Source organism: Cervus elaphus, chromosome 21 (assembly GCF_910594005.1).
Source record: "Cervus elaphus chromosome 21, mCerEla1.1, whole genome shotgun sequence".
In the NCBI taxonomy this organism is placed as follows: Eukaryota; Metazoa; Chordata; class Mammalia; order Artiodactyla; family Cervidae; genus Cervus; species Cervus elaphus.
The window spans coordinates 4,387,066-4,459,154 of NC_057835.1; the positions used below are offsets into that span (position 1 = coordinate 4,387,066).

General features: G+C 41.6%; 1 protein-coding gene across 1 annotated transcript; it reads right to left on the minus strand.

Moving 5' to 3' along the window:
• Positions 1-21,459: 21,459 nt before the first annotated feature.
• LOC122679039 (cyclin-Y-like protein 1) lies at positions 21,460-59,177 on the minus strand. The gene is made up of 10 exons (XM_043879278.1): positions 58,614-59,177; positions 47,795-47,869; positions 45,953-45,987; positions 40,524-40,624; positions 35,222-35,257; positions 33,031-33,082; positions 32,064-32,186; positions 28,029-28,189; positions 24,653-24,815; positions 21,460-23,531 (listed from the first exon to the last, which is right to left on the minus strand). Exons 1-10 carry the CDS (start codon positions 58,822-58,824, stop codon positions 23,418-23,420), a joined length of 1,071 nt encoding a protein of 356 aa, XP_043735213.1. The 5' UTR covers positions 58,825-59,177; the 3' UTR covers positions 21,460-23,417.
• Positions 59,178-72,089: the final 12,912 nt, after the last annotated feature.

Below are 72,089 nucleotides of genomic sequence, written 5' to 3' on the forward strand. Positions count from 1 at the left end.
TGTGTTTATATATATATGATTCAGAAAGACCTTCACCTTTCCTTTGTGTGACTGTGTAATGTTTTCCTGTTTCTGAATTGTATTACTAAATTAGATTATAAATCTCTTTATAGGAGCTCTATTCTGATTACCTTAGAGGTAAATAAGTGCTTATGTAAATGGAATATTCCTAAAATTCCAAGAAATTAAGGAAATTAAGCCCCAAATATTTTCAATGTGAAAAAGAGATATTCCTATGTAAATGAACTCAGAAATGATTTAAGAATTCAAGTTAACATAATTTAGGTAAATCTTTCACAAAGAAGACTTGTATAATTTTGGTTTAATAAAAACAGCTGTTTTTCTGAGTTATTGACAGTAAGTATAAAAATAGCATATATTTTGTTGTACTTTATGGGTTTTCTAAACATACACGTGTTCACTTATTAGATAATTAACATTACTTTTACTTAATGCTTAAGGTTATGAAAGACATACATTTATATTTTCCCAAATTGAATCACTATTCTGAAAACTTTATTTCAACAGTAATTATCTTTTGTAATATGTAAGCTTGAAGGTAATTTCCCAGAATATTAGGTGATTTAAAACTTTAGACTTCTACTAAATTGAGTTTACATACATCACCTCCAAGTAAGATAGAGTACTAAAACATTAATTACTAATCATAATTTAAAGTTTGAATACACTTGCCTCTTATTTTTATACACTGCAGAGAGGTTTTCTACTTTGGGTTGTTAATGAGCATGTTTAATTTTTGCCACTTTGAGACACTGTATTGTAAGGGACATGTATGGTTACAGGAAGTTGTGAGCTCTGCTAATGTGCTGCAAAATGCTGGTGTGTGGCAGATTGTTCAGTTATCAGCCTCTTAATTTTCCCTCTGGAATAGAAGTTGCTGTGGTTAAAAGTTATAATCAATATATGTGAAGGAGATGCCAGAGAGGACTAACTCCATATGCAAGGTAGGTAGGATGTGCTTTTGTTAATGAAGCAAGAGAGTGGTTTGGTTCTAAGCTATCACTGGTTGCTGCAGAATGAGAAAGAGAAAAGAGGAAGGCCGAACCTAAATGGATGTAAAACCTAATAGAAAATTTGTGAAAAGGAAATTTTATTTGTTGTGGTCAGTGCTATCTCAACTTTGATAGGTTTCTTATAAGATTTCAAAAAGGGCTTTTAGTGTCAAATATTGGTGGTAGTGGTTTAGTTACTAAGTCATGTTTGACTCTTGCAACCCCAAGGACTGTAAAGTGCCAGGCTCCTCTGTCCCTGGGATTTCCAGAATACTGGAGGCGGTTGCCATTTCCTTCTCCAGGATCAGGAGAAGGGATCCTGATCTTCCTGGATCAGGGATCAAACCTCAGTATCCTGCATTGAAGGCAGATTCTACACCATCCAAGCCACCAGAGAAGCCCGAGTGTCAAATATTATGCTGATGCAAAATTGAGATTGTTTTTATCTCTGTTAAAACGGCAAAATTTTCTGTCCATTTAGCATGAAGTTTTAAAATATTATTCTTTGCCTTCTGCATAATGTTTTAGTTCACAAAGATTTTGTGTCTTAACAGAATAACCCTCTATGGTTTAATGTTGGTTTTAATGTATCTTTGAAGATTTAAGAAAATAAAAGCTTATCACTTAGGAAAAAGCACGTTACCTTCGGTGTTTATTTTTGGATGTTCCATTGTCACTTTGAAACAAGAAGCAAAATGTCTCAGGCACTCATGATGCAATTCTATCTTAGATGTTCAAATTTCCTAACAACTTTTGAGTTTTGTATTTCCAAAATACAGTTATAAATGATATCTTTACACCTAAAACTGCCTTTGAGATTTCCCAGAGGGCCCCTAGAAACTCACAGAGAATTTGTTCTTTCACCTTATCAAAAGAGAGGTGCTAGAAATAATCAAATTTATTTCCTATGTTACTATTGATGAAAGGCAAAGAGTTGTCAAATCAAAAGAGATGCTTAGCCTTCCCTAGGTAAATTTGTATGGGTGATATTATTAATACAAACATTTTAAATTGTATGTCATAGAGGAAGTTCCTAGAGATCTGTCGGTGCCCTTGCTTTCTACAGTATGTTTCTATTTATCAGATTCCTGGTTCTTCATTGCCTTATATTAGATAACATCAGTGTAGTATTAGTCATATTTTCAGTATTTAAAAAAAATTTAACTTTGTTGCAACTTTATTTCTTTACTTTAAATCTGATAACTTCTAGAACTGAAATCTGACTGCCTAGATCCCTATTAGGATACTAGATTGCCTTGTAGGTGGTGCTATTTCCCAAGATCTGAAGAGGCCCTGCAAGCTGAAGCCCAGCAACTTGCCATAAACTTCCAAGGGCTCACCACTGCAGCAGAATTCTCCCTGTACAAGCTGTGTTTGGATCACTAAGTGAGTGCAGTGAAAAGTTCAGGTCATACATGCTCTTTTACAAGATGTAACCAAGACAGTGGACAACATCACCAAGAACAACAACGTCCCAACTGGAGAACTTTAAGAAATCGAGTACTGCCGAACAACCTTCTCCAACCTCTTGGAGTCCATTGGACTAGCTGCCCTTAGAATTCAGCTTCTGGCTCTTTACCTTAATACAACATTCAGTGCTAATATTTACCTTTCTAACTTTAGGTATCCCTCTTTCAAGATGCCTGATCTCCAGAACCCTAAAACGACTGATCTTCGCTACCACTTCTCAACAGATGGTTCACCTGGTCTTACATGAATGGCATTAACAAGAATGCTTGCATTGCAGGAAGAGGGACCCTGAGAGTGGATTCTTGTCTAACACTTGGAAATGAATTGGCACCTCCTTTTGACTTTCCCAAGTTCTTCTATTAATCATTGTTGGTGGCTTGTTAGTTTCATGTTCCTTACCAGGATCACTTGTCATCAAATAACTCACACAAATTGTTACTGTGGTGGCTGGCCAGGATAGGCAGTTTCAGTCAGTGTTTTCTCTAACAACTACCTTCCTGCAACACCTGGGAGACTATTTCTTAGATTCTACCTTGCCCTCTCAAGAGGCTTATAATTACCTCTGAGTTGTTCAGCAATGAATGATGCTTGTCTGGAAAAAAGGGGTTCTGACAATGTTGAATTATTTTCTGAAACTTGTGCTCTCAGAAAGTTGCAACAGTTAAGAAATCCCTACACTACTGTATATAAAATAAACAAGGTCCTACTGTGTAGCATAGGGAACTATATTCAACACCTTGTGATAGCCTATAATGGAAAAGAATTTGAAAAGAAAATTAGTTGTGCATATGTGTGTGTGTGTATAACTTTGCTGTACACCAGAAAATAACACAGCACTGTAAACCAACTATACTTCAAAAAGTAAAGTAAAAATGAATGCCAAAAGTCAAAAATCCAAAACCAACCAACCAAACAAAAAAGAAACCTTCCCCCTAATCCTTCCTTTGTATACTCCAAGATCCATTCCCATCCTTTCTCCTGACTTCCATAAGACTTGTAGATTACTTCCTTATTTATCTGCTCTACAAAACCCAGGTTCTCTTCCTTTTTATGAGATGCTCTTCATTAATGAATGTTGTCCTTGTTGCAATAGCCTGAACAAAATCATATCCTTAATTATCTGATACAGTCTGTCACACTCTCATTTCTACGGTTGAGTTCTCTCAATTTCTTCATTTCTCTGAGCCTCAATTTCCCCATCTATAAAGGACCATTATGTCCACCTCCAAAAGATGTGAAGGTTGAGGCAATACACAAGATAGAACAAGCTAGTCTAATAGCAGGTGGTCAATAAGTAATAGTCCTTCTCCCTAGAGGAAAACAATCTCAATGCAATTGGTAGCCAGAGTGGGAACTGTGGTGACTCAAGATTGAAATAGCAGATGAAACCAAGGAGGGGCTTGGAATGCAGGAACAGAAAAGCCAGACCCTTATTGTCCTTCCCTCCCCCATGTTGTAACTATTAATGGATTTCAGGTCCTCCTGGGCAGTGTAACCTGTCTCCCCTCCTACCCCACAGGGAGAAGGTATTTGCCCTACTCTTCCCCCCACCCACTACATGTGCCTTATCCAATCAGCAAATGACCCGCAAGACCCCTATCCCACTCCTTGTACCCTGGGTATAAAAGTGGACTAAGGACCCCTGTTCAACGTCCCTTCTCTCTTGAGCTGGCCAGCTGTTCTAACAGCGCCTCCCACTCTAATAAACTGTATTTCCCTCTCATTCTGTCTCATGTCTGGAAATTCTTTTCCTACTACTGCCCGGACCACGACCTTTTTAGGGGCCTGTATGGGGACTTGGGGTCTCTTCCCCACTGCCTCAATTCTCCTTTCTCAAAGGGACCCTCTGCGAACACACAAGTGCTGTGGAGCAACTGAGGCACTCTGGCCAGGGTTATCCTCTGGTGTGTTCCAAAGGGCCCGCTGCCCGCTGCGCCCCAGTAGCTGCCGCCAGAACGGGTGAGGGTCTTTCCTTTGTCTTCTTTCCAACTGAGGACTAGGCCAACCAATATCGTGTGAGCACAGGTTAGGCACTTAAAAGCCACATGAAGACTCCCGTGTGAGGATAAGGGGCACACGGAACAGATCAGGCCACAAGGGCCTCCGCCCACAGCAAGACAACTTCCATGCACCGTGTCAGGCTCACAGTGGTTAACGCAAAGCAGAGCCCACTGTCCCCTGGCCACCGCCTCCCCGGCAGGCTCAGAAGGCAGATTCCTCAGCCTTCTTCCCTGTCGCTCTCCCTTCTTTCCCTTTCAGTCCGGATTCGGTTACAGGAGCCTCGGTGTTGCCTCTGGGCCATGCCAAGAGTGCCCTCCGCGTTTCAGGGAGTCTCCCAGCCGTGCGTCACCCTGTTGCTCCCGGGAAGCTGTCTTTCTCTGCCCGGGTCACACGGTGCCCTAGCTGCACGGCTCTCGGGGGTCGCCTCTCACTGTCGGACACGGCTGTGGGGAAGGGCAGCCATTTTTATGCCGTTAGTGGCACAGAGAGATCCCTGGGACAAAGGGACGCCTTTCTGTCAGCCGGTGACTCTCAGGACCCATGTTCTATGGCAGGTAGGCTAAGAGTGGGTTCTGGGTGTCCTGGGAGCCCTCTCAGACTCACCCCCTGGCTACATTCTCAGAGACGGGAAAATTCTGACCTTGTGAAAGGTCTGGCCTCAATACAAACTGGGGGACGCCCCCAAAATGGCCTCTGAATGGCACACTAGCTCTTGCCAAGAGCAGGGAAATGACCCAGAATCTCCTCACATTCAGTCCTTCATGGCCCTCAGTCAGAATTCGGATTTCAGGACTCATGCCTCACGTGTCTGTCTGTTGCCTCCTTATCTCCCGTCCCCCTCTGACTCTCTCCACCAGATTTCCTAGGCGACCCCTACTCGACCTTTCATATCCGCATGATTTCTAGGAAAGGATTCTGAGGTTCCCTTTGGTCCAAGTCTTTCTCCTATATTCAAAAGCCTGAAGGATTAAAACCTCTCCTAACATTCTAAAGAATGTTCTAACTACACTCATCTCACGGGTGTGGAGGGAACCAAGCTTTCCCCACTCCTGAACATCCTAAAGAATTCCCTTCTAACTACTTCTGTTTCTCAGGGTAGAGAAAGACCAAGCTTCCCCCACTCCTGCAAACTCCCTTAACCCTTCAGATTCTTCTGATGTGACGAAGACCTCCCTTCCCACCAGAGATTTTTATCAGCTGATATCGCCTGATATCAGAGTCAGTTTGAGCACTATTTGGTCTATATTTTAGCTATAGAACTATGACTACAGAAAGGAAAGATGACTTTTTGACACAGGATGGCCATGATATTCTTTAGACTCTGGAGAAATCTGGTTAAAATGAAATTTTTTTTTCTTGGAAATTGCAAGACCAATTCTTTTTGCATATGCAATTTAAAAAAAACTAGCTTGTCAAAAGGCCTGCCTAGGGAAAAGCTTGAAGTTAACCCCTTCCATGTCCTTGAAACACACAACCAACTTTGAGACCTCAACCTTGGCCAAATTAGAACTGCAAGCCAAAAAAGAGGGTGGGGGCCGGGGAGGTGGTGTCAAAGTGATATTTTAAAGCTCAAGCAGAAAATTATGAGATCTCGCAGAAAACTGAGATCTCTGTCTGTCTGTCTGGATTTATGCATGTCTCAGTGTGTGTCTTTTGTGTTTTGTTTTTTTGATAATATTGCTGAAGTTGTAAATGAGTTCTAAATTGGCCTAAAGAAAAGTAAGCACTTACAAGTGAGATAATTCTAAATACAAGAGAAATTAACCTAAATGAATTTAAGATTCACATGAACTGGGAAATATTCAGTATTAGATATCTAGTATTAATGTTTGCTTGTTAACCTAATATAGGCATGTCCAAGAGTTATTAACATTAAGCATACTATTTTCACTGTCCCTAGGTTTATTATAAGTTATGTGTTATTATATTGTTATTATCTATTACAAGTTTATCCACAAGGAAAGAACCTCAAGAGAAGAAACTTCCAAAAAATATGTAAATGAGATATGAGCTTTTAGATAAACTCTGTTAAGAATAACCATACTTTAGAAATGTCTGTCTAAAACAGTCTCTCTAGATTTTGGTAACCTGAATTTCTAGGGTTGTGCTAAACTAAGTAACAGAAGTTTATTGAATAGATAGGTCATTTCCAAATAAAATAAGATTCTGAAACATTCATTACTGAATACTAACTTCCTCTTACAGAGAAACTAGAGATTTTGGACTATTAATGAATAATGTTTGATGGCATCCTGAGATGTTCTATAGAATTTTTTTTTTTAGAAATTGTCTATGTTCACCAATCTATAGAATGCTAATATAAAAGTCACTTCTTGGTTGCTTGAGGAAGGTAGGATGTGTGTTTTCAGTAAAGAAGGTATGAGGAATGAAATTACATTTTATAAATGGAAACATGAGTAGGTCTGACTTATAGGTGGCTGTTTCAGGATGGGTGAGGAAAGTAATGGGTACAGATAGTGATAAGAAGATTTTATGGAAAGTGGACCCCAAGGGAAGAGTTTTTTGCATAAATACAAGTTTTCTTGAGATGTTGAACTGCCTTTGATAATAGATTTTAAGTTTCTTTACCTCTGAAGTGATATGTTCTATGTTTACCTTTGAAATCTTCCTTAATACTTTGGTTAAATGAATATATTGTTTTACAGTGATCTATATGATTCTATCTGACTGTTATAAACCCTTTTGATATTTATCGACAAAACTTCTTAAATAACTTAACTTCTAGCTAACTTTGGGATGCTTCAGAGGGCCCCTGAGACATCCCAAGGAGCTATTAAACTACCTGGGTTCATTGGACATGTTAAAGTACATGGGAAGTACTATTGAAGGGGTGACAAATCTTCTCAGGTTATACTGAATGGTTGATGTTATTAATATAGATATCCTAAAGTTATATGGAATTCATATAGATCTGATATACCCTGAGAAAATGTGGTTAACTATAATGCTAGTTAGCATATTGAAGTGTTACATCTCACAGCAATGACCAGGCTATTTTGTCAATTGGAATTTAATCAGATTTTAAACATGCCTTCTATGGTTTCACTCTGATAACTGCAAGAATACTGCTACTTCAAGATTTATGGAAAAGACTTATCTAAGATTAACCAATAAACAAATTTTCTTTGTTTCTTATCTGGTAAACTGGTAACAGACTGGAATTTATTCTACTCTCTTTGTTAAGAGAACAAAGTTTTCTTAGAATGAAACTTTTGTTAATGGATTATGAATTTCTTTGCCTTTAAGTGATTTATATTTGTTTTTAAAATCTTTTGTTACTTTGATAAAGTAAATAAGTATTATTTAAGATTATGGTACATATAGGCAAAGCTCATTCTGCTTCTACAAAAAATAAGTCCTCACTGTTAGACCTTTGCTATCCTGATGTCCTTAAAACATGGCAACAGTCTACTCCTAAATCGGGGAATTAGAAATAGGTGAACAATAGCTGTAAATCAAAGAGTCAGGGCTGTGGGAAATCCAAGGTGGCCGCTTGGCTTTCCTTGCTCCCTGACAAACCTCATTTTCATTTGATGAGTTAAAGCCTTCCCTGGCTACAGGGTTAATGTCCTCACAATGACAAAAAATTATATTTCACTTAATATTAAGTTCTAGTTTTGCTAATTAAGGCCTGGTTTAGTACGATTCATTTCTGAGATAGTTCCTTGTTGTTATGTTATATTGCTAAAAGGTTTAATTAATTAAGTTATTAGAAAGGACATTCTAAGTTTGTTTCTAAAGCTTATCTCAACGACTAATCTTTGGATAAAGGTCAGAGGCTCCATGATGTACACCAGGAGATTAACACATGGCTATAGTCATTTAACTAAGTCAGATGACCTGGGGTATACTGGGCTATACCTAATGAAAGTTCTTGACTTAAATTCTTGCTTAAAGTGAAGTCGCTCAGTCGTGTCCGACTCTATGACCCCATGGACTGTAGCCTACCAGGCTTCTCCGTCCATGGGATTTTCCAGGCAAGAATACTGGAGTGGGTTGCCATTTCCTTCTCCAAAATTCTTGCTTATGACCTTACTAATACCTGCTAGCTATATTATTTTCTGTGTCACTTGTTTCAGAACTGTTTCTTATGTTACTAAATGTGTGCCTGAGCCTGTGATAAAATGCTGATATGCAGTTTCATATGAGATCAATGATTGTAATAATGTAACTCTAGAATTGGGAAGAAGCAACAAGAGGGAATACTTTCCTGGACCAAGAGGCTAGTAAGACAGGTATGGTCCAGAGACTTTTGCTACTCTCAAGGTCTGGTCCAATAACAGCACACTGAGTGGCCTCTCAATGGGATCTTCCCAAGACCTGGGAATGAGCCTTCCCAGCACCGTGGGACACAATGGCCATGAAATGCCCCCCAAACATGGTCAAATATGTGACTATGAAGGGATCCTGCTGACTGGAAATTGGTGCTTGCCAGCTATCTCTACAAAGATTACATCATGACCATTGCAAGCTGTTGACCTTCAACACCCCTTGAAAGAAATTCAGGGTGGAGATCAGAAATAAGGCACTCTGTGCTCTGGGAAAAACCCAAAAGAACTGGCCTTCAGAGGGTCAGATGCTTTCAGGTAAAGGTTTTTATGAGCCCAAATTCTTGCATCTTCTCTTACCTGGAAAAACACTAATGTCACAAACCAAAGTCTAGTCCTGGTTCTCCTGGCTAGCTCCTCAGAATCTTTTCTACTTCTATTAGTCTTTAGGCCATATATCTTTAAATTTCTCATTAAGCTGATTTCTTCTAGAAAACAAAAAATCTCCGAGTGATAGTTTGACAAGAATATTCCCGACCAACACCTAGACAATGCTGAAACAAGCCACTTTATTATTCCATGGACTCTCATCTCCCTCCATAAATGCACCCTGACAGAGAGCAGGCAAAGGGAACTGAAACCCAGAGCCCCAGTATGCCCCTACAGCCTGAAGAAACCAGAGTGGTCATCGCCTCTTTTCCTTTGAGACTGGGTTCCCAAATGCTTGAAAAGGAAAATAGGTAGATAGTTAGACGTGAGCAGAGTATCAACAGGGGCCAAAAATTTGGTCCTAAAAGTAAAGAGAGGGAGGAATGTGGTGACCCAAGGACGAATGAGCAGATGAAACCAAGGAGGGTCCTGGAATTCAGGAACAGAAAACCAGACCCTTATTGTCCTTCCTTCCCCCACATTGTAACTATTAATGGATTTCAGGTTCTCCTGAGAAGTATAACCTGTCTCCCTCCTACCCAATAGTGAGAAGGTATTTGCCTTACTCTTCCTCCCACACCATATATGTGCCTAGTCCAATCAGCAAGTGACCCGCAAGTCCCCTATCACACTCATTGTACCCTGGGTATAAAAGTGAGCTAAGGACCCCTTTTCAACATCCCTTCTCTCTTGGGCTGGCCAGCTGTTCTAACAGCCTCTTCCACTCTAATAAACTTTATTTCCCTCTCATTCTGTCTCATGTCTGGAAATCCTTTTCCAACCCGCACACAGACCATGACATAGATGATATAGATGTAGAATAGACTTATTAATAGATGGTATAGATATAGTGCAACTGAGTAGGATTCTAGGGGGCTTTTTCAGACAAGCCTTCCTCGATGCCGTATGCTTCTCTCTAAAGTACCTAGATTTGATGCACATTTCCCGAGTTGTTTTGCAGATGTGAAAATCCCTCCACAGATTCAGTGCAGTTCAGTTCAGTCGCTCAGTCGTGTCTGACTCTTTGTGACTCCATGAATCACAGCACGCCAGGCCTCCCTGTCTATCACCGACTCCCGGAGTTGACTCAAACTCATGCCTGTTGAGTCGGTGATGCCATCCGGCCATCTCATCTTCTGTCGTCCCCTTCTCTTCCTGCCCCCAATCCCTCCCAGGATCAGGGTCTTTTCCAATGAGTCAACTCTTCGCATGAGGTGGCCAAAGTATTGGAGTTTCAGCTTCAGCATCAGTCCTTCCAATGAACACCCAGGACTGATTTCCTTTAGGATGGACTGGTTCAATCTCCTTACAGTCCAAGGGACTCTCAAGAGTCTTCTCCAGCACCACAGTTCAAAAGCAATTTTTCAGCGCTCAGCTTTCTTCACAGTCCAATTCTCACATCCATACATGACCACTGGTAAAATCATAGCCTTGACTAGATGGACCTTTGTTGGCAAAGTAATGTCTCTGCTTTTTAATATGCTATCTAGGTTGGTCATAACTTTCCTTCTAAGGAGTAAACATCTTTTAATTTCATGGCTCCACAGAATAGAAGACACTAATTACTTGACAACTAAAAGCACACAGCCTCAGGCCTCCTGGAGCCTAAGGACTGATAATGTGACACCACCCTGTTCCCTCCCCAAATCAGAGAATTGTATACCAGCTCACCCCTCCCCCCTCACCTGGCTTTTAAAAGTGCTTTGCTAAACTCTTAAGGGAGTTTGGGCTTTTAGGGTGTGAGCCACCTGTCTCCTTGCATAGCCCTGCAATAAACCTTTCTCTGCTTCAAACTCTGATGTTTCAGTTTGTTTGACCCCAGTGTGCATGCACAGGAATGTGTGCTAACAGTAGAATAAGTGTAGTTGATATAGATATAGAATAGATGGAAATAATAGAGACATAGAATAGATGTAGTTCATATAGATGTAGATGTAGAATAGATGGAGATGATACAGATATAGAATCTGTGAAGAGCACCCTGGGGTGACAGTGGGGATGATACTGGGCTGGTGGAGGGACCAGATCCAGGGCTGGCTTACAAGCAGTGGCAGTGACACCAACGAACCCAAGGTGGGGGCCCGCACCATCATTGTGAGGCCGGCCATTTCCTCCGACCTCAGCAGCCAAGAACACATGCCTCCCGCCAGCCCTGAAGTGTCCATGCTTATTCCTGACTGGCTTTGGGATACCATTCAGCAGCAGGAGAACCAGGAGTCAAGGAGAAGACCAGAGAGCCTGCCACTCCCTCACCCTGCCCGGAGGCGAGGACCGTCACCCCCAGCTCAGCCCCCTCCACTCACGACACCCATGATGACAGCAGCGCCCGAGCCACCGATCACGCCGGTGACCGCCACGACACGTGCAGCACCACGGCCGTGGGGGACCACGCTGAGGCAAGCGCTGCGCTCACGGGCAGGACCGGGCCCCCCGGCCCAGCCGCCGCCGCCGCCACCTACCACAAGTAGGTGTCCCTGTCGCACGTGTAGGAGGAGGCGGACAAGGGACCAGGAGCCGGGCGGGAGTTGAGGGAGCTAGGTTGTTTTCCGTTGGTAGCTTTGCCAAGGTCACTTCCGTTTTACCTTAATGGTGCTGACGCCCGCTCCTGGGGCAACTTGGAGAGGAGGGGAAGGGGCTGTTTCCAGGGGGGCACCTGTCCCAGGACTTCTCAGAGGGGCTCAGCTGACGTCTGCTCTATCTTCCTGCCTTTTTGAGGGGAACCATGTTTTTAATTTATATGTCGTTTTCTTAATTTTTAACTTTGTTGCATTTTGGCAACAAAACTTACCTTTGCTTTGGGGGGGCAGTTACAATCCTGAGGTTGGCATTATAATGAAGGTCCACTTGGTTCAGGGTTCTGTGAACTGTGTGGTCTCAATTGGGAAAATGTATTTCCTATACTTGTGTCTTTAAAAATAATGTGAACAGTGAAAGTTTAGGTTGCTGTGAGCGGGAAGTTTCTCGTGGGCTTCTCCAGCTTACTTCTCCTTCCACTGCTTAAAGTGTCCCAGATGCTTTAAGATGAGCTGCTTGGCCCTTTCCCTAACTTTGGGGACACCCTAAGTCATACTGAGGAGGGGGAGCATAATGGGTTTACACCTCCAGAAAGTGACAAGGTTAGGAAATGTTGAGAGTTTCTGTGTGCGTCCTAGCTTTGTTTAGCAAGCTTGAGTTTCTTTTCTGTAGTCCTTGTAATCATTCTCATTCTTAACAGTGCCAGCTTTGCTTGAATGACTTAGAGGTAGCATTGTAAGTGTCCAGAATAAATGTTTGGAATAGTGCTAACCTAAGGGATGGCGATTGGTTGAACTTCAATTCCAGACTGTTAAGATGGCAGCTTTGTGCTGGAGGAGTGGGTGGTTCTTAATAGACTCTAGTGATCTTACTTAAAAAAAAACCAACAAAAAACTTGTGTTATATTTTGGTAAAAATGAGCCCACTTCCTTCTTCTGAAAGTACTTAGTGATAGAGCTGAAGGGGTCTCCTTTTTACATTTAAGGACTAAACTGGATATACCTCCTGTAATTAAGTAAATTTCCAACACTTCTCTTATCTGCTCCTCCCCCATCCCACCTCCTTTATCATGTTAAACAGTCCTTTTGCTTTTCTTATTCCTCCTCTCCTGGAGAGCTGTGATTAGAAACCACACCCATCCTTGAATGAGGGGCTTGAAAGGGAGGCTGGCTACCTGTGAACAAACATTGGCAGCAATGAGGGAAAATGACTGTCCCTGGACATTGGACTAGATTACAGCCAGATATTTCAAAAGCAGCGAGACACTGCTCTCTGCAGCCTCTGACAACAAATGAGACCCATAACACACTTGCTTAAGCTTTTGAAACGTGAATCAGTGTAGCAAAAGGAAAGCCGTTTTCCCCACCCCACCTCAATATATTTTTCTTTTCCTCCTCTTCTGAGAAAGCTTGTATATTGGTGAGCACACCCTCACAAACTTTACTGTTAGAGAATTCTGTTTGCTTTTCTAATCTGTTGAACCATTCCCTCATTCTTATATGAAAGCCTGCGTATTGTTGAATACACACGTACACACACTACACACACACACTTTACTATTAAAAATGCTGTTTGCTTTTCTAATCTGTTTAACCATTCATTCAAGAAGAGTGTGAGGCTATAGTTGGGGAAGGGAGTGACAGTGCATTTTCCAGTAAAATACTGGGGACTAGATTTAAGAAGCTAAAATGGCAAATGCAATTAAAATTTGGGAAGGCCTCTCTAGAAAAATGACAAGTATAACGATTTGCACTTCATTTATACCAAAGTTGGAAAAGTAAGATTTAAGCCCAGGGCAGCTTTTACTTTATGGATATTAAGTAAACAAGTGTGTATTTTCCACAATGGATTTAAGCACTATGCTGATGGAAAGAAGCATGATGTTAATAGTCTTCATGAACTTTCAAAGGCTGTTCATGTTTATAAAAATGCACTGCTCTTAAACACTCACCTAAATCAAAATTAAATTTCAGTATATTTGACAAAACCTGGTACACCGAGCTACAGAACTTTCTGCACATCTAATTCGTCTGCTTTTTCTGCAGCTGCTTAGAACCTTGAAATAGATCCCCTGCCTGAGGGCCAGTTCCTCTCCTGTTTTTCAAATGAGGACCTTTTCTGATCACCCTGACCTCTTCCCAGAAAATACATAGATTATTCTGCTGCCTTCAGTCATTGTGTCTAATTTGGGTTGTTCCTTTTCCTTTTTTTTTTTTTTTTTTTTGTGGAAGAGTGTAAAGATGATGCAGAATTTATCTAAAAGTTGTGAGAGGATGTGGTTGAAGTGATTTAATTCTTACTTTTAAAACAATTATTTTTTTATTTCGGCAACATACCAAACCTAAAAAGAACAACCAATTTACTTTAAAAACAATTTAAGACAGTTAAGAGAAAAGATACTAAGGCAAAGAGCAGTAATAGAGGTAATGCACTGGAGGTTTTTTGGTTCATCCCAGTTGTTAGCGTTGCCTGTTTTCAGTCTCTCTCTCACCCCTGCTCTCCCTTCCCTCAAAGATTAAGCCCACTGCTTCCTGAAGTCTTGCATCAGCCACCCCTCCCCCTACCCAGGCAGAGAAACCCATCTATTTATGCTCACCCCCTGTTTCCATCTCATACTCAATTCTCTCCTGATTTTTATTTTCATTAGGCAGACCATCCATACTCATGAAAGCAATTATAAAATGAAAGGATGTGAGGTAGTTTAGCAACTTCTTTACAGCTAGCTCTGATTTTAGTGAGGATTTAAGGCCCAGTTTAGTCTCATACACAGCTTTTGGGCTGTCCCTTTCGTGGTTCAATTTTAAGCAATGTCTCTCAGCATAGATAGGAGGGTGAAGATTTAGAAGGAACTAATATGCGACCTATCAGTGAATCAGCTGACAAGAGCCTTAGGAAGTCTTTTTACTATGTATTATTAACCTCACATTCTGAAGCTGTCTAAATTGACTGGAAGAAAGTTCTCTTGGTGCCTTATTGGTTTATCCTTGCAAACCTTTGTCATACTTTCTTGCCGTCGCTTCCAACGACGGGCCCATGTGTGTGTTGTGTGTCACTGTGCGCATGTACAGGCTTAAATAATGTGCCAGCAGCCCTGTTTCCAAGTTGGTATTCATTAGGCCCTTTCCTCCTGGGCTAGGGCTGCACTAATCCTGACACCGGCTGCCAGGAGAAAACCTCATGGATCCCGCACCGAACCTTAGTAACAGCATCCGTGACCCGCAGTCTCAAGTACAGAATGGGAACCCCAGAGCTAGGAGACGTAGTTGTATATTTTAATGAACTGCCACCCCTGCTAAAGAGGCTTCTTTCACTTTTGTGCTCTACAGAAAGACCAAGGCGGGTAGGAGGGACAAAGCTTTGAATCACTGCTTTCTAACACTGAATGGGGCCAACAGGACAGAGAACATCACAAATCTAGGCAGGTGTGAGGTACAGTGGCTGAGAATTGCCTGCTCCCTCAGCGTGCCCTTTCTTGCCTCCAAAGTCCAATCAAGTGATCCTGGGAAAGAAATCTGCCTGGGTTGAGGAGGGTGGTTCTGAAAGAAAAAGCTACCAGGACATGAAAGCAGGGTGAAGGGTAGGCAGGATGAAAGTAACTAAGTAACCCGACTCAGAACTCTCAAAAGCTTCTAGCAGCTTGATGACAATTACAGGATTTATTTCAGCCAGGATAATGTCTGTGGTACATCATTTGAAGACAATATTACTTCATGTTGTTAAAAACTGTATGCATAGTATGTATGTGTTGTGGGTGTATATAAATAATTTTTATATATGGGAGATTTAGTGACTTTTGATACGGGTTTGGTGCAGGTGAATTTATTACTGAGCCAAATGAGGCACATACCGAGTCAGTAGTTTGAGCCCAGGGCATTCACTACTTTTTCTGATTTCCACATATGTGTATTGCCTGTCCCATGAGGTATTGTCGATGTCATGTCAAATCCAGAACTCATAAAGCAATGCCAGTGGTATTTTATTTGTAGACAATCAACTCAAATCTATAAATTATTACTGGCAGATGATTATAATATTGAATCTCTTAACACTAACAAAAGGAAATCCAGAGCATCTTGATAAAAAGTTTTTTGTTTTGTTCCTGGAAGTCAGTAGAACAGCAGTTGCATGTGGTTATGTTAGTTTCAAGGTACTTAATTTGCTGACACTATTTCAGATAAAAAATCTGTATGTATTATATTTGTGGGAAGCTAAAATAATGGTTTGAGATTTTTATCAAATATGGAGAGTAGCTATTTATGAAAAACAAAGAAATGTCTGTTTTTGTTTCTTTGTTCCCAATATAGATAAATTTTAAAGTGCATTAAAGCAATGGTAAAGTAAGTAAAAAGATGCTACACAAGTATTTTTCTCCTCATGCTTTTTACAAAGAGACACACTGCTTTCTAAGGGATTCCCTGGAGTAGGAAATGGCAAACCACTCCAGTATTCCTGCCTGAAAAATTCCAAGGACAGAGGAGCCTGGTGGGCTACAGTTCACGGCATCTCACAGAGTTGGACATGAATGAGCATGTGCTGGCTGAAGGCGCTATGTGGATTCTAACTTAATTATCAGATTTTTCAGATATGAGTGGCAACCTTTTTGTTGATAATGAAATTAAGCAAACTCCAATCACAGAAGCAGAACTAATGAAAACATGTTTTACTTGAATATACTTCTTAGGTTTCTCCTGCCAATCCTGTGATTGTTTTATGATTCACTGGAAGAAGGGAAATACACAAGAGCAGAGGCACTGCCTGACATTGTGTTGTTTTGTCAGCTCTGTCTAGACTGCTGAAGCAATTTGGATGGAAGCGGTGCTGTTCTGTGTGTCTGCTTGGCAGTCATGAACTCCCCAAACTTGATCATTCAATTTACAACTTGGTATGAAGGCCTCCCAGGTGGCTGAGACGGTAAATTATGTGCCTGCAATGCTGGAGACCTGGGTTCTATCCCTGGGTCTGGAAGATCCCCTGGAGAAGGAAATGGCAACCTACTCCAGTATTCTTGCCTGGAGAATTCCATGGACAGAGGAGCCTGGTGGGCTATAGTCCATGGGGTCACAAAGAGTTGGACATGACTGAGCAACTAACACCTTCACTTTCATTAAGGTCTAAACACCAGTCAAGGAGCCCAGATAAGGAGATATATATTCTCCCTCTATATTTGTGGAGTACTGGTTCCAGGAACTTTCCCTCCTGCAAATACCAAAATCCACAGATGCTCAAGTCCTTTATGTAAAATGGTGCAATATTTCCATATAACCTACACACAGTCCTTCCGTCTTCCCCCTGCATCCTCCCATATACTTTAAATCATGTCTAGATTACTTCTAATGTCTAATACAAATCCTCAGTAAGGAGTTGTTTTAAGTATAATGCAAATGGTTGGTAGTATGCAGCAAATTAAAGTTTTGTTTTTCGGAACTTTCTTAAATTTTTTCCCCAAGTATTTCCAACCCATGGTGATTGAATCCACTGATCAGAATCTGTGGGTACAGAGGACCTATTGTAAGTTGATTTAAAGTTGCCACTTCCCTGACAATATGGACAGATGCTTAGCAAACCTGAGAGAATGTAGTGTCAAAGTAAGATGAGCATTGTTAGACTGGTACACATTAGGGCATTTGAGAGAATAGAAAATACAGCAGCTGAGCTGGATCCTGGTAGAAGAGCCACTGTGCCTTCCCCATACAGGTCTCCATAGTTGACACATCTTCCTGATGCTTTCTAAGACATTGCTTATTCCCCACCAGTAGAAAAGGGGCCTGTTAGACTTGGGTGGCTAGAGAAGTAGGTCATAATGCATTTTTAGTGGCTTAGTTGCACAGCTCTTTAATTGGTCACATCCAGCAGAAGGAGAGGCAGTATAAGCGTTCTATGCATAGATTTGGGAGCTAGACTGACGAGGGACTCAGATTCCAGCTCCATCAATCATGGGCTGCTTGATCCTAGACAGATGGCTTAACCTTTTAGTACTCTCATCTTAGCACTTTCTCATCTGTGAAAGGGCGATAATGATAGTATTTATATTTTAGAGTTGAGAGGACCTGAAGGATTAAACCAGGTTAAGGTAAGTATCAATAAAATGAGGAGGAAGCAGCCATTCAGGCATGGGATGGGAGAGAATTGAAAGACTAGTTTTCAAGTTTGTGTCTGTGTAAGAATCATTGGGGGTTCCTATTAGAAATGTAGATTTCCTGGCTTCGCTCCAGGAACTGAGATTCGTTTAGTCTAGGGCCCAGGAAGTGGTTCTTTTTGCTTTGTTTGCTTGTTTAAACTTTTAGAATTATTTTAGGTTTACACAGAAGTTGCAAAAATATATACATCTTGCCCTAATATTAACATATTATCATAGCACTTTTGTTAAACTGAAGTCAAGATTATCATATTACTATTAACTCCAGACTTCATTTGGATCTCACCAGACTTTCTACTAATGTTTCTTTATCTGTTCCAGGATTCCCCTCATTTCTTACAAGTTTTCAGCCCATGAGAGGCAAGATGGTCTAGAGACCACATCTTGTGAAATACTGGGACATGTAAAGGACCAAGCAAGGTCAAACTGCCCTATCCTCATGTTGGGAAGATGAATGCAATTTTGAAGCAGAAGGGAATAAACTGGTGAGGTTCTGGAGGGGATGGGGGTGGATATAGCAGTTTGATTTTAAGCCTTGGGATGGAATTGCCTCCGTTGGATGAGAGGGGTTACCTTAAGAGTGAGGCATCTGTTCCTAACGCCAGGTGAAACAAGTTGTGGAGTCTGCACGTGGGGTTGCTGCTTAGCCTGAGGTGATACGTCTAGAATTGTGGGCAGGTCAGGGGACTGAGTGCAGCAGATGGGGAACAAGCACCTTGAGGAGGGCCCAAGCAGTTGATTAAAGGGGATCACAGGGACCAGTTAGCCTGTGAGCCATATAAATCCTGTACTTCCTGGAACCTGCTAAGGCTTTGGAAGTGGATCACAGTAGTAACCAGCATCAAGCACTGCCACATTTGGCACTAGCAGAAAATCAGAGGGTGAAGCTGAGATGATCCTGAGAGAGGCCAGTGGGAGGTGACCGAACACTCAACCTTTGCCCTTGGAAGGGTCAGTTCCCACAGGGAACTGTGGGAATACAGGGCCACCGTCTGGGGAGCCAGAAGTAAAGGTTGGAAATGAGAATGCTAGGATGAAGGAATAGATGTTTTAAGAAAAAGTCAGAACAATCTGAGTAGATATGGACACATTCTTGAGTACCTTAGGTTCTGAGGCTGTCGCTGAATTTTTCTAATATTCAAATTACTAGCTCCCTTCACATTTACCTGGGCCTTTTTTTTTTTTTTTTTTATGAAGATTACTTTCCTGTATCCATTTTATGCTTCTAACTTAGCAGTTTATCTTGCACCAATGTTATTCCTGTATTTTTGAAAAAACAGAAATGACGTGTTGTTTGTTTGGTAATTTCTTTTTTTTTTTTTTTTAATTTTTTTATTAGTTGGAGGCTAATTACTTCACAACATTTCAGTGGGTTTTGTCATACATTGATATGAATCAGCCATAGATTTACACTTATTCCCCATCCCGATCCCCCCTCCCACCTCCCTCTCCACCCGACTCCTCTGGGTCTTCCCAGTGCACCAGGCCCGAGCACTTGTCTCATGCATCCCACCTGGGCTGGTGATCTGTTTCACCATAGATAGTATACATGCTGTTCTTTTGAAACATCCCACCCTCACATTCTCCCACAGAGTTCAAAAGTCTGTTCTGTATTTCTGTGTCTCTTTTTCTGTTTTGCATACCTGGGCCTTTTTTAAAGAATGTTAACCACTTTTCATTTGACTCTGGATTCCTCTTAATTTCTGTTTCACTTTCCTAGTTCTTTCTGCATCCTAGAGTTCCCTAAACCACAAACTGGTATTCTTAAAATTTGTTTCACATTAAATTGTTCTCTCATCTGCCAAACCCATTTAAAATAGACTAAATTGCCTCCGAAACCAGACTGCACCTGTGTACAAGGGACCAGACTTTGCTGAAGGGCTCCTGGATTTTATTTTTGCTGGCAGTGTCAGGCCGGCCAGGGTGATAAGTAGCCAACAGTTGAGATCTTAGGTGATCTAATCCTTGATAGATGCTAGGGATAATCGACAGATTCTGCACAGAAACTAGCGCTTGCCTGAGAGAGGCTCTGCCAGCCATCAGGTGCTTTACCTAGTAGCTCTGAACTCACAGACCACGGCTTCTGGGCGAGGAACAGTCCTAGTCACTCTACACGTGGTAGAAGGCTTGTGTGATCAAAGAGTTCAGGTAACCTACATGCTGTATGGAAACACTTCCCAAAACACTGCATAACCTGAAATATAGAGTGAATGAGTTTCCAGTAAATACTGACTTCATCAGCACTTTTAAAAAATCAAGTAATGGTATATCTTATAAAATGGGAAAACTAACAAATGAAACATGAGTTGTTATAAAACCAGGACTTTGTAAGGTTGAATTTCAATAATGGGCATACAGGGTACTTTAGATGTGATAGAATAGGGTCATGATAGAATCTGATACAGAATGGAAAAAACTTCTCAGAAACACTGGGCCCTAAGTTGTCTTAGGGTGAACCACGTGAATTTAATGTAGAAAAATGACAATTTCATTTGGTTCATACATAGATTTGAAACCTTTGTCTTGTCCTTATAAAGTTCAGTTCACAGTATTCCAGTTAAAATTGCACCGTCAGTATATTCCAAAAACTAAAAATGAAAATAAATTTGAGTTGAGGTATTCTTTTATAGTCTTAGTACTTTAGGGAATAAACTCTTCCTAGGTATAAAATCTCAACACTACCCTATTGCCCCTACTAGGAACTAGTTTTCATGCCCTATAGTACTTATGAGAATCTTTAAGTTTTCCATTTATCAAAATGGCTGTAATTGTCTCTAGAATTAACACTGAAAGAGCAATGTTTAGTGATTCTAACTTGTCTTCAAACTACAGTCGTGTCCAAGCAGTGTTCCTACCCCCACTTTTTTTTAACCTTTGACCACTCAAGATGTGACAGCATTTCTGCTTAGTAACTGGCATATTATTACATGGTACAAACTATCTTAGTGATTTGTCATAGTTTTTCTCTCCTTCTGCACTAATTCAGATTATTTCTCCTAATCAACAACTTACCAAGAACAAAGTTAAAAGATCTGACCTTAGGTAGTGAATTAAGGTGGATGAAGACACAACAATACTATCAGGAGTGATGGAATATTGCGCGAGTGCAGTGACTAGGGTCTTAGAGAAACCTGATGGTGATCTGGTACATCACATGGCTTGTTTAACATCACCCTCTTTACAACAACCGCAGTTCTACTTCCTCTTATTCCATTTTCTTTCCTGTTCAGTGGCTTGAAATCCTCAAGTAACTCATGTTCTGATTCAACAGTATTTCTCTAACTCCTTTCTGTGTTTTACCTTTTATCTTCCAATGTGCTTTTTTCCCCTGTTGGTACAATAACACACAATTCCAAAGTGCCATCTAATGCACTATGCCACTGAGCACCACAGCCAGTGATTTTAAGTGTACTAAATTATCTTCTGGTTGAAAAGAACATAAGCCGAAGAAATAAATGCCTCTTAACTAAAGGCAACGGTCAAAGAAACTTTTGAATGGGTAGTCGGAAAATGCTTTCAGGCCTGCCTATCAGAGCGGATTGAGAACATTTGCGCTAAGCAGAGCCGTGATGTTACGTGAGCAGTGAGAAGGTGCACAACAGCCACGTATTTTAATTAAAATACTTTTATTCTTTTCTTTTAATATAAACATGAGGAAGAAAAACCACACAAGTTGTAGCATCCTTTTCAAAATAAAACTGCAATCGATACTTGAATCTCCAAGCTCCATAAACAACATTTTTTGAGGTGGTAGACTGTAATATTTTATATCCATTATTTATCGTTTATGTCTCTGTCCTTTAAAAATGATGGAACCTGTGGCACTCAATATAATGTGAAGCCTTGCTATAAAGAGAGAAAGTATTTATAGCCCAGAAATGCTTTGTTTACAGGCAAAATTCCTAGGATTATGTTTGAGAAGGTAGGAGAAAGATTTTACATAGTTGAGAACACTTTTTTTTTTTAATGTTTCACATTTAGGTGACATCATTACCAATTTCCTAAAAGACTGATTACTGGACCTCCCTGTCTTTTAATGGGCTTCCTGGTGGCTAAGTGGTACCCTGTGTTTTAAAAAGCCTGAGGTAAGGGTTCCTAAGATTTATCTTTCCTCAAGTAACAACTTGAACTGACACACCTACAGCCAGGTTAACACGCAGAACAGAAAAGCTGTTTCATGTCGCTTACTTCCCTGTCACTACTACTAGGGTCCAGTTCCTTTCAGTTTATTATCGATAACTAATGCTATTGTTCGTAATTCCTTTACCAAACCTATAAAAAAGAAACTTCCGGGCTCAAGCAGATCAACAGCCCAGCCAGGCAAAGGACTATTTTAAAAAGAGGAGGCCAGGTCTATAAAGATACAAGATATCCTCCTGAAGTCTTGGTGCAATTTGAAGCTTTGATACTTGTAGAAATATAAATGCTACAAACTTACAAAACATCACCTGAGAGTTTACTTGAATTTCTTCTAAACTCATTTAGTTTTGTAAATTTTAAACATTAAGCTCTTAATTTTAATCTTTTGTTTTAGCCTATTGTTTGCCATCTTCAAGAGGGACTGAAACAAAAAATTCAAATTAAAAGCTTAACATCTAAGATTTACAAAACCAAATGAGTTTAGAAGAAATTCAAGTAAACTTTCAAGTCACATTTTGCGTCTGTAGCATTTATACTTCCACGGCAGTGTCCTGGAGTGTCCAAGCACACTGTATTAAAGCTTAAAATTGCACCAAGACTTTTGGGACACCTTCTATTTCACTATCTGCTTATTCCTGGACTAACAGGTTGGCTGCAATTATGAAAATATCCTTTAATACAAGTATTTAACAAAGAGGAAAATCATCAGAAAATGAGAAGCACCATTAGAGTTAACAAGAAACGCAGCAGGGACCCAATAGAAGCAGGTAACAACATACTTTCTCTGCTTATGATCCCAAACATGCTAATATGCTAATAAGTAGTGCTTGCAAAAAAACTGAATGACAAGTGTTATTCAGCAGCTTTTTGGTTTAAACTGATTGCCAAAAATGACTAGCAGCTTCAATGAAATAGGGAGGAAGAATCCTTCAAAACCTAACAGTGCTACAGCAGTCTGTTCCTAAGTGGCTATATGAGTTGTCAGGAGTCCCGTGTTTGAACGGCAATACTGCACTGATTCTAAAGGAATATGCAGCAATATGGGTGAGAAAAATAGGAAAAAGTAAAAGTTATACAGTTAGTGTCTTTAAAGTCTAAAAATTTAAACTATTAAAAAAACCTCACATAGTTCACAGTTATCGGCCTACACAGTAAGCAAATATCTGTGGGTGGGTTGGGAGCTTTTAGCTTTGGAGTGGTTTTTGTAACTCTGTTTACATTAAAAAGGACAGAAGAGTGTGTTGTCTTGACAAGGTCCAGTTTTTTCCTATGACCATAACCTTTGCTGTCTGCAAGTCTCTTGAATTCAGTGTCTTTCTTCTGGGTGAAATACTAACTTTGCTGGTTTCTGAGCAGGAGAGGTGGTATTTCTCCAGTCCTTGTTATGAGGGGTTCATGATGTTACAACCCCTCACCTCTCTCTGTTCATGAGAGGATGGCATTGGAGCGCTGAATACCAATGAAATGATCAGCGCTGAAAGACCTTCTCACAGCAACTCTGCCCACTTTGTATTTGTCTTCACACAGTCTGGAGATGGCCTAAGAAAGTCAATCAGATAGAACATAAGTATAATTGGGGGAAAAAAGTTCCAACCTTAAAGAAAGCAGCATTGATAAGCCACACATCTGCATTCATTTAGGTTGACAGTTGCTGCTACTTTGGATAGCTCATATCTACACTGCTGATTCCCTAAGATAATATTCTTCAAGGGCTATGATGAGATTGCTGGGGCAGGGAGGAACATATTTAAAAACTGGGTTCCCAAAATAGGCCCCATCTAACAGCAATATGATGTTACCTACATACTAGGTCCTTAAGCATAATGAACACACCTGAGCAAAATCAGTGTTTACCCAGCTATTCAACTTCTATTCAGTCTTCATTATTTACTACACTACGAACATTTTAATGAGGGTAGGTGTGTGTTGAAGGCAAGAAAGGTCTAGTGATGAAGCACTACAAGGTGCTATTTCACATGCATGTAAATTATTGTAGAAAAATGTCTTATTTCTAAAGTACCAAGGTACCAGAAAAAGTGTCAACTTTATATGTATTCATTTCAGTTGTAAATTTTGCTGTATACCCACCAGAAATCACAAACTACTTCAAATTACTCTTCAAATCACTACTACAAATTCCTTCATCCCATGTATGTTACCACTTCCATTAAAAACCCACCTACTTTCTACATCCAGTTTCTGAACCCACATTCTAATTTCCAAGTATAGGTCTCACAGGTTAGCCCCTGATGCTTCTGGTCTAATAAACTCATGGGGCTGAACTGTGATACACAAACACACACTACAAGCTCAGGCAGTTAAGAATGGTAAGTAATTATCAATGTACATATGATTAGGGACACAATTATAAGAATTATTCCTGTATGGTTATATGTAAGTGTGGAGGTTCAAATGGAAAACCATTAAGAACAATTAAATCTGATTTAAAATATTCTGAATTATGGTTACATAAAAGATATCTGTAATTTTTTTAAAAAAATAATGTGATATCTCTGTCTAACCCATAAAAGACACAGGGAATAAGATGCCAATGGGTTAATAAGCTCTGCAAACTGTCAGTCACTGCAGAGTGTAAGTCAGCCACAGACGCTGGCTTTGGTGGCTGACAGAAAACCCAGTTAGTGAATCCCCAGTCTTACCTCTAGGCTCTGTGCTCTTTCTGTGCTAAAAGGAGCAATTGGAAAACTCAGGTTGTCGTCATCTGCTAAGGAGAAAAGGTCAAAGTAGTATCTGGCATAAACACTGGTGGAAACCTTAAGATGAAACTGGAGGAGCTCCACAAAGTGCAGTTCCGCCTCATTCCTGGGGGAGGAGAAGACAAAACCAACATAGGACAATTTTAGTCAACTGGGCTATCTTCAGAAACCCCATTCTGTGCCACAACAGCTCTAAATACAGCTTGGAAACAAATAACGGCTCCCCAGCTGGATTAATACACTCATGTTCAAACAAGGGACAGCTCTTGGTGGTTCTTCCTGCGTCCTGGCACTTGGAGTTTGGGACAAGGGGGGGAGGTTACGGCCCTCTTATGCACCCATGCTGCTGACTCGGGGGCTCATTCCTCAGAGTTCCATCAGTGCAGCTGCGCATTCATGCTCCACGCTCGCTCACACGGCCCCGCTACAGTCATCAGATGACAGGAATGATGTGTGCTGTTTACTAGCTCTGGAGAACTTGCAGACATTCCCACAGATAACAGGAAGGGGCTTATTGAAGTAGAGACACGCCAACAAAAGGAGTAGGCACATCACCACGGCAACAAATGGGGCCATGGAGAGCCACTGCTATTATCTCTGAGGGGAGAAGACTCTTGAGGCAACAAGGATTCATCTCAGATAAATAAATAAATAAGCTACACGCGATGCGAAAGGGAATCCCCTCCCCCCGCTCCAGTGCAGGGGACTGTGGCAAAGGGCAGAATGCAAGTTTCTGTTCCTCTTAATCCCAGTAGGACCAGAAGGTGTTCCTGGGACAGGATGGGATACACTTTTCAAGCTATGGGAGGCAGTAGGATTAAGGGGAGACGTCTTGGCTAGACTAAATGCACCTGAGCAATGACCCCGATGGAGCAGTTCCCCCTGCGCTCTGTCCGCCGGCCCTGACTAGGACAGAAGGTGCATAGGCACGCAGGGGGCGAATTCAATGAAGTGGGAAAGTAGGGTCCTGGGAGCAGGTCTTTCCTGTGGGACCATACACAGTCATTAGCTTGTCTAATGTTTAAGTAAATAAAATCAGAGTAAGTCTTACCACTTTCACAGCAATCACTTTAAAGAGTTAATTATATACAAATGATAAATACCCAGACAAATGAAAGTGACTTATTTTTCAAAATATTTGTTTCCTGGTTTTAAAGTGTTAATATTTTATCCATTGGTAAGTCATCAAATGTTTGATGTTCTCCTGCATGGAGAGCAGAGTGTGAGCAGAAATGAGGTTTCTCATTTGCTGAACTTTAAACCTAACTGAACCTACCTCCAAAATTAATTTCCTGTTCATATGGCCATAAGTCTATAGAAATGTAAAACAGATAATGTTTTGATAATCAGCTAATGAGGACTTAATTTATTATGGGAATAAATGCACTTCACTATCCCTTTTATATTCTCTTCCACTAATACATTTTAATTGTGTGGAAATACAGTACTTCATAGGATTAACATGTCTATTAACAGAGCTTTACTTACTGAAGAAAAAGGCATTAGAACTACAGAATACGCTTCTGCGTTTTTTTTTTTTTTTAAATGACTAGATGACTGAAGAGCATGCCATTTATAGGTGCAGCAAATTTTCTGAACAGCAGCTGCTCAATATATTCAAACAAGATACATGAATGTTAGAAAACTTTTAAGGAAAAGCTGATAGATGCCAATTTTTCAATTTAGACTCAAAATGAGACCATTACAAATAGCAGCCAACAGCAGGGGGATGAGACAAATGTGACTTGAACACTTGGCTGTAATGCTTTCCAGTTTCCAAAGATCATAAACAAAAGCAACCTATTACGAACATAGCTCCTGGTGATTCTGTTGTACACAGAAAAGGGCTGTTTACAATTAGCTTCTTCCTGTAGCTAGACACTGCCATCAGTGCTATTGGGCTCACATCTATGAACATCCACACACTTCCCTGCATGTTCTCTGATGCTGTAACTGGACCCAGAGCCCCCGTCAGCTTAGCTGCAGGTTCTGAGAAAATTTCAGCTGCCATCATGGCAGACCTGGTGTTTATGATTACACATTTTCCTTCCTTCAAGGAACCAGTTTAAAGATGGATGATAGTGGTGCTCAACGTCACCTTAGTTTCTACAAATTCCAAAAGTACTTCTACTTATCTCGAATTATCTGCCGTAACACTAAGGTGGCTACCAGCAATATCACCATGACACTTTCTATCATCAAAGTGGACATTTTCACCAAAAGCCACTTTGACAGCTACCAACAATCACTGGTCCCTTCTCTTAGTCACAAGCTTCTTTGCTTCAGTTGTAAATATGCACTTTGGTAAATCTGAATTAAGAGTCAGGGGCAAAGGGAACAAACTCTTGCCACTGCCTGCCATGACCTTGATCGTCCTCTGCTGTTCAGTATAATAAAGAGGTGCCCCTTTACGTTTTCCTAAATGCCACCCACAAGGACATTTTTCCTGTCAAGTGAGCACTTCTAGAGTCTGCTGCAAATACCTCTCTGGTTCCTGCTGCCTCCCACCCTCGAGGCCCTTCCCTGCAGCCAGACAGCAAGCCTGATGTTTCACGCCCATGGGAGCATGCCATCTGTGAGGAACCCCCCAAGTTAACTCGAGGCCCCACCAAGTACCACTGTGGTTGCTGAGTGCCCCGGGTGAGGCCCCACTGACACTTCCTGGGCTATCTGAGACAAAGGAGTTTCCTAACTCAGCAGACCTACTTCTAAACATGGGGAACACTCCTGACAGTGGAGAAGACAGAACACAGAGATCTGAAACCTTTCTATTTGGTCATCTGTACATCATGGTTTCCGTAACAACAGAACCTTAGAGACAACCTCAGATTACAAAAGAAAAGACCTGCAAAAACAAACATACAATGTGTGACTCAAGTTGAAGTTATAACCTCAGTAGTCTGGAGGTGCTAAGATCTCAGCAGTGACCACTTAACTTCCAAGGCCAGACATGTGTCTCTTAAAAACAGACTGGACCTGGTAGACAGCTTTAAGAAAGACGTGAAGTTATTTACTGCATCATGTTGTTCTGGTAGTGAGCTTGTAAAATGGCAAAAACCACCAGAAAAGTAATTTCAATTTATCAAGCAGAATATTACAACAGTAACACACCAAGATTTAACTAATTAATGATGGGAAATACAAATGGTTATACTACAGCTAGACAGAAAGAAGTCTAATTTTATATTTATACCTAATTCAGCTCTCTGCACAATGTAACATTTCTTAAAATGTAACATTTCTTAAGCTGTAAACTTTATGGGAGCAAATAAGGTATTGGAAAATGGTTAGACAGTTCACCGTAACCTTACAAACTCACATGTCCTCAAGTGTAATGTCCTTTAGGATCTGGCAGTAGTCCGAAATAGCCTTATCGTCCCAAACCTTGGAGGCAAGAAGAATGGCTCCCAAAACAATTCTTTTCCAGTTAGTGGGGCAAAGGTCGATCTCAGCATAAGTTAAAAGCCTTTCTAAGTAAACCTGCAAAAGTAGAGGACTGACCTTTGATTTTAGTTCAGTTTAAAAGCTGTCATAGAATTGTTAGGAATGATAGGTTTCATCTGTTTTTAACATATCTTTTATTCTTTGGTTCTACAGAGACTTTTGCTTGGCCAGCCAAGGCCAAAGGCCAGGTCACAGTTGTAAGGCAAATATTTCTGTCAGTCTGGTATTTCTACTCTGCCCATGTGAATTTCCAACCCAATTTTGGTCGCAGGAATGAAAGGACATCTCAGCATTCTAAAGACAGGCATTGTGTTATTACCTTCCCACTTGTAAAAGGCAGCACGTATGGCCCAGCATTGATTCAACCGTTCAGTAAATGCTTGAGTGCCTACCGTGTGCAATGTACCTACCATACTGGTGGTGGGTACGTGGCAATTTTACATAAAGCTTGAGTATGTAAAACTCTGGTAAGACTGAGCATTTCTTTATCTTCTCTTCAGAGGGTGAACTTGAAGATAATAACTGGTGGTCAAGGAGCCTCCCAGGTCAAGGAGCCTCCTTGCTGCGCCCCACAGGGCAGGCAGCACGGAGCAGCTGTGCTTTACACTCAGGGCCTCTTCAGGGAAGATTCACGCACAAAGAGCTCTTTGTTCACACCCCGATTTTTCACATCTCCATTATTTCATAACTCACTGGTCTTACATATTCTGCAACTTAGTCAATTTGTTTGGTTCTAAGATGGTTAAGAGCTGCCGATGTCTGAATCCCTGGGGCTCCTCTAAATCTGCCAGGTAGTTTGTGAGATGACTTCATGGCTTCTTTTATATGTGTCAAATGGCTATTCTATAAAGAACCAGACCAAGTTAACAGCTGAGTAAAGACTAAAGACATAAGTTGTGATGGTGTTACCTCTGCAGAAGAAAATATATGCCATTTGACAAAAAGAAAAATGTCCCGTTATCAGACTGACAGCTCCGATCTGCCAAAGCTCTCCAAACTCAATTGTGTTTCAAACAAGGTTACTGAGATTATATACTCTTAGTGAACTTCTGCACCCCACTCCCCAGAGAACTCCACACGCGCCAGTACTCTCCAAGAACGAGTCTCCCGCAGGGTCCGCCCCTCTGCTGTATTATGGCACTGACAGAGGCAGTTCAGCCTTAGGGGCAGTCCCTCAGCTTCCTCTCAGCTTCACTTTATAAAGGCAAACCTGGTCTCATTTACACCACTTGCCCTCCTGTCTCAGTGGAAGTTACACTTCTTTCTTTTCCCTGAAGCTAACTCTTCTATGAATGAAGTCAGTCCCACCTCTCATTTCTGCAGAACACTGTTCCCACAATTCATCTCTTCTTGAACAACCCCCTCTCTGTCAGAGATTTTCTCCAATGTTTTCTTACATGTTCTCAGCCCATCCGTCACCACCCCTTAGAACACTTCCTTCAGGAAATGTTCTGACACTGGCTCCTCATGACCCATCCTCTCCTTAGCCCATCTAGTCTGCCCCTGGCCGCCACTGCCCCCCTGAAACTACTGAGGCATGGTCACTGCTGCCTTCATGACAAACAGCCAGCACTCTTCATCACAGCGCCCCACTCCCCAGGCCTGCCCTCAGAGCTGAGAGACACTGCCACACGCCTGGCTGCCGGGACCAAAGACCTCCACTTGAGTTATCTCACTACCATCTGTTGGGAATTCTTATCTCCACTTTCACTGGTCACCTGCCGGCTCTGCTCTTCTGTCCGTCACTTCTGGCTTCTATCACTGCCATTGCCTCCTAACTTCTCTGCTTCCACTGAAAGCCAACCACAGTCTGTTCTCCCCAGAGCAGCCAGGAGAGCCTCTCAGATTAAGTGCACTTCACGGGCCTGCTCAACGTCTGCCAGGGCTCTCCCATCAGACAGGTCACTTCTGTGGCCTGCTAGTCACGAGGCCCTGGGTGAGATGCCATCGTCCTTCTGTGCCCTCATTGCCTGTGCCTTCCCTCATTCCCTACTCTGATCACAGCGGCACCCTGCTGACCCCTCAGCACAGAACCCGCTCCTGTCTGCGCCTCGTGCTCTGCCCCCTGCCTGTGCTCTCAGGCCCCTCATCTTCCTCAGTCCAGCCAGGTCCTGGTTCAGATCTCACCTCTGTAAAGAGGCTCTTCCTGGTCTTTCTAGCGTGCATGTGTTAAGTCGCTCAGTCGTGTCTGACTCTGTGACCCCATGGACCCGTCTGGCTCCTCTGTCCATGGGGAATTCTCCAGGCAAGAATACTGCAGTGGGTTGCCACTCCCTTCTCCAGGGGATCTTCCCAAACCAGGGATGGAACCCAAGTCTCCTGCACTGCAGGCAGACTGCTTCCTGTCTGAGCCACCAGGGAAGCCCCTCGAATCTCTCCATCCCTTTACCTTGCTTTCTCTTTCTAGCTTTCACTACTACTTCAAACAGTCATCTTTTTAAAAATACTCATTTTAAAAAGTCTTACACTCTGTGGTACACCCGATACTTACACACACTGTAAATGAACCATACTCCATAAAAACTAGAGAAAAACAAAACCCTTATGTCTGCTATACTTACCTCAGAAAGGCAAGAACTCTCCTCCATGCCCAGCACTTAGAACCGTGACACGGGCAGGCATCTGGTGCCCATGTATGCCCTAAGGAGCTCCTTGGCAGCACTCAGCACGTGCACCATGCTCTCCTTCTTCAAGCTCTCCTGGCAGCTCTTCTGATTCTGTCCTGGGTTTCCTACCACTCCGGCCACTCCTCTGGGGATGTGTCCTGTGAGTGCTGACAGTCCCCACAGATCTATCTTCTCCTCAACTTTTATTTAACGTACTTTCTCTGCATTTGAACAGCTACACGTAATTCCCTGCCTCTTGCTCAGCTTCGGGCTCCAATCCCATACAGTCAAATGACTGCTAGACACTGTCACTCTGCTGTCTCACAGGTCCATCGGGCTTAACTTGTCTACAAAGAAATGCCCCTCTTCCAACCCACACACCCTCTCCTGCCTGCATTTCCCAGCTCTCCACGTGCCAGCGCCACTCCCGCCTCTCTCAAGCACATGCCAACTGAGCCCTGTACCTGGCTCGCAGCTCCAAGAAAAGGCCTGCGTCTGACCCGGGCCCACTGAGGGGAAGCCTCCTCTCCTACACTCTGCCTGCAGGGGCGCGGGCAGCGGTGGACGCAGGCCCTCCCTCCAGACCATGCAGCTGACCTTCCCCTATGGGTTTGCTATAGGGAGGAGTTAGGCAATCCCAACGACCTCTCAGCTGAATATGATGTATTAGTCAAATGATGAAATCTTACCACAGGAATTCAGTATGGATGACAGAAAGGTCCTCACATAGCTGGAGCTCGGCAGGCTAACCTGAGTAAAGCCTTTCCAAGCACTGCTGACACCCCAGTCCTGGGTACCTTCACACACCGGCACCAGGGGACAGTAGAGATGGTTAACACTGTCGTCCAAGGTCAGGGAGGTGAAGGCAGTCAGTCTCAATCAAGACACACATCACACTGCCTAGGCAACACAGCCTGAGACTCAGAAACACACTGAATCTACACCTGCCGTGGGCCAGGAAGTTCAGTGATCGCCTCCATCCTACCACCCAGCACACTTTGCCGGTGTGCGCCTGTGTGCCCTGTGTGTGCATGCATCCTGAGGTGTGGAAGGAGAAACCAGAAGTCTCTCCTGCTGCCTTTAACATCAATTGTTTTGTGATGAGAAAAGCAGTGGCAACATTTTAAATCATGATGATTACTAAAGCTCAAATCTGTATGTTTTCATTCCTTTTGATACATTTCTCTTTAATAAAGTTCTGATGATCATTTCAGGAACCTACTTTCATTTGAAAAACAGGCCCATACCTTCTGTACAAGAAAAAAATTTCTAGAGATGCTTCTATTAAGAGAAAAATATATTACCAAAGTCACTATTGCACATTTAATAGTAGCCAGCTGGGCGGCACTGAAGAGAGCATACACAAATCTGTAGATGTATTTGGGTTCAGGATCATGCTGAAAGTACTCCTCCGGAACCCTTTCTCGCTGAAAGAAGAAAAAACACAGTGTTAAGTATCCACTGAAGAAAAATACTTAAAAGTACCCTCAAGATAGCAATCTTCACACGTGGGCCCACGTGCTACTTAAAATAATTTTGACTAGGTGACATATCTTGTAGTCTTTTAAATATAAACAATTGGATCCTAAAGTACCATAGTGATTCAATACTCACTACCATTCATCAAAGAAAAATGCAAGCACAACCTCAGAAAATGTATTTTCACCTTCTTCCCCAAAGAATTCTAACCAAATGCAAACTATTTTTAGGCTCAAAGTCTTGCTGATCATTGTACGTCATCAGACTTTTCTGCAGTCAACTATGAAAACACCTTTCCAGTGTCCTGTAACCAGAGGCTCTAAGAGTGTGCTCTCTTACACAGCGGTCACCAGTCACATGTGTCTACTGAGCACCTGAAGAAGTGAGTTTTTAAACCCTGTCATTTTAATTAGTTTAAAATTTAAACAGTTTTTAAATTTTCTCCTTAGAGGTCTTACATATGTGTTAGGAAATGTTTATATTGTGTGACGCTATGGAAAATCATCCTTTAAAAACCTACATTTTCTGTTGCTTGTGTATGTTTACTTACCTGCTCATTCGTCATACAAAGCGTAACTTGGTTCTTATCAGTCACACCCCTGACACAACATGCTTTTGGTAAAATTACTTGACATAATATGGGGTGGGGGAAGAAGACTTAAAGGAAGACAATCTTGGCTTTGAGCTGGAGGCAATAATTTTCTTCTAGTAATTAATTTCAAAGCAAATCAGCATGAAATAAACACAACTGTAATAAGAGAAAAATACACCTTCAATAAAAGTGACACTTACTGTGAGTGGATGTGATCTCTCATCAAAAATGTCCAAGGACCTATTAGAATCTCTATAAAATAAGAATGTGTATTTTAAAAATTAATTCAGGAGTTACTAGCTTAGTAAAATATCTGCTAAAAGTAGAGAGAGGAGTAGAGGAAGCTTAACCTTAATAAAGCAAACAGTTTTACATATTCTCCTGGATTCTGCCCTTAGAAAGGTTTTCTGACCTATTTTATACTCAGCACACCAAGTTGCATGAAATCTCTTCTATAACCAGCCAGAGCTGCCTTTACCCACACAGACCCCTTCTAACAGGCAATGTTCGTAGACCAATACATTTCCACTTCACTAACCTCACAATGGAATATACAAGAACATTTTATAAAGTGGTAGTAGTAGGCAATAAAGTCTTCTAACTTCAATGAATGTAAATATGAGATTCATGATTTTTTCTTGTCTCCACCCCGCTTTTGTTCTTCATATTATATTCTTATTGTTTATTTCTTCTTGTCTCTTTTAAATAGTTTGAGTTAAAAATTTTAATTGTCTTTTAAGAGAGACCAGGCTTTTTCTTTTAAATTCCACCACACTACTACACTGTGCCCATTTAAACAGTAGTTCTGCAAATGTGGTCTATAGGCCTCTATAGGAATCTCCCCTGGCCCCTCTTCAGAAATCCTGTAAGTCCAAGAGGTCAAAACGTGTTTTATAAGAATACCAAGACATCACCTGCCTTTACCCTGTTTGACACTTAACTATGATTGTATAAAAGCAAAAGTGGGTAAAATTGCTCATTTCTGAGTGTGAATCAAGGCAGTGGTATGAAACTAAATTAGAAGTCATTCACTTATTCCTGGCCAAATGAATGTAAAAAATCTGCTTCACTTAAGAACATCCATGATGAAAGAGTAAAAATTAAGTGTTCTTAAACCTTTACTCTTCTTCTTCATATTCTGAGTAAGCAGAAAGTATGCATTAAGCGCTTGTATGGACTGAAATATGGCTGTGCTAAGGAAGAGCATTTGTAACTTACTGGTAACCAAGTCACTTTCTTCCCCCTAGAACATCATATTTAAACCACTTTTTTCATGAAACGCCAATTGACAGTCATTTTTTCAAAAATGAACAAAGTGAGCCTGTCACTTCAAAGAAAACTCTAAACTATTTGTTGCCAATGATAAAATTCAAACCATCAAGCTAAAAATATTAGGATTTTTGGAAAATTTGTACCTTCCAGTGTGTTATTTATGGTGAGCTTGATTTATCAATACTTAAAGACTTTCCTGATAAGACTGGTAGTGATACTAACAAGAGTGAGTTTTTGACACTGTCTGAAGACATGTGAACCAATACTTTGCAAATGACAATGTATAATATAAAATCATGTACAGATAAAAAGATCCACTCAGTATGCATGACAGATCAATGGGCATTAATTTAACATAGTATCTACCTCAAGTTCACTGATAATGACTTGGAACTCCATCTTAACTAATTTAATAAACTGGCACATGTGGATTTTGGGGACAGTATCAAAGAATATGTCCAATTATCTCAAGGCTTTAAAAATTCACCTTTTCCCAACTATATGTCTGCATGTAGCTGGATCTTCATATTGCTTCTTCAAAGCAAATGACTGAAGACAATGTTGACATGAGAATCAACTGTCTCCTATTAATGAGATACTATCCTCTCCACTATTTTGTTGTGGAAAATGGTTATTTTTCATTAAAAAAATGACTTATGTTAAACACTGGGGTCCCCAGTCAGATGGTGATCTCATCCCTCAGGAGACAGTGTTCCTGTCCTAATGTGGAGAGAAGCAGAACACCTTACTTGCACCTACAGAGCAGAGGCCGGGGTGCTGCTAAACACTCTGCGGCACACAGGGTGGCACCCCACGCCAAAGCCTCATCCGGCTCAGAACTTCAGCAGTGCTGAGGAAAGCCTGTTTTCACATACAGTGGATTTAATTTTTTAAATTTTAAATTTCAATTTCTAATACAGTAAATATCCATGTAAACCACATAAAACTTAAAGAATTAAGAGTCTCAAAATAAAAATAAATGATTCACTTCAATACTGTAATGAAAGGACTCCTAACAGTAAAAGCTTACTCTAATACTGTCCATTGTTATTAACACTAAACTTGATACTGTGTAAATTAATTAGCTGGAATAACAAGACAGGTTTTAAAAGAGCTCACCTGTTTTTTATGTGGTTATATATTTCTAAGCTCACCCTGTGGAGGAAAAAAAAATATTGTAATAATTGGTTTTTATCACATTAGGCCTGAAGACATTTTAAAGGGTTGGTAGAGAGGTAAGACCATCCAGATGCCCGGTGGCCCCCACACCCCCTAATTCAGAGCAGTACCCATAGGTGGTATCCCCCATGTTTTAGGTTCTTTGGCTTTTAGCAAAATTAGGAGACCCAAAATATAGATGTGCTCTTAGAAGACATGTTTGGGTTGATTATTATAATATATAAATTCTTACATATTTCCCCGGTCATTTGTCCTTCTATGCACAGAATCTTTCATCCCATACAAGTTACATCATCTATCCACATGGTTAAATTTAAGCCATACAGATTTTGTGCGTGTGGCTTTTTGTTAGGCACTGCATTTCAGTTGATTCCGTTCGGTAGTCCCCCTAACACATCTATTTTCCATTATTTCTCTAAAAGTAAGTAATACAAGTGCTCCATATCAAATAAAATGGATTTAAAATCACTTTCACACATAATTATTAGAAAATTTAATAGCAAAATTTTATAGTCACAAAATTGATGATAGGCCTAGTTATCCTGAAATAAGCACTGCTAATAAGGCAGCACAATACAACACAGTACACTATTAATGACAGGTATTTCCACATTATTTTAAATAAAGTATTAACTAACCAACAGGTACAAGTCCTCAGATAGTTTTTACACTACTATAGCCCTAAGTTATTCACAGATGCTGTGTATTAGGCAATTAAGGGGTTCTCTGGTTAAGTTATTTGCTTCCCTTTGTTCTCAGTATCTAAAATGAAACTCAAAATAATAGAGAGAAGGCAAATCTGAATTTTGTAACTCCTCTATAGAATCTTAGCATTTGCAGAAAGGCCTGTAACACTGTTAGCATCAAAGATGGATACTTCTATAGTGCTTCAAAGTTTCTTCAAATTGATTTTAAAGTCACAGAATTAAAAGTTACACGATAAAAAGGGCAACTGAACCTAATATGATACTTAACCCATTTTACAAATAAGAGAATCAAGGCTTAAAATTGACTTACTCAACGTCCCACCAGTTATCAGAAGTAGTTCTCTTTCTCCTACCCTCAAAGCAGAGAGTGGTTCCCAAGGTCAGCTGCACACTGGATTACCCGGGACGCTTTAAACACTGCCTGGCTTCTGCTTCAAAATGTTCTGATTTAACTGCATTAGGTACGACCTGGGCAACAGGATTGTATTTAAAGCTCCCCAGGTGACTGCAACGTGCAGCCAAGTCTAGGAATGAATGAGTCAGGGTTAAGATCAGAATCTCTCAGGATGCTTTTGTCTATGAAATCATGCCTCACACATCATTCCTCAGCTTGTCAAAAGGGGTGTGTGTGTGAGAGAAAGAGACACAGGGACAGAGAGGCAGATAGACCCACAGACTGTGTCTTGAGGGCAGGGAGGAAAGGTGGAATTCATGTATGTGTTCAGAGACATACATCTTGAAAAAGTTGCACAAGTGATTCTAATAAGGCTCACCTACCCCAAATGAAAACTAATCCCATCGTATTTTTCAAGATCATTCCTAAAAGCCAATTTGCCCTATTAATTTTCTCAGTAAACCTTTATTTCATCAATAATGAATGTGAATGGTCATTTTTAAAACTTAATGAGAAAAAAATTTACTTTATTTCCAAATACTAAGACTAGGTTGAGAATAAAAAGCATGAAACCTACTTGTCTGAGCAAGGTTAATCTTTAAAACTACTTCTGAATTATATACTGGAACATCAGGCTCTTTTGAATTCAAAAGAAGCTGTGAGTCTAGCCACAGTGAGAGTAGTTTTTAACCCACAGATTTAGAGTCTTGGCTGAATAAAAACATTCAGTGATTACGAGAGAAGTGCCAAAACTCAGGACTTTAAAGAGCAATGGGGCTCAGTTTTTGTTGAAATACGATTTGACCGAAACTAATATTATAAGAAAGTTACATTATTATGATTGTGAACTGGTTGTTTTTAATTAAAGTTAGAAGTTACTGATCATTTAAATAGCTAAAAAATAAAAAGCCTTGCACATTAAAAATTAAATTAAATTTATAAGCTAATTATACTTTTAAGACAGAAAAGTAAAATTAATGATAAGGATACTAATATATTTTTTTTAAATTTTATTTATTTTTTCAGTGGGTTTTGTCATACATTGATATGAATCAGCAATAGATTTACACGTATTCCCCATCCCGATCCCCCCCTCCCACCTCCCTCTCCACCCGATTCCTCTGGGTCTTCCCAGTGCACCAGGCCGGAGCACTTTGTCTCATGCATCCCACCTGGGCTGGTGACCTGTTTCACCATAGATAATATACATGCTGTTCTTTCGAAACATCCCACCCTCACCTTCTCCCAGAGAGTTCAAAAGTCTGTTCTGTACTTCTGTGTCTCTTTTTCTGTTTTTGCATATAGGGTTGTCGTTACCATATTTCTAAATTCCATATATATGTGTTAGTATGCTGTAATGGTCTTTATCTTTCTGGCTCACTTCACTCTGTATAAGGGGCTCCAGTTTCATCCATCTCATTAGAACTGATTCAAATGAATTCTTTTTAACGGCTGAGTAATATTCCATGGTGTATATGTACCACAGCTTCCTTATCCATTCATCTGCTGATGGGCATCTAGGTTGCTTCCATGTCCTGGCTATTATAAACAGTGCTGTGATGAACATTGGGGTGCACGTGTCTCTTTCAGATCTGGTTTCCTCAGTGTGTATGCCCAGAAGTGGGATTGCTGGGTCATATGGCAGTTCCATTTCCAGTTTTTTAAGAAATCTCCACACTGTTTTCCATAGCGGCTGTACTAGTTTGCATTCCCACCAACAGTGTAAGAGGGTTCCCTTTTCTCCACACCCTCTCCAGCATTTATTGCTTGTAGACTTTTGGATAGCAGCCATCCTGACTGGCGTGTAATGGTACCTCATTGTGGTTTTGATTTGCATTTCTCTGATAATGAGTGATGTTGAGCATCTTTTCATGTGTTTGTTAGCCATCTGTATGTCTTCTTTGGAGAAATGTCTGTTTAGTTCTTTGGCCCATTTTTTGATTGGGTCATTTATTTTTCTGGAATTGAGCTTCAAGAGTTGCTTGTATATTTTTGAGATTAATCCTTTGTCTGTTTCTTCATTTGCTATTATTTTCTCCCAATCTGAGGGCTGTCTTTTCACCTTACTTATAGTTTCCTTTGTTGTGCAAAAGCTTTTAAGTTTCATTAGGTCCCATTTGTTTATTTTTGCTTTTATTTCCAATATTCTGGGAGGTGGGTCATAGAGGATCTTGCTGTGATTTATGTCGGAGAGTGTTTTGCCTATGTTCTCCTCTAGGAGTTTTATAGTTTCTGGTCTTACATTTAGATCTTTAATCCATTTTGAGTTTATTTTTGTGTATGGTGTTAGAAAGTGTTCTAGTTTCAGAATCCAGATAGGAAAAGAAGAAGTGAAACTCTCGCTGTTTGCAGATGACATGATCCTCTACATAGAAAACCCTAAAGACTCTACCAGAAAATTACTAGAGCTAATCAATGAATATAGTAAAGTTGCAGGATATAAAATTAACACACGAAAATCCCTTGCATTCCTATATACTAACAATGAGAAAACAGAAAGAGAAATTAAGGAAACAATACCATTCACCATTGCAACAAAAAGAATAAAATACTTAGGAGTATATCTACCTAAAGAAACAAAAGACCTATACATAGAAAACTATAAAACACTGATGAAAGAGATCAAAGAGGACACAAACAGATGGAGAAACATACCATGCTCATGGATTGGAAGAATCAATATTGTCAAAATGGCTATGCTACCCAAAGCAATCTATAGATTCAATGCAATCCCTATCAAGCTACCAACGGTATTTGTCACAGAACTAGACCAAAGAATTTCACAATTTGTATGGAAATACAAAAAACCTCGAATAGCCAAAGTAATCTTGAGAAAGAAGAATAGAACTGGAGGAATCAACCTGCCTGACTTCAGACTCTACTACAAAGCCACAGTCATCAAGACAGTATGGTACTGGCACAAAGACAGAAATACAGATCAATGGAACAGAATAGAAAGCCCAGAGATAAATCCATGAACTTATGGACACCTTATCTTTGACAAAGGAGGCAAGGATATACAATGGAAAAAAGACAACCTCTTTAACAAGTGGTGCTGGGAAAGCTGGTCAACCACTTGTAAAAGAATGAAACTAGGATACTAATATTTTCAAGTAGCATTTCCCAAACTGTTCTGGAAAGTCAACATTCATATGCTAAGAAGACATTATTTAATGTTCCATGGACAACCCCAAGGGAGGTAGGAAGGTCTGCATCCTGTTTCGTTTTTAATTCTCTCTCTTAAATAAACTTGAACATTCCCATGATTAGGGCGTTTTGAACTGTGCATCTCCAATTGTGGACTATGAGGGGCTTCCAGAAGTTGAGGAATAGTTTTCGTCATTGTAACACTGTTCGTGTCTTCTTAAGTATAAGCCTGGCCACAGCCTTGTTTCTGAAACTTCATCTCTTTTTTTGTTCTCTGCTTTGATTGATACAGTGTGTTAGAGATACACATATATAAACAAAAATTAAAAAACAAAAACAAAAACAAAAATTTAATGTGTCTATTAAGTTAAAATCTCAGTTGAACAAATTTCATCTATGGAGAAATTAAGCTTGAGAGTATGCCCCTTAAAACGGTTTTGATATATTTTCCCCCTCTTTGGGGGAGAGGAAGGAGAAGTAAAATTTCCTACAGAAATATTGCAGGAAAAAAATGCACGGTGGGATAAATCTGACCAAGTCCAGTTAAATTTAACTGCAGATTCACTTCAGTGCCAATAGGGGACAAGCTGTTCCTTCTTCTAATGGTAGCTTCCAAACTAGTATACATAGTTGTAGGACTCTCCCAACTCATAAAGAAATAATTTTTTTTCTAGAAACATACAATAAACAGGTACCTCTGTTTCTCATTATGTTCAACATTGTCTTAACAATAGAAATGAATCAAATGAGGTTTACATTTTTCCTGGGATTTCTCACTTGCTAACTGACTTTCCCTTCTATCATGTACTCTATGATTAACATGGAAACTGAAGACTCATATTGAGAGGTCCCTGAAGCCAACATAGAGTTGACACCAGTTTCTTAACCTGATCACTGAAAAGGACAAACCAAACGAATGAAATAATGTATGGCAAGGATGCTTTCAGCATGAAGGGGGTCTGCCACTCAGCCTTGGCAACCTAGTTGTACTCACCATTTTATTGTGGTTCTAAGATTAGGCTCGCTGACTGTGCTGTCATCTGGAAATATGGTTGGGCATGAGCTATACCTTTTAGTAAGCTTCCTTGGAGATACCTGAAGGGGAAGGGAGATAGAAGAAAATGTCACAGTAAGTTAAACCTATAAAAGTGTGTTTTTTCCTTGGTTAAAATGTCAAACGATAAAGCATTAAGATTTTCCTTATACTCCATGAACTGCTGAGTGTGGCATCACGTGCAGCTCCATGGGAAACCTCTGTACTCTCACTTCCACAGGCAAGATCTGAGAAATGTGGTATAAACTGCTGCTCTTGAAAAAGGACCCACAAATGAACCTGGAAAGCACCTATTATAAATTGCCTTTATAGTAATGAGAAAGCTTTTAGTAAGACTTCAGTGTTTCTTCCTTAAGCAATGAAATGCAGCGGAGATTTCTATTTCTATTCATTTACTACAATAAAATGCAATGCTTTATATAATATCGATGTGAGAGCATTTCATTGCAGTCAATGAACGCCAATCATAAATGTATTAGTTTGGGAGACAGTGTGAGGAAACAAGCGTTTTTGAATCAGAGGCTGGGCATGCCAGGGCTGCTCTATCACTAGTGACCTGAAGGCCATAAATCTCTTTGAGCCTCAGTTTCCTTATCTGGAGGATGAAAGGGTATAGCTTTAAGATTCTCTCACAGCCAAGAAACAGACAAAGCAGCTCTGAGAATTTCACGGTTAAGTAAGACTGCCATTATATTACACAAGGGAGAGCCTCAGAGAATACTTTCCACTCATCTCACAGTTTTATTAATTCTACTCTACATGTTATCTGCCACTCATCATGGCACTCTGCTGCCTTGCACATGCTGCTCTCTGCCTGCAGTGGCTTCTTCCTCCTCCTTGTCCCAGCAAGCTTGACCCCATCGACCTCCAGCAAACCTCAGCCAGCAGCCACACCACCAAACTTCTACCTTTCTGCACACTTACACCTCTGTTTCACCACCTGTTACATGGTCTCAACTGCTTGCCTGGTATCCCCCTCCTAAGTAAGCAAACAAGCTCCTCCAGGTGACAGATTCTTACTGCTCCTCCTCCAGCTGCTGAGAACAGAATCTGGGACAAATTAGGAATCAAGAAGCATTTGACCAATTATTTAAGATCGATTACAACTGGAAGGTAAATCATGCTAATGATACACATTCAAACTATCTGCAGTGGTGCTGGGTAGGTGACAAAGAGCTTTGTCAGACCCTCTAGAGAACAAGCTATCTTTAAAACACTTTAGAAGTATCCATTTATTTGTGAAGAGCCCAAAACACAGCCATAGTCAAATACTAAAACAGCCTGAACTATGTGAGGACAATTCTCTTCCTTTAAGTAAAGGCCAATAATCAAATCCCAGTCACTGTCAGTAGCTCTGAGTAATAGCATTCTTTAATACCACAAAACACAAACAGTTTTAACACTTGGTTTTCTTGGGTTTTGTTTACTAATTCAGATGAGCCTTCCTTCCTTCTATTAAAATAGTTTTCACCACGCTGTCACACTCTATCCATGTCCTCCACAAACGCATCAAAGGTGAAACAAGGAGAAAGTCTAGTCAATGTTTTTTTTTAAATACAGAGCATTTAAATAAACATTGCCAGTAGCCAATAATAAGAACTATCCAAATGGGTGTATAAGCCACCGTTTTGCTTGTTTCAGGTATTTTATGGCAAGGCCACTTACTCCTTATTAACAAAAAGTTCTACACATAACATACCTGAAAAGTACCACTATTTGGGAGAATTTCTCCTTCAAGCTAGAAATGATTTCAACTGAAACTCATATATTCCTTAAGCCATCTGGTTAATGTGTAATTTCAGAATCTCAAAAGAGACACAGCATGAAAACTGTTCCTTCAAATAGTTATATTCTAAATGAAGTTATCTTTTAAAAGGTCACCACTATTAAGAGTATGACACATTACACACAGTAAAAGTCAGTTCTGACTATAAAATCTACCTATGAGGGGAATAAAAATAGTAAGAAAATGCACCAAAATATAGACTAGTTTGTAGAGCTTTGGCTTTGGGTAACATTTATCCCGTTTTTCTCTATTAAAACTTTTTTCTTTATTATGAATTATATCTGTTTATCTTTGGAAATATTAGTGCTGAAACGTTTAAGAAGTTTAATCAGACGTAGCCCTACAGACTACGGGCGCTCATTTAGTCTATCAGTAACCTACAGACTACTGGCTAGATCCTACCAAAGAAATAGTGAACGCTTCTCCAGGCCTACTCCTGAAGCGATTCAAACTTTTGGCATCTACTATTCACTAAAGGATGGCAGAATTAAAGCCTCTGAGCAAAGCCTGGATGTATTAGCTGCCAACAGGTTACTTTCCCCTCATCTCACTTTAAAATTTAAGGTAACTGTCCTTTATGATTAAAGCCTTATCATCACTGGCTCAAAACCTCAATAAACTACACTGACAAAGATTAATGATATAAAATGCAAATACAAAAATCAAACAGCAGAACCCACTCACTGATAGTTTAATGTTCAATGAAGAAGAGTATTTACCTTCATTCAGAGCTAAGGACAGAACAGATGGACTTCTACAATCTTTACAAGAAGGGAAAAGGCTTACTTAGTAGACTTCAGTGTTAATGGCAAAGACTAGAAAATCATCATACTGGAAGACTAATAAGTAACAATCCCCCCCAAAACTTATCATTAAAAGTCAAGCACCTGTTGAAATTCTGCCTCCACCCAAGTGAATCTTCCCATCCTGCCTACTGCCTCTGAGTTTAACCCATCAAAAAAATTAAGCTGAAATTCACTTTTTTCTTCCCCTTTCCACAAGCTTTAGATGTGTTTATTAATAATTATTAAGACTTTAACTTAAAATTTTGTAATATTCTATGCATTAGCGTGGGGCTTCCCTGGTGGCTCAGTGGGTGAAGAATCCACCTGCCAATGCAGGAGACGCAGGTTTGATCCCTCAATCAGGAAGATCCCCTGAAGAAGGAAATAGCAACCCACTCCAGTATTCTTGCCTGGAAAAGTCCATGAACAGGGGAGCCTGGTGGGATACAGTCCCTGGGGTTGCAGAAGAGTCATGTCTGACTTAGCAACAAAACAACAAGAAGTGCATGAGTGTAAACTACTCCATCCACATTACTGCACGTTAATGGCCAATGTGGCAGGATGAGTAGTCTGAACAGGATTCTTATCAAGGCCTTAGTAGAAATGTGCAGTATTCTAATTGTAGGTATAATAGAAAGTACTGTCTGAGTCAGTATCATTAACTATACTGAATTAAAACTTTTAAACTGAGAATTTACATTCAAAGTATAAATCCAACTTTGAGTGGACCAACCACAAATCTACTTCTTTTCCCACCTTCTTTCAGAGATATCATCTCATTAGAATTAAAAGTATTTTGTCAAAAAAGCTGTACCCAAGACAGGATAAACTGCAGATGATTTTTGATGTTTGAAAGATGAAAAAATGAGATAAAGGAGTAGTAACTGACATGGCATAACAGAGGAAGCACAACCTTGGAACTACAGAGTGACTGGGCCAGGAACAACAAAACCAATCTGGCTTACAGAACCCAAGGCAGGTTCAAAATTCAGAGACGTGGTCGCCAAATCCGTGCAGTGAGGTCTATCAGTTAGCAAAGTGATGCTTCCAATTAGATCTTAACAGACAGCGAGGGACCATCACATGTTTGAGGGAATCCTCCAAGAAGTCACAGATCAAAGCAGGGAGAAGGAACTGATGGGAATGATAAAAATCCAGGAGCAAATAAAAACTTAAAAAAAAATCTTCAACATCTACAGAAAGATGAGAAATTGCATCAGTGAAAAAAAGAATGAAAGGATGGAAGAGAACTCTAAAAAATAAGGTAGACAAAACAATATATTCAATAGAAGGATTAGAGCAGAGTCAAGGAAACCTCCATGAAGTAGGACAAGAAGACAAAATGGAAAACAGAAGGGGAAAAAAATCTGTACAGAAATATTGCTCTAAAATTTTCAACATCTAACAGGAATCCAAAAGAAAAAAATAGAAAATACCAAAGCAGCACACAAAAAAATTCACTAGAAGAAAAGATGTTCTGCATGTTTAAATGCCCCAATAGCGTGACAAGGTCTATACCAAACCATGTTATGAAATTTCAAAACCCCACAAAGACAGAGGGTACTACAAAGTTCCACAGGAGGAAGGAATGGAGAAAAGACTAACTTGGTAATATACAATGTATCAAATTCAATAGATTTAAGAGCAACACTGTAAATGAGAAGACAAGAGGGAAATGTCTCTAAAACTGCAAAAATTAGTTTCGACCTAGAATTCTACACTGTATCAAATAGAAGGAGTTTCACAGAGGCTAGGTCTTTATAAAATTTTTGCTCATGTGCCTTTTTCCAGGAAAATGTGCTCCAGTAAAACAGGACAGAGGGAAACAGAATCTAGGACATAGGCGATCCAACACGAGAGAGCAGTGATGTGAGATCCCAGGTGACTTCACATAGATATCCCAGGAAAACAGGCACAGAGCTAGTCCAGGAATCATTAGTATGTAGGAGGTAGGAAGACAAAAGGTTGGCGAAGAGTGTCTCCAAGAAGAAATGGAACAGATGTGGTTTTCTGGATGGTAAATATTTTTGATAGGCATGTGACAAATGTTACAACATTTGGGGGAAAAAATAGCTGTTAGAGTGAATATAGTCAGGAAATTAATTCCACAGAACAAAAATGAAGAATGTGAAAACAGGGAGACTGGCCAGGGAGCTACTCAACTATGTTGGGCTGTGTGAGATCATGTTTGCTAGAAAAAGCAGAACTGGATTATCCTGAGAAGTGTAGAAGTGCTCAGATTTCATTAATATTGAAGAAAAAGAATGAAAGGTGTATAAGGAGGTGGCACAGAGAACTATATGGCTCAGCAATGAACAATACTTGCTTAGTCATAATAAAGTAAACAGTGATTCCGATTTAACAAAAACTGATGCATGTAAAGGGACCAGAAGGAGGGAAATAAAATCACGGTGGACGAGGAGGTTAAGCTTTCACCTGTTGTGCCAAGAAGTCAATGGACGGTGCTAAAAATTAAATTACCTATTACACTTTTATTACTTTGGTTAAAAACTAAGATAAAAAATTTAAGGCAAAAGAATTTAAGGTAGATCTTTATGCTATAACCATATTATTGAAATTTAACTTAAATGTCAGGACCCTTAAAAAAAAAAGGGTACTACTAAGTCAAAAACCTTTCTGAATATACTTGATAATTAGGAACTAGAGATTCAGAAATTTTATAAATAAGACGTTAAATGCTAACAGTATTGGATCCATCATACTTTTTAGGAATCATGGCAGACATACTTTTAATTAATCAAACTATTGATTTCTTAACTTTTCAACTATTTACTCACATGGTTTAAATGGTTGCTCTTCCTCTTTTCTCGCACTAAGAATAAAAAAAAAACTAACTGATGAATTCTGATAAAACTACCATAGAAAAATAAGTCACTAATTATCTGATGGATTACCAATATACACAATGAGTTAAAATTTCATTCTGTTTTTTAAAATAACTTCCAACAAAATATATAATTTAAACCACCCAGCAAAATGAATCCTATAAATAATATTTAAAAACTTAGTTTTACTATTTGACTAATACTAACAGATACTCTGTATTAGGTACAAATCAAAGACTCTCCATTTACAAAAGAAAAGGACAAAGCAAATTAGGCCAGGTGAGATATTTAGCTGATAAAAAAATTTACCAGCTGCACAGTATGTAGTATTTTCTAGTTCTACATGTACTTTAGTCACCAGGATTAACAGATGACAACTCCAAGTTCCAGTTTCTGGTCAAGCACCCGTGTCTCTGGAAGCATCCCGAACCACTTATTGGTCACCTACTCAAACACCCAACTTAAAAAATACAGGTTCTTTACACACTGGAAAGTAATCTATAAATTTTAACATACGTGCTGACCTCACTGAACATACATCGACAGCACATAGAACTGTTTTGCTCCAACAAAGGCCAGAAGAATATAAGCTCAAAGAGGGTCTTAGGCCACACACTTTCCCACGGCATCACAAGCATGAATTCCTTCAGACTGAGGAGAGACAGGGGCATGGGAGAGTGTTTCTTCTCCTCTCTCCACCGTCTCTCTACAGTGTGAGCAGCTCAGGAGTCTGGAAAAGACTGAGAAATACAGTAATCCTAACTAAAAATAATTGCCTCAAGGCAAAGTACACACACTTTAAGAAAATGCAAACTAGAAACCCCAGGAGCTCCCAGGTTGGAGAACATGTGGTACACTCTGGGCCCTGCCCCCATGCCTGGCCCTCTTCCGTCTGGCTGTTCCTGAGACAGACCCTTTGATAAAAACCAGTAATCTAATGAAAATAAAAGAGGAAAAGAACCCTCTATTTTTTACTGTGCTGCATTACTTCAAATATTATAGAACGTTCACTTCTGGTATTCCTGCTCTCATAAACAACCGAAAAACCTGATCATATATGGCTTTTTAGCAAATAAACTAGGATTTAACATATATTAAGGAAGACAAGCAGGCAAGACAAGCAGGAGTGCAAAAACTTCTGATTCTCATCTTAAAACAAGCAGGACACTGGAAATTTACACAAGGTTTCCCACACTGAGGATAACCTTCTGGAAAATCCCATATGGCAGGCACATTGGTCTGATTACCCTGACCCAGCACTACATCAGGATGAAAGAACTTTGAAGAGCTAAAAGTTCTTATAAGAACTTTTAAAAGAACTTAAAAATTCACATGAATCTGGATGTGAGAGAGGTTCACCCGGTTGAGCACTGTGCAAAATGGTGCCGAAATCACAAGCCTCGACTCCCATACATAACAACTGATTATGAAGACCTAACTGTGACCTAAACCGTGTCATTCATCTTTACCTCATGTGCTCTTGGAGCGAAAGGAAAAGGACAAAGTAGCATGGAAAAACAGACCACAACTAAATCATGTGGCAAGCTGACTGCTGATAAAGAAATAGCAAAGTGTATAAACAGATGGTCTGGGTGTTTTTCCTCATTAAAACAGTGACACCTAAATGAAAAATGTATCATCACATATTAAAATAAAACATCACATATTAAAATATTATCACATATGAAAAAAAAAAAATTAAACCATTCTAAGTGCTTTTCTGTATCTTCCTATAATACACAAAACAAAAACAGTTTTCAATCTTTTTCTCAGGGGGGGAAAACACTGTCTTACCGTCCGTTTCAGATTTGCTCCGGAAAATTGTGCTTGCCCTTGGGTGGTCAAAAGGGTTTGATTCCAAAGCTAAGTCTGCACAGGAAAAAGAAAAAGGTGTGACAATTTAGTTGAGTAGAAAAAGACATGACTTTTAAAACAGCTACACGCTGATTTTAATCAAGTTTAATAGTCTTAAGAAGAGCGTTTAGTAATGACAAGAAGGAAACTGTAGTCAAGGCAACAATACAAAAATTCTATTGGGAAACAGAAAAATTGTAGAAATTCTCCATATATGTGGAATAAAACCAGGGCTATGTCTTAGGCTTTTTTTTTTTTTTAACTTGCACTTAATCTATGCCACTTTTAGGCAAATCATGTATGTGATTCCCCTCCTACATATTGATTAAAAATTCAGTCACCTCTCTTTAAGCTGATATTACTAGCACATTTCAAGAAGTCTCAAGAAGCAAGTTATGCTGTAGTCACTTACTATCAGATACCAGATCAATCAAATATGCTATAACCAAATGAGCTGCTTTTGGCAAACGTTCTTCAGACAATCTAATGGCTAATTCCAACTACACTCAACAAACCAACTCATTTAGTTGGCTGCCGTTTATCTAGGGGCTATTCATCATGGCAGATTTAAGAGGATTACATAAGAGTTCAATGTTCTGATCCATAGGAACACTTCCAGGATAGTGAGTTTTAACTTTGCCCTCTATTTCCAAAGCTAAACTCTCACTTCTTCCTTTCATGCTGCATGATTAATAGAGGGCTTCAGTAACAGTATTTCCTGGAGCACATCAAAGGGCTGCTTGAAAAAAATTTTGCCCATACCTACATAAAAAAGGTGGGTCTGCTGGCAGTTCACCTTGCACCAAGGTGGGACAGTCTTCTATTTAGGCAGAAATATCAAGCAAGCACAGGCTGCCATGCTGGACAGTAAGGTTGTTGTTTAAAACAAACATAAAAGCCCTATGGGCAGTTACTTAGTGAAGTCCACCTCAAACCAATTAAACAATCTTTTAAGAAACTGGACCAAGATTTTTAAAGAGCAACAGTTAAGGCAGCATTTCCCAAACCACATAATAATTGGCCTATTTTTAAAGGGGACTTTGGTGGTCAACGTGATTTACACATTATCGCTGAGAATCAAAAGAATATACACATTGATATATTAAAAACTAACCATGTGTTCCCCATCCCGTATGGCAAAAACTACTACAATATTGTAAAGTAATTACCCTCCAACTAATAAAAATAAATGAAAAAATAAATAAAAACTAACCAGTCCCATAGTGAATTCTGTCTGACCCAGCATTTAACAAATGTTATCTACCTAGAAGCCTTTTCTTCCCCAAAGAAAGAATTTTGCATGAACAGTAATTTGGGACTTCCTGGTTTAATGGGAATTTAATTGTTACTGCCAGCACTAGAAATTTACATAGCTAAACCGACTGCTTTGTTCTTCGTGAAAATTCCTTCACTGCATTTGGAGTTTATTAAGCTGTTTTTGGAGAAAATATTCTACTCAACAGTTTTATGTAAAAGACCCATAAAATTATTTTAAAGTTTTTTCCCCCCTACAGATTTGAAAAGTGGGACACTGGGAAAATAAATTATTTCAGTTATACACAAAGTTGACAGGCACAGACTTTCGACCTAAGGCTTCTGAAAGGATTCATGACTACTTACTTGTACCAGAAAGTAAACAGACTACACTGGAATCTAAAAAATAAGCAGAAATGCTTGCAAAGTAGCCATATTTTTCATCAGGGTTTATGGAATGGCAAAATTTAACAAGAGTCAATGGAAGTCCAGGGAAAATAAGTGTCAGGATCAAAGAGAAGCAAGCTTTAACATACACACACACACACCCCTGCCAAACACACACACACACACACACACACACACACACACACACCCCTGCCAAACCAGGGTGTGTTACAGGTATGCTATGATGTGCTACTACGGATCTATATATAGAAATCAAGAAGGCTGGGATAAAAGAAATGACAACATGCAGGAAAAAAGTAAACTTGCCCAAGTGATCAGAAAAGAGCTGGCACTCCCCCTACCCTACCCTAGAGGTTTCAAGGGTGGGCACATGACCCAGAACTGACTGACAGATCACAGCTTTCCTGGAACTTTCCAAGAAGCAGAAGAAGGCAGAGGGGTGCCCTAGGACCCTTAGCTAGTCTGGGGCTGCTGGACACTCCTCTTGCCATCATGAGGGGAAAGGCTTTTCAGGAGAGATCAATAGAGGACAGCAGAACTGAGATAGGCTGTGAGGTCATTGAACTCCTGGGTCAAGTACTGCTTAATTTACTCATTCAACTCCAGTTATATAAAAGTCAATATATATATTTTTTAATTTAAGCTATTCTGAGACATTTTCTCAAACTTGCAACTGAAAGAGACCTGGTTAACCAGCAGTACTGATGATCACAATGAAGGTGGGGAAAGGTAAAAGTCACTTGCTCATTCCTTTAACAAATGTCATGAACAAAAATTTGCATGAGCCAAAATGACCCTATTTAAAAATTAACCCACAGACTTACAACCCTTACTTTTAGTTGTTTTCCTTATACATTAGAAAAAGCTCTAATTAGTGTATAATTTATGTCTTCTTGTTACTAACAACCCTTCTACATCTCACTGTTGCATATTTACTGTTTAATGAATACACAACAGTCCATCAAGCGTTATTCCTGTGCTGGACTTAGCCAATCCCCTATTGCTGGGGTTTAGGTACTTACAACGTTCTATTCTTTGATGAGGAAACTTTTCATCTATAGTTATACAGCTTTTTAAATAAATAATGGTTTTATCTCCTTAGCAAAGATCTTCAAAAGTGGGATGTCTAAGCCAAAAGGTTAGATCATTTTCATGGCTCAAGGTACAGTGCTAAACTGCTTCCTGAAGAAGGTGGGGCCACATTAATGTATAATACTACCAATCATGACAGTTTTAGTTCCGACCCCTGCTCTGTACAGTTGAGAGGCGGGGGGGAAGTTCTACTAATATAAATAAGGAACAGCACTGTAGATCTAATCTGTATTTCTTTCGATTACACAGTTTTTACTACTTTCCCATAATTATCAGCATCATTTCCACTTTGGTGAGCTGCCTATCATTCATACATACTAAACATACCAGGGCCTTACTGCTGTCAATTTGCATGAGGTTTTCAGAAAATATTAATCTTCTGTTTACAGCCTATATAACAATTTTCTATACAACTTGCACTTTTTGCCAGTGAAAACTACATCACTATTTTATAACAGACTTGACAGGTAAGCCATTAGACAGTAAACTCATACATACACACAATATTTCTGCACACTCCATTAACTGTTTTGCCAAGAGTCTAAGGAGACGATGAAAAAAACCTACCGTACTCTTCACTGTCACAAAGGTAAGACTGTCAACTCTGAAGCAAAGCATTACCACCCACACTTCCCCTCATCCCCTCTCCCACAAGCACACACAGTAATGTTAGAGGTATTTTGAGAAATTACTGTGCATTTTATATGTGAATTCTTCCTAAAATTACTTCTCTAGCAATCTTTAAGAATGTTTTAACCCAGGAGAAATATTCTTGAGCTTATGATTAGGGGTTATCATTAAAGTTATATTTTAAGACCCATCACTTTTATATTACCAATTTAAATTGCAACTTATTTGACAGCATGATAGACTTATGTGGAAAAAGGATGGCTAAAAAAATTTAAGTTGGGGTCTTAATATAAACACTCCCAGGAGGAAACCTGTAAAATACCAGGTCACTGAACATTACTTTTCCTCCAACCTAACATTCTATCAATCGTGAGATCCATCTCAATTGCAGATGTTAAAAATATGAAAATAAAGGCCACTTAGGACAAACAAGATGCATTACTGAAGCCTAAAAGTGTTAAAATTATGCTGTCAAACTGTCAATAAATGATTTTTCCCTGTCAAAATATCAGAGAGAGGGTAGTGACTAAGAAATCATCTGACAGGAGGAGACTAATGCCAACATACTGACTTCAGTTCAGTTCAGTTCAGTGGAGTCCGACTCTTTGCGACCCCATGAATCGCAGCACGCCAGGCCTCCCTGTCCATCACCAACTCCCGGAGTCCACCCAAACCCATGTCCATTGTGCCGGTGATTCCATCCAACCATCTCATCCGCTGTCGTCCCCTTCTCTGCCTGCCCTCAATCTTTCCCAGCATCAGGGTCTTTTCAAATGAGTCAGCTCTCTGCATCAGGTGGCCAGAGTATTGGAGTTTCACCTTCAACATCAGTCCTTCCAATGAACATCCAGGACTCATCTCCTTTAGGATGGACTGGTTGGATCTCCTTGCAGTTCAAGGGACTCTCAGGAGTCTTCTCCAACACCACAGTTCAAAAGCATCAATTCTTTGGCACTCAGCTTTCTGTATAGTCCAACTCTCACATCCATACATGACCACTGAAAAACCATGGCCTTGACTAGATGGACCTTTTGTCTCTGCTTTTTAGTATGCTGTCTAGGTTGGTCATAACTTTTCTTCTAAGGAGCAAGCGTCTTTTAATTTCATGGCTGCAATCACCATCCACAGTGATTTTGGAGCCCAGAAAAATAAAGTCAGCCACTGTTTCCACATCTATTTGCCATGAAGTGATGGGACTGTATGCAATGATCTTGGTTTTCTCAATGTTGAGCTTTAAGCCAACTTTTTCACTCTCCTCTTTCACTTTCACCTTCATCAAGAGGCTCTTTAGTTCTTTTTCACTTAATATATTGCAATTAAACAGGACTGTCAGCATTTTCTGGGCCAACTTCTGGGCTCCAGTTTACTTAAAGGTTTACTCCATTTACTGAACTGCCCTATCACCCCTAGTAGTACAGTATATTAGTTTTATGGCTAATATTACATTTCATGTCTTACAGTCATCCGGTGATTTCATCTGAGTCCACACTTCACACCCTAGCCAAGCGGTTCTTGCCAGCAGATGCTGACCTGGGCTGTCTCACCGGAGGGCACACAGCATGCTCCTGCAACCCCCTCAACTGACCTGCTTCCCCAGTTTCTGACCAACCTGGCTTCCAAACTGCTTCTCAACTTGCCTCTAACTTGGTTCTCAGTCCTGCCTTACCTTAATCCTCAATCAAATGCTGTAATGATGATGACCAAGAGATGATAGACAGGTAAGTATACCTGGATTTATGTATTTCTAAGGAGTACTTAGCTCGGGCTTCTTGGACTTTTAGGAACCTTTCTGGGTTGCAAGCTATGGTGATTTCATTTCACATCATACAATGTTACTGTTTTAACTCTTCAAGTTTTATTGCTTTAATACCCTAAAAATAAACAATTTTTCTAAAAGGGGCGAGAAAAAAGGTAGTATTTCAAAGCAGAGCACAAAATGACATCAATAAATTTTATCCCTATATGTCATGTACATGGAATTTACAGTCCTGATCTATCAAGGTTTTAAAAATGAGTAAAACCTTGGACAATTCTATACCTCAGAGAAGAATCCCTACACTGCCTAACTCAGAACACGATAAGAATCAAATGAAATTCAAGAGCAATCCATACACTATAGCTTCACAGAGTTACACAAGCCCCTTCACCATGACAAGGCTGCAATCCATGAGGGGATATACTATATAAAGCATAATAAATGACACATCACAGCTTTCACAAATTAACTCAAAAGCCAAAAGTGAACATTTAGCATTTCATAGGAAAACTGATGTCCACTTATCACCCTCAGCCAAATAACATCTTAAGTAGATAGTGCTTTGTTGTTGTTCAGTCACTAAGTTGTGTCTGACTTTGCAACTCCATGGACTGCAGCACGCCAGGCTTCCCAGTCCTACAGGATTCTGTTTGTGCAAACTCATGTCATTGAGTCAGGCCACCCACTAAAGGAAAGAGGATAAGAGTACCCAAGGGCAAGCATTTCTCCTAGTGTTCTTCCTTTTTCTTCTTTAATAAGCAAATACATATCATTTCTCCTGCTTCTGTCATGGAGATTGGTGTATATTTTCTCCCCATTTTTTTTCAGGTTAACATCCCCTGCAGATGAAGTCATTAACAGTGGAGAGAGCTCCTTCACAGCTCCCTAATTCTTCAGTGTCTGGATGTGCTAGTTTACCAGTCCCTTACTGGACATCTGAATTATTTCCAGTATTTTGCTACTGAAGATAATGCAACATATGCAGCCTATACCTTCAGAATAAATTCCTTTAGTAGGATCTCTGGATTAAGTGAGACTGTGCCAACTTCCCCTTCAAGGGTTGACCAATCTCCCATTTTTACCAGCAATATATGAATGTAACTTTCCTCAGTATCACCAAAGAATGCAGTGCCGAGTTTCTGAATTTTCTCCCAACACAAGCTACAGTAGTTGTATTTTCATTTCTCTTATGTGTGAGGATACGCTTAAAAGCCATCCGCATTTCTTTTTCTGTGACTTATCCCATTCATATTGTTGTTAGCCTACTTTTAGATTCACTCAGTTTCTTCAAGTCAGCCTATTTTAGGCCCTTCTTAATGTTGCTTTTTTGTTCAAACCACTGTTGGCTCTCAGCTGAGTGACTACACCAGCCTCCTAGCTTGTCTCCCTGCTTCATTCTACCCCTGCCCACGTGAGAGTAGCGAGTAGCTCGTCTGATCTCCCTCCCCTCTCCCCACGTCTCCTTCCCCTTCTTTAAGAATTATCACCATTCCCTTGCATATAACCTTTCAATGGTTTCCCATTACAATTAGACTAAAATCCGTATTTTTTCTTGTCAAGGTCTACTAGACACAAGGCCTTAACCCCCTGATATTCCTCCTGGCATTCTTTCACTCAGCTGCAGCCACCCTCTTTCTGTCCTCTGCCTACACCGAGCATATTTCCTTCTGAGGACCTCACAGGGCTCCCCTTCACTCCTAGGATGCTCACTGTCACTTAAGGAGACCACCCCCAGTAACACTGCCCCCTCCCCAGTCCATGACCATCCTTTTCTTTCTTCTCAGTGTTTCGCTACTTGACATTATTCCTGTGTCAACAGGCCCCAGGGACCTCTAGGAAGTAAAGACCAGAGTTAGGGTTTGGGTTTTGTCAGTATAACCTCTGTTTGTCCTGCCCCTAAATCGTGCCCAATAATCATCCATTTCAGTGTACCCCAAATCATTTATGCTTCTCCCAATTTTCCTTCATCATCTAAGATTTCTTCTAATGCTGTCCTTTGATGGGTCTGTCACCCAAGACCAGCATTAATTTCAGATCTCTTCGAGCGGTAGTTTAGTTACTCAGACTCAAAGACACCGACAGGTTACCAAGACCCACAAAAACCTAAGAGAGGAAATCTACTGTTCAGTGACAAATCAATGGTAACTTTAATTTGGGGACAGAACATTTAATGTTAAAATACCTTAACTACAAAATGACTCACCCTATGAATTTAATTAAGTCGAAAGACAAAGCCACAAGACCAGAATTCTGCAGGGAAGTACGATACATCACTTTTTATGTCTGTGCCCAGATTAAAGCAATATAATGAGATTATAAAAGACAACCATAAAGGGTGGGTAAATGAATGATGCTCCAACCATTAAACAGGTGGTAAAAAGCAGACTGCACAGCTACATGCAGCTGCGTGGAAATACATCCTGGGGCACGCTTCAGGTGTCAGCACGGTTCCAGGAGCTTCCCGTCTTCACTTTACAAGAGAAAGTTACAATGTGGCACACAAAGAACGATCTCATACAATAAACACAACATTCTGTTTATTCGTATACAAAAGGTTCAGGAAGAACCAACACCAAAATATTAATGAAAATTCTGGATATTCTGAGTATGAGTGAATGACTTTTTAGTATTTTGCAAATCTTTTACCCCAAATGTTTACTGGTATCAAAAAAGTAAAAAAAAAAAAAAAAAAGTGTTTATAATAGCTACTGAAAGGAGGAAAAACCTGTTGCTCAGAGGTTTTCCCCCATTACGTTGTCAATTCCTTCCCTACCCGCTCCTTGGAGGATGGAAGGAAGGAATCACTTGAGAGAGCAGCTTGCACCAGAGAATGAGCAAAGTTCCTAAGAGGAGAATATAAAGGCTGTTTGAAAAGCTGATGCATAATAATAAAATCAGATAATAGGACCTTAGCATCTTATTTTCTATTATTGACAGTAACATCAGTTACATTAGATACACTGTTAAAGGCAAGATAGCCACAAAATTCTTTTGAGTCTATCTGATATTTATACTAGGTTCGTAGGAGTTAACTGAAACAGCTTGAAGAAATCATGTTCTTCTCAAAGGTTTCTGAAGAAAAACACACAGCATCATTTATGTTTGGTTTTGTCTAAGTAACCAAATAATTCTTCATTGCAGAAAAGCCAAAATGTTTTATATCAATGCAGGTATTTCTCAGTTTCCAGGGAAACTGATATAAAATTGTCTGAAATAAAAACATTAAGAGCAAACTTCCAATGTGCTTGCACTTTACATTCGTGTTCTGACCTCGTATCTATGGAAACTTAATAATAGGCAAATGCTGAAATTGAGGTTTCTCTCATCACTTTATTGAATGCCAAAAAAGAGAGACAAATTTAAGTAAAATTTTCACAATCATGTCAAACATAAAAAGGTACATTCTGTGCTCATGAACCCTCTTTTTCTAGTTCCCGGCTCAGCACTCCCCCTCACTAAATGCTTCGTACCTTACCTGCCCCCTTACCGGTTTCTCCTAATGTCCCTCTGTCCAGGGCATTCTCGGCTTCAATTTGAGTCAGCAGAACAAACTCTTTAAAATATACCAACATGTTTACCTGACTGGTAAATTGAGGCTATTTCACGACTTCTTTTATTCCTATCCATTGTAAGAAATGTACAGACACAGAATGCAGAGGTATGTGTTGCTTCTGAGTTGTGAACAATAAACTCAAATGGAAATAACCAAACTGAAGTTGAGTTAGGCCTATCTTATGGATAAATTATAAAATAAAAAGTGCATTCCAAACTTTTTTTTAAGCACCCAACAACTGAATTTGGTGTATCTACCATTCTCAAGTCTGTCTCTTCTGTTCAGTAGCTATGTTACACAGTTATTTCAGAGCTCTAAGTCTTGGCTTCTTCATTGGCATCACAGGGAGAATATTCACAGGCCTTATTTATAGATGGAAGGGTCAGGTGAAATACACCCGAAAATATGTTGTAAATCGTAAAAGAATCATACAGAAGTCCAATTTTGGTCTCCCTACACTAGCCTACTACTGTTTTTTAAAATCACTTAGAGGCTTACCTTATAGCAACAAGCTGAGCAGTTTTCACAGGTATGCACAAGCTTTGTTTTTAAAGCTACAATTAATTTACATTAATTTGTGCTTTCACAGTATCTGAGTATTCTGAAAAGGGAGTACTTTCCACTTACAAAGCCATGTCCATCATATGGGTGAGTTCACAGGCTTACCTATTCTAACTTTGAAAGAAATTAAGTAAACCCAAATAAAATTTAAATAGAAGAGCTATAAGACATATCCTCTATGAAATAAAGAAATACTCTCTGGCATTTAAATGAAACAAGTGGGCCAGTGGGGCTTTAACATCTTTACGGCACAATGTTTTCTACTTTAAAGAACACAGTCTTGATTAATGAGCCACAGTGTTATCCAGAATCTTTTTTTTTAGAACCTAGAGCCGTCCAGTCTCAAAATTCTAGAGGAAAAAAAAAAAATCAAACATTTCCTCTCCTCTCTCTCCTCTTCTCCATGACAACCCACCCCCACCCCCAGCCACTTCGTCTTCAGAATTTTCCCTGAACGTTATAAAAGTTGACTAGGATTCCACGGGCAGGAGGGGGTTGGAAGGAGAGGTAGCCATGGAGACAACTTTCCTGCAGGATCTGCCATCTCAACTGCCAAATCTTTGCATTACAAATTACAGTCTGAATTTCTCTTTTCTCCTTTGAAACTTTTGACCAACAGTCTCAGGAACCACCCCCAATCCTCCCTTAGAAGAGGCAACATGCAAGTGAAGTTGGTTAAAGCTGGGGAGCTGAAGACATTTTTGTGTCAAAGTGGGAATCTTAATCTGAGCTCCGTGGGATCGTCTTTGGGTAAAAACAACAACAACAACAACAAAACTATTCCCTGCAGCCGTTGCAGTAACGTTTCACACCGTTCAGTTATTTTAAGACCCCCTCTAACCTTTTTCTTTCTTATCGTTTTCAAATTATAGTTAGAATAAGGTCGCTTCAATCAGGACAACTCTAGACAGAATATTACTTAACGCCACACTAACTCTGTCGATAGCAGTTTTGATTTTAAATAACAAACCCTAAAATCTGTCTTAATTGTCCCGAGTATCAACTATCCTAACGAGTGGAAGTGTATCTAGATCCTTACCTCGTTCCTTCTCTTAGGTACCACGTGAATAGGTAAGGATTGGAAGATGGGATGGATATCGCCGAAGTTGGGAGTATTTAAGTTTTCATTGAGAAAAGAGAGAATACATCAGAAAGTCTTTACAAAGTCCCACAAGATGTTAAATAGAATCACGAACAGGAGCCACAGACTTGAGGGTCTTGGGTCGGGTTGCGAAAAGGGAATGAGGAAGAATTGGGCGTTCGGGTAGAGAAGAGGGAGAAAGACTGGCCGGACGCGACGGAGAAAGAATAAGGGGTGGGGACGCCAGGCAGGGCCAGCCTCCGTCCTTGGTGCCCAGCCCCGAGAGAGCCAACTCCAGGCAGGAAGGAGCCCTAGGCGGCGGCTTCCTCCCGGGGGACCTGGGGGTCGGCGGAGGCCAGAGGTAAGCCCGAGAGCAGACGGGGCCGGCCCCGCGAGGGGCGAGGCGCGCCGGCCGCTTCCTTACCTTCGGGCATCTCCCGGTCGCTGACGTGCTGCAGGTGGTGGCCTTCACCCGCTCGGAAATCCAACTCGGTGGGTTCCACGGCAGCCGGCGCCGGTGCTACGGCCACCGGGTCTCCGGCCGCCGCCTCGTAGACCTCAGACTCGGAGTCTGGCGCAGGCCCCACGCGCCGGTTGGCACTGAGGCACACGCAACAGCTCAACGTGTTCCCCATGGGGCGCCTCCGCTCGGCCCCGGACTCCGCCAAGCTCAGAGACCGCCCCCTCCCCCAACAATGGAGCGGCGGGCTCCGGCAGACCCGGGCTATGCCGGGGCTGCGCCGCACAGGTAGACGCGGCCTCGCCTGCCTCTCTCCTGTCCGCCACGCCGCCGGGGCCGGAGCAGGGCTCCGGCCCGGCCGCACCCCCGCTGTCTCGCCGCCGCCGCCTCCCCGGAGTCAGCTAGTCAGTGAAGGCTGCGACCAGCCGGGCTTATTTAAAAGGGGTGGGGACCCGACAAGCGCTGAGACGCACAGCCACTGCCGGGAGAGAGCGCGGTCGGAGCTCCTCCTCCTTCCGCCGCCGCCTCCAGACTGAAAGCCGCTCGCCTGGCTGGCCCTTGCCAACCGGAACGCGTCCTTCGGTCACCTGGTTACGACGGACCAATCACACACAGAGGTTCCTCCCCGCGCCCGCCTCAGAGAGCAGGCACGTGACTCACAATGCCCCGCCCCCACCTCGCGACTGCCCCGCCCCTCGAGTGGCGCGCCCCGGACTCCTGTTTCCATTCCTCGTGCGGCACTCGGAGCTTTCCGTGTCCTTCGGGAAGCATTGCGGGAGTTTGTGAATCGAAGCTAGAGAGTCAGTGGACCCTATAGAAGGCTTGTTAGTAAAGAGTCAGTTCCGTTAAGCAACTCGGTTTCACCGGGTCTGACAGCTGACTCATTTGATGCATTCCTCAACGAACTTAGTTACACCCGAATTGTTGACAGCTTTTGTAACTAAATGCTCCTCTCAAATTGACTTCGAAAGAGTGTTAGTTTCCGCCTTCAGTTTAACCATAGCAACCCCCCCGGGTCCTCAATAAAGAGCTGTGTCCGTGTCTTGAATGAGACTCGAGGACACGTCACCCCTCCGCTTCCTCCTCGGTAAATTAGGGACCGAACGCCTCCCTCCCAACTCTGAAACGCTGGGATTCAGCAACTCGATTTCTCGCTGTTTCTCTCTTCCACGGCACGAGTCTCCAGGTTTCCCTACTTTCACCGGTAACATAAAGCATAAAGCACGATTTTCTCATACAAAACTGAAGAGTCGCAAAGTGAAGTACCGCGGTTTTGATTTAATGAAGGTGATGGTAAAGATATGTTCCCAAGGTCACATGATTGCTCAGGGGTATGGCCAGGATTTGGTCTCCGATTGTTTGGATCCGCAAAGGCACCTTATTGTGATTATCAGAAAAGAAAGGTAGAAGTCAAATTTGATTGGAAGTGGCATAGGATTTTCTCTAAGGGAGAACAATTTTTTGAAGTGGATTTTAAAATTCTTTCCCTTCGTTCAACATTGGTTAGTCCCTCCTACTTTCTAGGCACTGTGTTCCTGCAATAGCCCTGCCCTCGATGAGCTCCGTCAGGCACAGGAGAAAACAAAGGCTTAGAAAGTCCAGTTGTCTGAGGTCACTCACACTGCTGCCAAGTACTTGAACCTGAAATTCAAACCTAGATCTGTCTAACCCCAAAGTAGGTTCTGGGGTAAAGAGCTTGATTTTTTTTCCCCCCAGAAACATGAAAGCCTTTGAATGTTGTGACGTTAAGGAGTCACAATCAGGTGGTTTCTAGTGAGGACACTATGGACAATAAGGAGGATTGATGAAAGAAACAAGAGCAATGAAGAGACTTTTTATTCATCTAAGAGCGGAGTGAGAGTTTAAACTAAAGGCAGTGGCAGAGACTGGTGTGGTGGGAAAGGATTTGAGGTCATTTGGTGACTAGATACGGAGCAAGAGGGGGAAAAGAGAGGCAAAAATGGCTACTAGGGTTCTGACTGAGGGAACTAGGGAGAGCAGAGTGACTTTTTCCTAGACAGTGCAGAAAGAGGAAGAGGTTTGAGGAGGAAGATCATTTGGGGCTCTGTTAATGAGAGCATGGAATTAGAGCTCTCCAGTTGAAAGTTAGATGTAAACTTCTGTAGGCCAAGTCCATTTTGTGATATCCCATCTTATGTTTTTGAAAATAACACATACTAAATCAATTTTAAAATGTAGTTGGGGAAATCCCCTAACGCTGTGCTGACAGTTAAGACTATGATATTTTTCATGGAGCAAATTGGAATCTATGGTTTTAGTAAATGACATGTCCTATGTAAACTAAAACTGTTAAATGAGAACAATATTAAAATTGTCATTGGAGTACATACAAAGTAGTTGAAGCCATGGGTGTAGAAGTAATTGCCTCGAGAAGACATGTATAATAAGGAATGAAGGAGGGAGAGAGGGAACTTCACAAATCGGGAAATTTAAATGGCATTTAAGTAAACCTGCCAAAGGGAGAAGTGGAAATCAAGGGACCTGTGTATTAATCAGAAGTGGCTGATCAGCTGAGTTCCATGAGGGTAGAAATCACATCTGCTCTTTTCTGGAACAGAGCACCTAGCACAGTACCTGGCCAGTAGAAGCTCTAATTTGTAATTCCCCAAACAGAGTCCAGTGTTGTCCAGAGGGCAGGAAAGTTACAAGTACCACTGACCGTGGTACATGGGTAACTGAGGATGGGTGCAAACTGGAAGGCAAGCAGTGAGTAAAAGAAAGAAATAGGCGGTGATAAAGTGGAGACAAGGATTTTCTTCCCAAACATTTGACTGAGAAGAGAGGTGTGCCAGTCATTAGAAGGAAATGTGCAGTTAATGATTTTTTAAGATGGAAAAAAAATGTGAGTACATTTATATGTTAAAGGGTATGAGCCGATGGAGAAAAAACGAGTTTGAGGTTAGAGGAGATGGGAAAATTGACAGAGCAAGGTCCTCAAGAAGGCAGAAGTGGATGTCCTCCAGGGCAGACATAGATTAGCTTTGGATTGAGAGAAAAGCAAGGAAGGAAACAGGACCTGGGTGACAGACGCCTGTTCTGGGTCTGTCAGAATAGAGACATTTCTGATAGAGAAGATGTTTAAGAAGAGCTCATCTGATGACCTCTATTTTTCTCTGTTATAATAGGCTTCTGTTTGGAAAGCTACTCCAGGAAAGTGAGGATAATGTGTAAAGAAGTTTAAACACTAGAAAAGCTTGATATACCTAATAAAAAGAAAATGATAGCTTCCCTCAAAATCAGAAAAGTTGAAAATAAATTTGAGCAAAAAACCAAGGAGCTAGGGTATAAAACAGGTATGTCACAAAAGTGAATGATGGGAACATTTGTTCCTCCAAATAGTAAAAAGAAATAGCAACAACGTTCAAGGGGGAAGAGTTTTTTAAAAAATTAAGGAATTACATGTAATTGCCAAAAATGTGAACTGTTACAAACCCTTTCATCACACATAAGACCAAAAGGAAAGGAAAAAAACCCAGAGGGAGTATTCTCCTTTGTTAAAAGGATACCAGGATGGAAAGGTCACCTCAAAAATCAAGGAAGCAAAGATGATTAATATTTAATTGTTTAAAAGATATAAGTAAGGTTTGGATACAAAAACAGGCAATATATTGAAATGTGGGAAACCATGGTAGAATGGGAAAGGATTCAAGGAAGTTCAGTTTCAGTGAACAACTTCTCGTTAAATCCTTAGGACCTAGTGACTACATTCCATGACAATAATAATATTGTCTGAAGTCCTAGGAATGTCATTAGCTACCATTTTGGATGATTCTTATAGACTTGGGACAAAGCCTAAGATTAAGTTTCCAAACACTACCTGCATTTAACATCAGGCACATACAAAAATAGATAGGCATGACCTTGAAAATTAAAGAATTTTAAACTTGCTAAGCAGAAAAAATATTCAGAAGCACCAATATGAAAGTATTAATAGATTTGAAAATATTTTGTTTTAGAAGAACATTGGAGGGCAGTGAGAAAAAACCTTATCCTGTTACGACTGTGGCAAATCTGGGAGAGAAAAGGGAAGCAGAGCAGTAATGACGTTTGAATTAAGCTAGAGGCTGATTCTGTGATAGAACCTGATATTTGCATATGCCAACTGATGTATGAACATTCCCTGTTTTACACGGATCTGGAGTAAACGCATTCATTAATTCAACTTATTCATTTAATGGCTGTTCAATACCCTGATGACTCCGAAGGTAAAGAATCTGCCTGCAATGTGGGAGACCTAGGCTTGATCCCTGGGGTGGGGCAAAGAACCCATTCCAGTATTCTTGCCTGGAGAATCCTCATGGACAGAAGAGCCTGGCAAGCTATAGTCCATGGAGTGGCAGAGCCAGGCATGACTGAGAAATTAAGCACAACATCTGAACTCTTGGGCTTCCCAGGTGGCGCTAGAGGTGAAAACCTGCCTGCCAATGCAGGAGATGCAGGTTCAATCCCTGGGTCAGGAAGATCCCCTGGAGGAGGGCATGACAACCCGCTCCAGTATTCTTGCCTGGAGAATCCCATGGACAGAGGAGCCTGGCAGGCTACAGTCCATATGGTCCCACAGAGTGGGATACAACTGAAGAGACAGCATGCACGCTCCCGAGCTCTTACTATAAGCCACACTTTTTAGGTTCAGGTTTAGGTTGCTTTGACCAAGAAAAACAAGGTCCCTGTTCTCATGAAATTTATCTTCTGATAAGGGAGTCCACAAACCAGTCTTATCCATCACCCCTCAAGCTCATGGCCCAGGATGTCTATTTATCTCCAGCTATTGTGTCTTCATTCTAGACGGTAGGGTGGAGGAGTAGAAGGGAGATTTTTTCAGAAATCCACATAGCACAGTGCTTACATATCATTGGCTTAAAGCTTAGTCCCATGGGCATACATAGCTGCAAGGGAGGCTCAGAAAATGTAATTATATAGCTGAGTAACTAATGCAGAAGGGAGAACTAGACATTGAAACTAGATATTGAAAGCACGCTTTGTAAGGAAAAATCTGTAAGGAAAGATTAGAGAAATTTCAACTTAAAGCAAGAATGATCATGATAAAATTTCATAGCCTTTTGCAAGCATATTTGAAAAAGTTATACAGGGAGTTCTATAATGATCTTTTCTTAATTAAAAGGACAAAAAAATGGAGAAAGACAAACTGTAGAATGAAACTAGGTCAGATGCAAGAAAGAGTCCACAATGATCAAGTAAACAGGATTATATATTATATGTGTGTGTTGTGAGTAATTGGATTCTATCCTGAGTATTACAACTTGTTGGTCTTATAAAAGAGGATTTTGTGTGTAATAGGTACATTTTTTTTCTGGATGTAGAGTCTACCCTTATCATCATATTCTCAGTGGCATGTGTGAACAAAAAAGTTGAGAATTACTATTATACCTGATTTCATGTGGAACAACTTGACTTCTCTCATTCCCAACTTCAGAACATTATAATCCAGATTTTGGAGTAAGTGGGGGCATTAGACAATACTGGGAGTCATATTGTAATAAACTACCCCATGTCTGTTCCAGCTTTCTTCCTTCCCTACTCCTTCTGAACCATTCTCCCACCTTCTTTCTCTTCTCACACCATCTAGGTTTCCTTCTGCCAAGTGAGTCTGTTGAGATGAGAATGCAAATTTAGCTGAAATGATGCTCTAAAAAAATGAAAAAGTCGTTAGTTTACCATACCATCAGGGCAATGAATGCTCACTGGACAAGTCACTGTCCCAAATATTGAAGCATTTTCTCAGACAAGTTCTAGGAAAAGTCTGCAGTTCTAGAAGAGTCAAGGGGTTTCCTTTTGCCTTCTTGGGGCCATCACTTTCCTCTGCCATTTAATGGTTTATTTACTTCTAGTTCCATTTGTCTAAGTATGATAGGAAATCGTAAATCTTTCTCAGCCCACCAGTGCTTCCTCTGATCACCTCCAAGCGAAGGTAGAGGAGCCGTTCTCTTCTGGAAGTACCTTGTTCAGGCTGCTGGTTTCCTAAAGCAGATGCCAGCTGCTCCTAGCTCCAAAGACTGTAACAGTATGTGGTCTATACTTAACTGGTCTCATAAGAGAGCTCCTCACCTCTATACTTACCCAGAAAATAATTCACTGCCAAATCCACTTAGAACAAGGCAGAGAGATTTTTAAAAACACTCACAGTAGATGCTTTCAGTTGTTTGTTCTTAATCATGCCAACGCTCTTTTCCCCCAGCATTTCCAAATTTCACTATTTCCACTTGTTTCCCTTGTGTGTTATCTTGGGATGTTTTAAGACGTTTATTCTCTGCACTTCCATTTAATTTTATACACTTAAAACGGAATCCTTGGCCAAGTTGCCTTATTGAAGTTAGAACCATTTTCTTGCAGTGGTTCACCATGTCCCCCTCAGTTTCTCCTAGCCTTTTTGACAACGGCCTCCTGAAACAAAGTTGATGTTAGAAACACTGCAGAAAAAGGAGTTTCATTAAACTTGGCAGTAGGGAAAAGTCTGAAGATGTCTTTTTCACCAAGTTTGTCTCCTAGAAACAAAGCTCATGGATTTTTAGGACATGAAATGTTTCTCATATGAATCTATTGCCCTTTTCTGGAGACAAATCAATTTTTATTCTCATAGCATGGCATTCACCCTGAAAGACTTCTAGAACTTTTCTATCAAAAGGGATTAAGACAGCAAACTGGAAGGAGGTAGGGGCCAGGGAACTTGTCTGAAGAGTCAGATTTGAATAGACAGCACACTTGGAAAAAAAACAAACAAACCACTAACACAGGTTACATTGCGGGTGGGGGAGTAGGGGGAGGGAGGGCTAAGGCCTTGTCCCCTGTGTTGAGTAAGTTTAGCTCATGTAGGGCACTTGTTTGACAAGCCTAGGTTGAGTAAGGCCATACACCCCATGACCTGTGTTTTTCCAGTCATACTTATCATGCAGATAAAACCAAATATTCATCTGAAAGTAATACTCTGGTTATGCAATCAATGCTTTGCCCAGGAGACACAAGGAAAAATCGAGACCACAGGAACAGCTGAAGCTACTGTCCCAAAAATGAATTCACTGTTCTTTGTAGTCATAGAATTTGCCCTGTCCCACCTTGGCCATCTGGTAAACCTCTACTCATTCTTTTGAGGCTTATCTCAAGCAGAACCTTCTCTGCAGTGCTCTCTGACTGTTAAAGCTAGGAAACCTCTGCATCTTCAGGGCAATCAGTTCCTTCTCTAAAGCAGCCTTGTATCCCATTGTATGGTAATAGCTTGACATCCTCATTAAACTAGCCATTCCCCCTGAGGACAGAGCTATTTTATTCAGCTTTTTGGTATCTCCAGCACAAAGTATAATGCCTGGCTTGCAGCAGGCTCAATATGTTTTTTCTTGAATGACTAAATGAATGATAAAAGTTGGAAAAGTGAAAAAGTTGGACTAAGTGTACCAGCAATCACAGTTTGAGAACTGATACAATTATTCTTTACTTTTCAGCCTTCTCTATTTTTTTTGTGTGTGTGTGTGCCTCTCCTTCTAGTTTCTGTTCCTCTAGAGCATTTTTTAAAAACAATCGTCATTGTCTAATGGTATAGATGACTATATTTACAAGGCAAAAATAGAGACACAGACATAGAGAACAGATATGGGGACGCCAAGGGGGAAGAGGAGGTGGTGGGATGGGTTGGGAGATTGGGGTTGATATATATACACTACTGTGTATAAAATAGATAGCTAATGAGAACTGACTGTGTAGCACAGGGAAACCTACTCAATGCTCTGTGGAGCCTAAATGGGACAGCAGTCCAAAGGTGAGGGGACATATGTGTGGATATAACTGATTCACTTTGCTGTACAATAGAAACTAACATGACATTGTAAAGCAACTGTACACCAATGAAAATCTATGTAAACAACAGTCGTTTTCTAATGCTCACAATTTTGTGGGTCCTCACGGGCAGGGCACGGTGGGGACCACCCCTCTCTGACCCAGAAGAGTTCGGGCCTCCTTTGGAATGGATCTCGCTGCTGGACACGGTTCATGCAGGGCCACGCAGCTGGAGGGTCTGTTCTGGCTGTCAGCTGAGTTCCTCACTCTCCCGTCAGATGCCTAGTCTCTGAAGGCTGGGACATCTGGGACTAGCCAGACAGCCATCAGCGCATGGTGGTCTCAGGAGAGTCAGACTTCTTACTGGATGCAGGTATGTAATCCCACTGTATTTTGCTTCCCTAGTAAGTGTATTAATCTAAAAATACAGAGGAGGAAGGGAGAGGTATGGTGAGCAACATTCCTTAAATCAGAAAAAAAAAAAACCTCAAAGTTAACTTATTCACTGAAGTTCATCAACCTCTGAAGATCATCCAGGCCATCACCTTATAATGTATTATGCTAAACTTATACTGTAACCAAATCTAAGTCTTATGCACTATCTGCCATTCAAACAATTCCTTTCCCCGCTTGGTCTCTGAGTTTTTTGGTAGCTAGAAAAAAACACAGATTTGTGCAGAAACAAATTTGCCATAGGTTATGTTCATTTTGTGATGTCTCCACTTATGTGTTTGAAAACAACATGATGATAGTTGTTAGTTGCTCGGTCGTGTCCAACTCTTGCAACCCCCATGGACTGTAGCCCGCCAGGCTCCTCTGTCCATGGGATTCTTCAGGCAAGAATACTGGAGTGGGTGCCCATTTCCTTCTCCAGGGGATCTTTCCCTCCCAGGAATCGAATCTGGATCTCCTGCACTGCAGGCAGACTGTGTCTTGAAAACAACATATAATACATTAAATGGAGAAGAGTAGTAGGAGAAATTTCCTAAAGTTTATATGCTAAGAATAGCTTATTTTTCTGGTGATTACCTTGACAGAGCAACTTAGAATCTATGGTTTCAGCACAAAAAAAAAAGTGTCCTGTAAAATGAAACCACTGATGAAAACAAAACTCCAAACATTATTATTGCTGCTACTTTTTTCCCCTTTATTTACTTCTGACTGTGCTGGATCTTTATTGCTGCACAGGCTATTCTATAATTGTGGCTAAGAGGGCTACTCTTCATTGTGGTGCATGGGCTTCTCCTTGTGGTGGCTTCTCTTGTCACGGAGCACAGCCTCCAGGCACACGGGCTTCAGTAGTTGCGGCTCCCCTGCTGTAGGGTACAGACGCAATAGCTGGGGCATGCAGGCCTAGTTGCCCCATGGCATGTGATATCCTCTGGGGCCAGGGATCAAACTCCTGTCTCTTGCTTTGGCAGCTGGATTCTTTACCACTGAGCCACCGGGGAAGCTCTACAGCTGCTACATTTAACTAGCGATTTCCATGTGAGTGTATACTGTGAAGTGTTTGATGTGCAGAAGAAAGATCCACAAACCACCCCCATAATACAGTAATATGAAAGCCCTTCAGGGAAACTCTCCACTTGGGATCGATGGCCCATCTGATCCCATCTCACGAGGATCTTCCCTTCTCCAGGGAAGTAGGTGGAATGAACACGCTGTTTGCTATTGCCTGTTTCTGAAACAAGGTATATGCCAAGGTCTGTGTGCCCTTCTCCAGAAGCATCAGGGTTTACTTGACACTAACCAACACCCCACGCAGGCCCTGGGTGCCAGCTCGCGAGGTCACACCCACCCCCAGCATCCCTGTGCCAGGCCAGCATGTCCCGAGGGGCGACAGGGGGGCTACACCCTGTCCTACACTCTGGCTCCTCAGAGTGGGGCCCAGGGCTCAAGCAGGTTTGTGACAGTTTGGCTTAATTGTTAAACATGCAATGGGATGCCACATGACACCCTCTAGGATGGCCAGAATCAAACAACAGATGCCAAGGGCTGGGCAGGAGGTGAAAGTGGACCCTCACACACAGCTGGTGGGGGCGGAAAATGGTGCAGCCGGTTTGGGAAAGCCTGGTGAGTCCTCCGAAAGGTAAAGTGGGGTCACCATGTGACCAGCAGTGCCGCTCCGAGGTGTGTACCCAAGAGAAACGAACGCACACATCCACACAAACACGTGTACACAGATGTCCACGGCAGCCGCATCCGCAGCAGACAAAGGTGCAAACGGCCCGAAGGCCCGTCACCTGGCGCTGGTGAAGACGGGTCCATCCACACGGCAGGATGTGATTTGGCCTTAAAAAAAGGATGAGCCCTGACCCAGGCTCCCACGTGGATGGGCCTTGACAACAGAGGTTCAGTAAGAGGAGCGTCCACAGGAGACCACACGTGTGTGATTCCATTTGTAGGAAACGCCCAGAACAGGAAACGCTCAGAGCCGAGGGCAGACTCGTGGCTGCGAAGGGAATGGGGTGCGGACTGAGGGGTGGCGGTGTTGAGGTTTCTTTGTGAAGTGATGAAAATGTTCTAAAAATGACAGCACACCTGTGAATATACTTAAAACCATGAATTGTACATTGCAAGTGGACAGATTGTATCATATGTGAACTATGAAAGTGAAAGTCGCTCAGTCGTGTCCAACTCTTTGCAACCCCACGGACTATACAGTCCATGGAATTCTCCAGGCCAGAATACTGGAGTGGGTAGCTTTTCCCTTCTCCAGGGGATCTTCCCAACCCAGGAATCGAACCAGGGTCTCCCACATTGCAGATGGATTCTTTACCAGCTCAGCCACCAGGGAAGCCCATAAACTATATATCATTGTGAACTATATCTCCATAAATTATTTTGGGGCTAAAAGTTTTCTTCAGAGTTAACTGGTTTTCCTCACAGGGATCCCTCTGGCCGTCTACGTGACCCACTATGACTCTGAAGTGGCGACCCAGTGGGCCCCCCACATTTGACCTGCCCCTTCCACACCCAGGCATATATAGAACCACTTCCCGAGGCTCAGAAATGGGCTCCAGGCTCCTCAAACAACTCAGTGGGTCTGCCCCTGAGAACAGCCCCCTCAGGGAGGTACCAAGGCCCTCATGGGGTATGGGGTCGGTGTGCAAACAGCTACATCCCTGCCACAGCTTCCACCAAAAAGAAGAGAATTTCCAGTTGCCCCGCGTGTCGACAAGGTCTTCTTGGAGACAGTGATGGGTGAGCTGCATTTGCTTTCACTTGCTCACAGGTGTCATTCAGTCTTTCCTGGTTGAATTAGTCCAAAAAATAAAATAGTATAATTTTAAAAGAGGAAAGAAAAAGAACTCTGTGGCTCTGCCCCTTTAAGATATTTTTACCATTTTATGATGCTAGTGCTAAGCATGCTAAGTCGCTTCAGTTGTGTCCAACTCTTTGTGACCCCATGGACTGTAGCTCACCAGGCTCCTCTGTCCATGGGATCCTCTAGCAAGAATACTGGAGTGGGTTGCCATGCCCTCCTTCTGGGGATCTTCCCCACCCAGGGCTCAAGCCCATGTCTCTGAGGTCTCCTGCTTTGGCAGTCGAGTTCTTCACCATTAGGGACACCTGGGAAACCCTTGTGAGGCTAGGAGGCAAAATTTGTAGAATTTTGTTTTTTGGCAGACCCTAGGTGGGGGATGAGAACCCCTGGGGCCCTCACTGGAGGCAGGGAGGGGCCAGGCCATCAGAGCCAGAACCACTTTGATGACAGCATCCCGGGGCCCGACCCGGAGGAGAAGGCAGAGCGGTGGTTGGGGGTAGGGGCACTTCCTAGCTGATCTCCTTTCCTCCCCCTTTCACGACTAATTTCCGCCTCAATTTGGGTAATTAGTCTCCACTCAGCATCATTTCTTTCCTTCATTCAAGGAGGGAAAAAAAAACACACCCAAATCTCTCTGGGGGCAGGACGCTGTTTCAGACTCTGGCAGCTGCTCTCCGCACCGGTGGGGGTGGTGGGGAGGGGGTTTCTTCAAAGTTAGGCTGACTTTCATGTCCCCTGAAAGAAGCCCTGTCCCTTCTCACCTGCCCGGAGCTCTTCAGAAGCCCCAGCCTCAGATCAGAGTGATGTCTGATCCCAGATGCAGGCTGGCTGGTGGGAGGGGATGGTCACGGTCAGGCCTCCCCCCGCCAGGCAGTAGATGACGGACAGGGAGGCCTGGCGTGCTGCAGTCCAGGGGGTCGCAGTCAGACACGACTGAGCGACAGAACTGAACTGACCTGGGATAGGGGACAGGCGCACGGCCCAGGCCCCACGGCTGCTCAGCACTGCCCAAGGCCTCCCCACGGCCACGTCAGCCCTGAGGCACGTGAGGCCCTGGAGGGGAGGCGGATTCCACAAAGCCCAGGGCTCAGACTTGGGGAGAGCCAGGCTGGCAGCCAAGGGTTCCCTGGGCTCCCGCACCCCCCAGGGGGAGGGGCCCCATTGGAGAGTCTGGCCAACCTTTGCCAGGCACTTGTGGGAGGGGGACAGGCAGGGGACAGGCAGGGGACACGGTGTGGAGTGAGGCCCCGAGGAGCTTCAGGCCAGGTGGGGGAAGGAAGCAGGAGCACCAGCCCCGTGGCTGGAGTGGGAGGCCGCTGAAGGGTGGAGCGGAGGGCTGGGTGCCCAGAGGGCCTCCCAGGACCACGGCCAGGGCCACAGGCAGGGCCACGGGCGGGGTCCCCAGGTGGACTCGGACGTCCAAGGAGGGAATCAGTGGAAGTGCAGCCAGGTCACAAGGTGGCAGAGGCAGAGGTGTGGGGCTGGGGCACTGTGCAGAGACAGCCAGCCTGAGCCCCCAGCTGACTGCCAGCACCCAGCCTCAGCCCAGCCTCCCCTCCTCCAGGAAGCCCTCCTTGACCGCCGGGCTAGAGCAGGCAGCCTGCACTCCTCCACCCACCCCAGGAGACTCCTGATGCTTCCCGGAGTATTGATGGTCTGTCTGTCTGTCTCCTGCTCCAGACAGGGAACTCTGCAGAGCTGTGTTGCTTTCCTAGGACAGTCTGGGTGAGTTCATGTAACAGAAACTCATCCCCACCTGGGCTGGAGACACAAATCTGGAAACTTGGTGTTAGAAGGTGGACCTCTGAAGCCCTGGGGTAGGGAGGGCCCGTTCCTTCTTCCAGCCTCCTTGGCATGAGGTCCTGGCTTGAGTCTCCGCCTCTTCCCGCAGACTCTGTGTCTCCACGGGGCGCCGACCCTCCTCGGTGTCTGTCTCCAGCCCTCCCTCTTCTGAGAGGACGCAGTCCATCAATCGGTGGTCACCCCACTCCGTTATGACCTCGTCTTGATTCCATCTGCTGAGACTAAAAAGTTCACACCCACAGGTCATATAGAGCAGGGGTCCCCAAACCCCGGGGCCGCAGACCGATCCATCAGTGGCCTGTTAGGAACCGGGCCGCACAGCAGGAAGTGAGCTGCAGGCAAGCAAAGCTTCACCAGCCGCTCCCCATCGCTCCGCACCCTCACATTACCACCTTAACCATACCCCGCCCCCCACCCCAGCCGTGAAAAGGCTGTCCTCCACGAAGCCGGTCCCTGGGGCCAAAAAGGCCGGGACCACTGATCCAGAGCACAGTTCTCCAAGTGTCTGATGACTGACTGTCACACCAACTTCACGGCTCCCACCCAGGACAACGCGTAATATT

Excerpts from the sequence above, each read along its gene's own strand:
- LOC122679039 (XM_043879278.1), bottom strand. The coding sequence starts at position 58,824 with ATGGGGAACACGTTGAGCTGTTGCGTGTGCCTCAGTGCCAACCGGCGC. Across the intron at positions 45,988-47,794 it reads GAGCAAATCTGAAACGGACG|TGCGAGAAAAGAGGAAGAGC; the intron begins GTAAGACAGTGT and ends TTTTATTCTTAG. Across the intron at positions 23,532-24,652 it reads AAAGAGCACAGAGCCTAGAG|GCCATCTCCAGACTGTGTGA; the intron begins GTAAGACTGGGG and ends TGACTTTCTTAG.